At 52.1% G+C, this 70,270-nt stretch overlaps 2 long non-coding RNA genes across 4 annotated transcripts; both read left to right on the forward strand.

The window, feature by feature from the left end:
* The first annotated feature begins 3,036 nt into the window (after positions 1 to 3,036).
* Positions 3,037 to 25,315, forward strand: LOC132655719 (uncharacterized). 3 transcript variants are annotated; one of them, XR_009593503.1, is made up of 5 exons: positions 3,037 to 3,426; positions 5,391 to 6,542; positions 6,803 to 6,928; positions 9,717 to 9,774; positions 23,749 to 25,315. It is a non-coding gene; the product is annotated as an uncharacterized LOC132655719 (long non-coding RNA). The 3 variants fall into 3 exon arrangements; XR_009593505.1 differs by lacking the exon at positions 3,037 to 3,426 and adding an exon at positions 4,192 to 4,850; XR_009593504.1 differs by lacking the exons at positions 3,037 to 3,426; positions 5,391 to 6,542 and having other exon boundaries at positions 6,551 to 6,928.
* Positions 25,316 to 45,993: 20,678 nt separating this feature from the next.
* On the forward strand, positions 45,994 to 51,041 carry LOC132655720 (uncharacterized). The gene is made up of 4 exons (XR_009593506.1): positions 45,994 to 47,016; positions 47,614 to 47,772; positions 49,887 to 49,979; positions 50,740 to 51,041. It is a non-coding gene; the product is annotated as an uncharacterized LOC132655720 (long non-coding RNA).
* The last annotated feature ends 19,229 nt before the right edge of the window (positions 51,042 to 70,270 follow it).

A 70,270-nucleotide genomic window follows, 5' to 3' on the forward strand; every position in this document is an offset into this window, starting at 1 on the left:
TGATCACCTCCCCCTGAGGGGGGGCAGCCTTACCAGGCCACAGAAGAAGACACTGCAGCCAGTCCTGATGAGCCCTGATAGGCTAGGGTCAGATGGAAGGGGAAGAGGACCTCCCCCATCAGTGGACTGGGGGAGAGGCATGGGAGGAGAAGAGGAAGGGAGGGTGGGGTTGGGAGGGGGCTACAACTGCGATACAAAGTGAATAAACTAATTAATAAAAAAATAAATAAAATTTAAAAAACCTGTTCCCATGAGAAGTGAAGTCTGAAATCAAACTGAGGGTTGCACAGATGGCTCTTTGGGTACAGGCATTTGCCGTACAGCCCTGGCAATCTGGGTTAGAGCCCAGAACCTATGTAAAATTGGAAGAAGAGAATCAGCTTCAAAAAGTTGCCTAATCATACACTCATTACTCACACACAATAATAATTTTTTTGAGACAGGTTTCTCTGTGTAGCCTTGGCTGTCCTGGACTCACTCTGTAGACCAGGCTGGCCTTGAACTCAGAGACCCGCCTGCCTCTGCTTCCTTTGTGCTGGGATTAAAGGTGTGTGCCACTGTGCCTGGCCTTAAAATTTTAAAAAGAAATGAACTGGAAGTCTGGATTCACGGCTCAACAGCTAAGAGCATTTGTTCTTGCAGAAGACCTGGGTTCAGTTCCCAGGAAGCCCAGCAACGCCCATAACCACAGATGCAGGGAATTCAAAACCTCTGTGTCTGTGGGCACCAGACATACATGTGGTACACAAACATACAAACACTCAAACACATAAGATACATGAATCTAAAAAGAAAATAAAGGGGCTAGAGAGATGGCTCAGGGGTTAAGAGCATTGGTTGCTCTTCCAGAGGACCCAGGTTCAATTCCCAGCACCCACATGGTGGCTCACAACCATCTATAATAGAATTTGATTCCCTCTTCTGGCGTGCATGAAAACAGAGAACTCTCATATACATTTAATAAACAAATGTGTGTGTGTGTGTGTTTTAAGAAAATAAGGATAGAATTTAGGGATACGTAGGTAATAGAATTTAGGGACAACTAGAATTTTGTGATTCCACACAACAATCACTAGCCATGCACAGCCTGTTTATGGATAAATACATCTCCTGTGGCCCAGGACAGCCTTGAACTCGCTTTGTTGCTGAGGGTCCACTTTCTGAAAGCTGGGGTAGCAAGCATGCACTTCCACACCTGGTTTTAGATCGTGCTGGGAACTGGGTTTCTGTGTGCTAAGCAGGTGAGTTACCAAATGGACTGCAAACCCTGCCCTGCATGTAAACTATTCTAAATTGATAAGAATTAGGTAAAATTTCCTTCTTCAGTTCACTAGCCATATTTCAAGTGCTCACACACACATGGCTGGTGGCGCTGATAGATAAAGAACAGAAAGGACGTCTCTGCTACTGCAGAAGTATGGTCCGCCAGCCTCGAAGCAGGGGTCAGTGGCTGGCCACCCTGCCGTGAATCAGAATTAACTGTGGAGGCTCAGAAAAATTCAGGTCCTTCTGCTTTACTTCAGGAGATTTTGATTTGAGAGGCCCGTGGAGCCTCCTGCTGGGGCTTTCACAGGGTCTGGAGCTCTCAGGTTAATTCTCCAGCTTACTCCTGGGGCCTTGAGGCCAGGAGAAGGGCTCTTCTCCCCTTCTCCCCTACGCCCGGCACTACTACGTAGGTGCTCACATGCTAGTAAGCAGGAATCTGGCGGGGGGGGGGATGTGCCAATTCATGACCACGAGTTCATCTAATGCCATTGCTTTTGCCCTGTGTTTAGGTTCTAATTTAGAGGCCTAGTAGAGGCTTAGAAGGTTTCCCTCTAAGACATTCTCTTTCTCTCCTTCCTCCCTCTCTCTACCCTCTCCATAGAGACCAAAGCTGTATTTGGTTGGTGGCAATGCCCCTGAGATTGAGCTGAGAGTGGGCTGAGGAAGAAAGGACCCTCTTTTCTCTCCTTAGAGGGAGGCTGGGATGAAGCCCAGTGTGTGAGCTGTCACTTTTTCTCGCTTCAGCCGAGGTCCATTATGTGTGCTGTGAGTCATGCTCGGCCCTGCAGGGAGTGACAGAGGGGATGGGATGCTCTCTTATCCCCACAGTGTTCCTTGTCCACTGCTAGAGATGCAAGCACAGACTACACGGGGCAGCTGGGGCTGAAAGCGTGCTGTGAGCAGGTTGTTCTCACAGCACAGGGTCTGGACACCCTGGGATGGAAGGGCGTGTGTCCTGGTGAGACTTGCGAACTTCCCTTCTCCACAGCCAGGTGCTTTCAGGCCCACCTGCCACGGGACGGGAAACAGGGTGAGAGGAGGACTCAGAAGGAATCAGACAGGAGCCAAAAGTTGGGCGTGTCTCCAGGGAAGATGGAAGTAGACCTTGCTCTCTTGTTCTCGAAGCGTCTGGGGCGGAGATCTGCAGGCTCTGCGTGGGGAGTGCTATGGTAGCGGAGCTGGGCTGGCGCAGACTGTACTCACGCCACTCAGCATGCATAACGCTGAGTGCTTTGCTCAACTCCCACCCAACATGTTATATAAAAGCAGGACTGGAAATGCAGCCTGGCCCTAGCCGAGGCCAAGAGCTAGTGGTAGGATAGGTGTGTGTGTGTGTGTGTGTGTGTGTGTGCATGTGTGAGGATTAGAGCTTGTGGCCTATCCCAGACCAACTCCCTACTCTTCTAATATTCCTGCTTTGGCATATTAGTCTTTTCCCCAGTTGACCCAGAGACAACTTCTACTGGAGCATGAGACATTGAAGTTAAACACGGGTAAACTGCCCAGCTTCGGCCTGCAGAAATAAATTGCTCAGCAGGAAGCCGGTCGCTTTCTTTCTCAGAAACCTGTGTCAGCCTGGCCGGGGAGTGTGCTTAGCAGTAAGGGTGAATTATCGCGCCTGTGGGGACACTCTCCTTTTTGGTCGGGCCCTGGAGCTGACATAGAATTTCTCCACACATTTTGCCCAGCTTCTCCTCCCACAGTTCAGATCCTCGGGCTGACGTCAGTCTCTGGGCCCTGCTTGCAGAAGGGGTGGCTGAGAGCCCAGAATGGGCCTTTATGGGGACCTGTGCCAAGCCAGGTTGCCATTTCCATTTTCGTTAATTGAAGTAGTGTGACCCAGATCATCTCAGGCCGGCAGTTTCTTGTTGCCGGTTGGGAGTGTGCGGAGGGCAGGCCTCTGCAGGACATGCCGTCCTTCAGTCTACCTCACTGACGGCTCAGCTAGCTCCCCAGGTCCAGAGAGGAGAGAGACACACCTCACACACACCACCCTCCCCTCCCCCAGGAAGGCCCTCCTGGTGTTCAGCCTCCATCCTGCCTTTTGTAATTTGGACTCAATTTTGTTTCTTTGTTCAGCTTGAAGAACTTCCTTACGGATGCAGGCGCCTTTCGAGGCCTCGGGCGTTGTGGTCTGGGAGGACAGGTGTCACTGAACAGGTACAGCAAATGGCGGTGGCCCAGCTGAGTGTGAACACAGGCGTCCCTCCTTGCCCGGCTTTGGGAGGTCACTGCTGTGGCGCCTCCTGTGTGCTCGGACTTGGCAGTCACTTTGTGAGCGCTATCATCCCGGGAGAGGTCAGGCGATGTCCTGCCTTGCGGGGTTAGCTTCCAGCTGCTCACACACATTTGTGTACTCCGTGGTCCTGGGGACCTTTTGTGTCTGCCTTTCTCAATCTTCCGGATGGACACTCGTGTAAATGACTGTAGCCCATTTTTGCTGTGTCTTTGTGTGTCTGCAGGTCTCGGTGTGTGTGTGTATGTGTGCGCGTAGCCTCTGAGTGTTCAGTCTCCGAAGGCTGGTGTCTTTCCGAGTGTCCTCTGGCCGGCTGCAGGAGGGAGGGAGAGGAGCAGCGGAGGCGGGGGATTGGGCGGGAGGGGGTGCGCGGCAATCTGTGACTCGGAAAACAGACGTGCGGCGCGTGCGGGGCGGAGGGGGGGCGCCCTGGCCCCCAGCTCCTCTGCAATCCAATTAAATAACATTTAAATGCATAACCAGCCCGCGCGCCGATGAGGCTGGAGATTGGAGCGGGCGCGGCGGCGGGCCGCGCGGGCGGCGTTTTGTGGAGCTCAGCGATTCTGGCGGCAATTTCCCCGCGCGGCGCGGCTTTTACGAGCCCGCTCCCGGCGCCCGCCGCTCGGCTGGGCCCGCCGCCTCCGCCCGCGCCGCCCGCGCCGCCCGCGTGTGCTCCCGCTGCCCGGAGCGAGTGCTCCGCCGCCCGCGCCGCCCGCGCCCCCCGCGCCCCCTTCCACGCGTGCTCTGTCCCGGGACGCCCAGCCCGCGGTTCATCGCCTCTGCCTCTGACACGGACCCCTTTGGGCCTGCGCTGTCCAGGCCTCTCTCTGGGTCACCGCTCCGCGCCGCTTGTGCCTCTCTCTGCCTCAGTTTCCCCCTCTCAGGCCTCCTGCGCCTCGGTCCTGAGCCCTTCCCTTTCCTCTTGAAGCTGCCTCCCAGCACCGGAGTAAGAGACCTCAAGGAGAGGCTGGAGGTGGTGGGAAGAGGTGGCGTCTCTGCGTCCTTTAGGCGCAAAAAGGCCTGGCCTGCCGGTTCAGGGCGGTCACAGGACTCCTGTGTGAGGTCCTGAGGGGGCTAGAGAGAGGCAGGCCCACCAGCCCCGCGAGGAGCACGGAAAGGGGCCAAGAGCAGCCCACTCTGAGATCCCTGATCATACCAAGACAGACCCGGGGACACAGAAAGCAAGACAAGCCGTGTCGGGCTCCGTGGGGGACCCGACTCCCCGCTTGCTTCCCTCCCTTGCATGTCTGTGCTCTGGCCCCAACATCTGGAGTCTGGCATTCAGCAGATGTCGCAGGGCCCAGGCAGACACGGGGACAGCACGGGAAGCCTCCCGAGAGCGAGTCTGGTGAGCAGCAGTGAGGACTACTCGGCTGGAGCAGGGAAAGCAGGGAAGGGAGTGAGCAGGGGCTTCTCAGGGGTCGCCCGGTCATGACCATGGGGGGACTAATGAGTCACAGCAAAGTTGCGCTTCCACTCAGCGGACTGGAGCCCCTGGGGAGTCAGGGCCTGAGGGTGACGTGTGGATTCCCTGGAGTACTCGGTGTCGGGAGCGCAGTGGATGCCAAGTGTGCACGGTGGCAGCGGGCAGAGGCGGTGGGGCCTGGCGGAGAGGAGAGCGGGCAGAGGCGGTGGGGCCTGGCGGAGAGGAGAGCGGGCAGAAGCGGTGGGGCCTGGCGGAGAGGAGAGTGGGCAGAGGCGGTGGGGCCTGGCCCTGCATGCGGCGCAGCGTCCGCAGGGCTGAAGCGCTGTCTGGATGAATTGTGCAGTCAGCTGTGCAGTCAGCTGTGTGAGGGGCATTGGGGTGGGCCAGACAGGAGGTGCGAAAGCAGCGCAGTCAGGGATGAACTAAGAGGTTTTGTGTTGTGTTGCTTTGTTTTGCCGTCAGTGACCAGAACACGGACCTCGCCATTACCTGATGTCCTGGATACCAAGGAGCTGGCTTCAAGGGGCATGCTCTGGACACATTAGATGTGAGACGCCCGTTAAACATCCAAGGAGAGGAGGCTCGTGGGTCTCAGTTTCCTGTGAAGACCAGACTGGCATTGTTAGGAGTCCTCAGTGATGTGGGTAGGATCCTTCAGGGGTCCAATGACAAGAGCATAGGCGCTTCAGTATTGCAAGAGTGAAAACAAAATGCTGAGGAGGACTTGGGGAAGAGATGAGGGCCTGGGACTCACCTTCACTATCCTTCCTCCTCAGCAGCCCTTGCTGCCGCTTATCTAGAGGTCCTGTTACTTGCTGTCTGTCTGTCACTTCCTGGAAACCCCACACAACTGCCACACTAGCCACCCAGCACCCCTCATCGTGACCAGGGCCTGCAAGATTTCAGATGCTCCGCATTCTGGCTCAGGAAAAACGGTGGAGATCAACAGGGCCTGAAATCCTGCCTCATCTTTACTGCTTTGTCAATGGGGAAACTGAGGCCTTGAGAAACAGCTTGCCCCGCCAGCTAGTGACAGGGCTCCTGGGGCAGAACTGAGAGTTCTTCATGTACCTGCACTGCCACAGGCAGCAGAGGGCTGAGCACTTTGTCCACGCACAAGAGGGAGGCTTGAAGGGGACAGTGGAGGCAGAAGAAATTCTCCCTCTTCAGAAACTTTCACAAAGATGTCACCGGCTCCCCCTCTCCACTTCTTTGCTTTCATTCTTGGTGACTTCCTAATATGGACTATCCCCTCCACTCTAGGTAGTTTCTGTCCTCGAAACCTTTCTCTGACCTGGTAAACCAGCCCCTAGATGCTCTTGGATTGCTGAGCCTGTCAGGTGGCTCAGACCCTGAGCCAACACTCAGCCATCTTCTTCCAGTTTCCAAGTTCTTCAGCCCTGTTGTCAAAATGTCACTAAGCGAGCTGAGTGCGCCAGCATCTTCTCTTGAAGAATTCCAGTCATCTGTATTGTTGGCTGCTGCAGACCCCTAACTGATCACCCTCGCTGGTTCTATTCCCCACTGGTCCCTGTCCTGTGCTCACCCTGCTGGCTGGCCTGTCTTCAGTGCCTCAGCTTCTGGAAGAAACTGATGCGACTTTATCTACAGGAGGTATCTGTCAGCACCGCCCCCCCCCACGCTGTGGGAGGCCAGCGTGGCATCCTGGAGGGGGTTGGGTAGCTCAGTGATGATTACTTGTCTAGCAGGCCTAAGTTCCCGGCTTGTATCTTAGCACTGGGGGAGGGGAGGACAGCTTGAGTATGGCTCTAGAGGGTGGCACACATTCAGGAGTTTCCTTCTCCATTTCCTTGTGTTCAGTGCACGCCTCCCCCATGTCACTGCTCCTATCCTGTCTGCTTTTTGATCCAAAGGATGGATCTCCTCCGCCTCAGGGTTGAGTCTTCAGTTACACAAGCCCCCATGCTGTGGAGCCAGGAGCTGGGACAACTAGTGAGAACAGACCTGTTCTCCCAGCCGGCCACCCGGACCTCCCACAGGTATCTGTGTTTACTTAATGTGTATGTCTGGTCCCATGCAGGCTGGAAGAAGAAAGTAGGCTCCTCAGACGAAGTGACAGATGGTCGTGAGCTACCATGTGGGTACTGAGAGTCAACACAGGTTCTCTGGAAGAGCAGCCAGTTCTCCAGCCCCCAGGTCGTTCCATTTTATCCCCAGTGCCTGCCATTTTCACCCAGCAGGTCCTTATCCCTTATTTATCAAATAGGGACTTTAATGAAGGAGTGGCTTGGGTTGGGCGTTCTGCTGCTGTGAGGCCCCTGGTCTGCCTTTCTGGAAGTGTAGGCCTTCAATTCCAATGTGTTCCAAATCACCATAGGGCTGAATGGGCCAAGAGTTTGCATTTCCAGCATTTTCCTGGACATGCATGTATGGATGCTTCTCAGGTTACGCTTTGAGGAACCATCTCTCAGGTACAAGATGCCCTCGGCCTAAGCATAAGAGATTGAATACTGAGGAGAGAGATGGAGAGAGAAGAGGCAAACAAAGAAGCCCCAAGGCTCCCAAAGCCCCTAGAAGTTCCTAGCTGCACAGTGTCAGGGAGGCTGGAAGAGCTAAAGCACCCACCACATCAAAGTCTCTTTCTCAAAGGTCCCACCATGATGGGACAGGATCTTGGAGTGGCTGCAGCCCCTCAGTCCCGAGGTGTCTCCTTCCTCTGGGGACCCTGAGTCACAAAGAGACTGAGCTGGGACCAGTTTTTATTCCCAGTTCTCAAGCACAGCCCAAACTGCCCCCCAGCACCAGGCACACAGGTGAACTCAGGACAGAGGCCCGTCCAGGGGGAAGGAGAAACAGCGACAAAGTGGGGGCTGCAGACCTAGCTCATTTGTAGAGTGCCTATCTCCCATGCGTGAGGTCTTGGCTTTCGTCCCCAGCGCTGCACACAAGGGCTTGGTGGTACACACCTGTAACCCCAGCAATTGAGAGGTAGAGGCAGGAGGGTCAGAAGTTCAAGGGTATCTTAGCTGCAGAGTGAGTTCTAGGGCACTCTGGGATATGTGAGACACTGCCTTAAAAAAATGTAAGAGAACTGGAGAGGTGGGATTTAAATCTGGCCTCAGAGGAGGATGGAGAGAACCCTGATGAGGGTGTAGGGCCCTGGAGGGTGTGCAGGGACAGTGAGTGGGAGCCAGGCTGCTCAAGGTGCTGTCCTGTGGAAGGCATGGACTATTATTTTCTTTCATTTCTTTTGTTTGCCGCTGATCAGAAGCAGCAGCTATCGAGTTTAGCAGAAGGCAGAGAAGCTGGCTGGCAGGGGCTTTGTGTGCAGGGGCTGGGCAGTGGGAAACCCTCCGAAGGCCTGGCACCTTGCTCCTGGTTTGGCTTCTCTGCTCCGGGAGGGCTTTTCTGATATTGTGGGCACCATGGCCCCTGTCTTTTCTATTTCTCTCAGATCTTGGCTCTTTCAGCCCAGCTGGCTTCCAGTTCCATAACAAATGTTCTCTGCCTCATATCTCAAGAAAAAATCTAGAACTTATATAGTGATCAAAATAGGCTAAATCCTTGCTGTTGGTCTATTTTTTTTCTCTTTCATTTTATTTTTTTTTAATTTTGAGAAAGGTTCTCTCTGTGGAGCCTTGCTGGCTTGGATCTCACAGAAATCCTCCTGCCTCCACTTTTCCAATGCTGGTGTTAAAAGTGTGCAGCACTACATTGAGAATTCTTTAAAATAAAAGATTTTTATTTTGAATTATGTGTATGCATGTGTCTGTAAGGAGGTGTGTGTATGTGAATGAAGGCACCCACAGAGGACAGGAAGCACAGGTGTCTTGAGCTGCCCCTCACACTGGGAACAGAATGCATGTCCTCGGCACGAGCAATGCCATCCATAGCTGATGAGCCGTCTTGCCAGCCCCTCCTTTCATTGTTCTTTACATTTTTAAAATATTTACTTATTCTATTTTATATGTATGAGTTATTTTTCCTGAATGTATGTATGTGCACCACATGTGTGCCTGGTGCCCTTAGAGGCCAGAAGAGGGTGTCAGACACCCGGAAACTGGAGTTACAGAAGGTTGTGAGCCTCCATGTTGACGCTGGGGATTGAGCCCACAGGCTCTTTGAAAAAGCAGTAAGTACTCTAAACCATGGAACAATCTCTCCAGCACAAGAGTGTGCATGAACACACACACACACACACACACACACACGTGTGTGCACACACGTGTTTTCTTTATTTATACATTGGAGAGAGGTGTACATGGTTACAAGCACTTGCTACTCTCATAGAAGACCGATTTTGGTCCCCAGGACTGATAAGATGGTTCATCCCTGTCTGTAATTCCAGTTCTAGGAGATCAGACACCCTCTTAAGACCTTCATAGGTGCCACATATGTACATGGTATACATACGTACATACATACACACATGCATACATACACACATATGTACAATCATACACATGAAAGTAGGTAAAGCTTTAAAAATTATTTATTTATCATTGTATGTGTGTGCACACACATGTATGTGCAAAGAAAGCTCATTTGAAGGTCAGAGGACAACTTTGTGGAGTCCATCGTCTTCTTGCAGCTTTACCTGGGTTCCAGGGGTCTAACCGGGGTCACTAGTACCTTTTCCCACCGAGCCATCCTACTGGCCCTGCCTGATCACACTTTTGATGCAAGGCAAGGAATAGTTGCTGGGAACAGGATTGGTGACGCTTCTGTGTGGGGGACACTTATTTATTATTTGAAACAGTCTCATGTAGCCTAGGCTATCCTGGAACTCATGTATCCCGGGGTGACTTTTAATCCTTGGTCCTCTAGGTTCCGTCTCCGAAATGCTGAGATTGCTGGTGAGCACCACATGTCTGACGACGGAGAGGTGTGAAGCCGCTCTCCGCTCCCTCTGTGTTTATGTTTATGTTTGAGTTCCTCTTCAGTAGCTGCACGTTCTTGGCTTTTCTTCTCACGCTGCTTTATTTGTTCTGGTTCTTTCCTGGGTGGGTCTGTTTTAGATGGTCCTTTGGGGTGGAAACTGGGGAGATGGAGGTTCTGAAGATACAGCATGTCATCTGTCACATTGTGCTGCAGCTGCTGCATAACTTTTTTTTGTGGGGGGTTGTCACCTTCCAGCTTATTCCCAAGTGAAGGGGCTCCAAGTTGTATGCAGCCAGACCAGATTCCATGGGGAGTGCCTGGAAAGCAAACAGAAAGCCAGCTTGAGATTTGTGAGGTGGTGTGATAGGAAGAGACAATAAAGAGGGTTGAAGAAAGAGGAACAGTGGGGAGGGTGGTGCAATCTCGAGCTCATTGCACAGGCCGCGGCCTGCACCTGTGGGAGGGTCTGGTGACAGCGGTTTCAGGAATCAGTCACTACCCAGGATGCTCTGGAATGTGTGGTGGCCATTCCAGCGCAGGCCGTCTGCTTCACAAGAGCTGACGGTGCGAAGCCCTTCTCTTTTCTCAGCTGTTGTAACGGCTGCCTTCCTGGAGGTCAGCATGCTAAGGAAGGGGCTCTGCCAGGAGGACACTGACTGTCTGGGCTCTGCTCTACCTTGGGGCTCTTCTTTCCCTGTCATCTGGTGACCAGAGCCCAGGTACCCCATTCTCCTCCTCCAGCAGGCTCGGCCCATGAAGGTGGGGGTGGTGGGAAAGAGGCTGTGGGAAGCCAGGCTGAAAATGAGAGCTGGGGGAAGGCTGTGGCACCAGCTTGAAATCGTGCTCTGGCAGTAGCCTTGAAGCTCTGCCTTACTGGCTCCCTGCTTTGTCTTCAGCCTCTTCTCCAGTATCTTGCTTCTCTGCTGTCCTGGTTTCCTTTGCTCTCAGTGCACCTACAACCTCCATCTCCTCCCTCTGCCTGATTCCAGCTCCAGGCTCCTCTCCTCTGCTGACTGCCGTTCTCGCTTCCCATCCCATCTGCATTCTCTACCTCGCCATCCATTTCTTTCTCTTTCTTTCTTTCTTTCTTTCTTTCTTTCTTTCTTTCTTTCTTTCTTTCTTTCTTTCTTTCTTTCTTTCTTTCTTTCTTTCTTTCTTTTTTTCTCTCTCTCTCTCTCCCTCCCTCCCTCTCTCTCTTTCTTTCTCTTTCTCTCTCCCCCTACCTCCCCCTCTTCCTTCCTTCCTTCCTTCCTTCCTTTCTTTCTCTCTCTCTTTCTCTTTCTCCCTCTTTCTCTTTCTTTCTTTCTTTCTTTCTTTCTTTCTTTCTTTCTTTCTTTCTTTCTTTCTTTCTTTCTTTGGGACAGGGTTTCTCTGTGTAGCCTTGGCTGTCTTGAACTCACTTTGTAGACCAGGCTGTCCTCGAACTCACAGAGCTCCACCTGCCTCTGCCTCCCTGAGTGCTAGGATCACAGGCATGTGCCACCGTGCACAGTTGCAATCATTTTCTATAAAGGGGATTCCCCTTTATCTCCTCCTGGGCTTCCTGTTCTATACCTCTGGCCCATCCCTTTCTCTCTCTGCTGTAAATTTACCATCTTTTCTATTTCTGTGTACACCTGTTTTCCTGTTATGTTTCTGTCTCCTTATTGCGTCTTCTTTACCTATCCACATAGCCTTCTCCATGCACCCCTCTCTTTCTTTTGCCTTTGGTATTATCACCCCATTACTGGCCACACCGTTGAATTCAGGGAGCTGTTGGCTAGACCCAGGGTCCATGCTTAACCTTCACTTGCTCTGCTGATGAAATAATAGTAACAGCATAATAGTATAGAGCACTCACTATAAACTATGTATCATCTCATGTGATTCTCTCAGTAACTCTGGAAAAGGAATATTATTGTGTACATTTTGTAGATGAGGAGAGCAGGTCTAGAGAAGCTAAAGAGCTTGCTGAAGTCACAGTGGACAGGTAGAGGCAGGCTGTCCCCCTAAAGGACTCTCAGCCACAGTCCTGGGAAAAGTTGGCTTCACTCTCCCAGTGAGACTGAGAATCTCCACCTCAGTCAGTCAGAGTCTGTGTTAGTCTGTCTCCCTGTCTGGGCGTGTGTGCATGCGTGTGTGTGTATGTGTGTGTGTGTGTGCGTGTGCGTGTGTGTGTGTGTGTGTGTGTGTGTGCGCAAAAGTGTGTGTGCATGTGTGTGTGTGTGTGGGCGCGCGCGCGTGTGCGGCGTGTACATGTATACGTGCATAGGCGTGCCTGTGTGGAGGCTAGAGGTTGGCTTCAGGTATCGTCCCACCTTGCTCTTCACCTTAGTGTTTGAGAGTCTTTCACTGAACCCTGAGCTTTTCAGCTAGACTGGTCAGGGACCCGGATCTACCTGTCTCCATCTTCTGGCCATGCCTGCGCTCTATATGCTTCTCATGCTTGCACAATAAGCATTTCACTCCGTGAACTGTCTTCCCAGCCCCCCTCTTTCTGTGAACATCTTCGTGGTACCCCTAGAGTCTTCCAAGAGTCTGATGGTACCCCTCCCTTTGCATGGTCCTAGCTTGGCCCTAAGAGTTTGTCCCACAATGTCTAGGCACTTTCTGCTGTGTCTCTTTTAGTCATAGAAATGCTGAGAGGTGTCTGCTGCTCTCGTCACCTCAGGCGATGAAACAATGACACAGGGAACATGCCTGGGGGGTCACAGATTGAGCATCTGAGCCCCTGTCATTAGAGGCTTCACACAGCCCTCAAAGCAGGGGAGTGGTAACCACCGAGTGCTTGATACTTTCAGCTCTTCTTGTAGTCGACCCAGCCCTTGGCCACAGCCTGCTTCCTCAAGCACTGCCCACTGTACTGTCCTCTGAGCCACAAGCAATGAAGTCTGTTCAGACTGCCAGCCCTAATGGGTGCCTGAGGGGATTTATAGACAGTTGTTCCCGGGGAGCAGGGACAAGTGTTTTCCTCTCTAGCCCACTGTGCAGCCTCCCAGACCAGCATCTCCTCGTTCCAGCCCATCGCAGCAGCTGATTTAACTTGGTGGCTGGGGATTTAGCTGCTGTCCTGGTTCCTACTATAAATCCCTGGGCAAATAACCAAGTTGTGCATCAAAGCTGCCCAGGCGCGAGTGGGAGCAGATGGTCATATGGCCATGCGGCAGGGAGGTGGGGAAGGCTCCAGGCCTCACCATCCATCCCTGGCCACACAACCAGGCCATGCTTGCTCAGGCCCAGCGTCCAGTCAGTCAGTCTTCCCAGCCTTCTGTGTCCATCCCTCAGGGGCAGGCTCTGGCTGATGGCAGAGTCTGCTCTTTACCATCCCATTTGGGGTTTGTTCACCTGATGTCCCCCCCACCCTCATAAAAGGACAAAGCTGACCACGGCCCTAGGGTCTGGTCCTGCTTCTCAGTTGGGCTTTGTGTGGTCTCTCCCTGGCTGACCAACCTAGAATCAGTGGGAAGGGATGGGATGCTTAGAATGTGGGGACCAGGGTTGGGGCTGAGGCGAATCTGCAAACCAGAAGAGGGTGGCAGCATCTTCTAACAGTGAAGAAGAGAGGGATGGGCAGGCATAATTGGGATTCCCAAAGTTGCTGTACTTTTGCCCATACTCAGGAAGGCACTGTGGCCTGTGGGTCTGCATGGGTCTGAGGTGTCCTTGGGCAGGATTGCATTCTGTCATGTCCGCTAGCTTTTCTGAGGCTTCTGATGCCTCTCTTGACTTTCAATGGCCCCTCGTTGTGCCCTCTTCTTTCCCCCTGCTCCTGTGTTTTCTTGTTCTTTGCCACAGCTTTCTCCCTCCATACCTTGAAAGCACCCTTCCCTGGGATGACCAGCTAGTAGTGATAGGGTCATGTTGGAGCCCTGGTTCTGGTTTTGTTCCCTAGAAGCCCCATCATCCAGAGCCTGTCTCTGGTGTCCATGCTATTTTCCTCCTCATCCATCTTCCCTGTCGCCCTTCCTGCCCCCACCACCCGCCTCAGCCTGGGAGATTACAGACACTGAATCAGCAGCCCTCACCACTGTTCTGCTGACAGGGAAGTTTCTGCCTCTGAGGGCTCCTGGGTGGGATCAGCATCCCTCCATGGGCCTGCAGACATGGACTGGGAGGAAAGAAGGAAGAAAAAAAGAAAGGAAGGAAGGAAACAGGTGGCTAAGAGGGAGGGATGAAGAGCAGAAGGGAGAGGGCAGAGGTATTTGTGAAGATAAAAGGAGAATTGCAGATGGGAGAATATGATGTGGGTATGGTGGTGTGGGCCCTAAATCCCAGCAGAGGAGGCTGAGGCAGGAGGAGCTCTGTGAGTTTGAGGCCAGCCTGGTCTACAGAGGGAGTTCCAGAACAGCTAGACCTACTTAATGAGACCTTATCTTGAAATATATATATATATATATATATATTATATACATATATATATATGCAGGGCTGGAGAGATGGCTCAGTAGTTAAGAGCACTGGCTGCTCTTCCATAGTATCAGGTTCAGTTCCCAGCACACATGTAGCAGCTCACACTGTCTGTAACTCCAGTTCCAGGGCTTCTGACACCCTCATAGACATACATGCAGGAAATACATGTACCAATGAACATAAAATAAAAATAAGTTGAAGAAGAAGAAGAAGAAGAAGAAGAAGAAGAAGAAGAAGAAGAAGAAGAAGAAGAAGAACCAGGAACGGTGGTGGCACACACGTTTAATCCCAGCACTTGGGAGTCAGAGGCAGGTAGATCTCTGAGTTTGAGGCCAGCTGGAGTACAAAATGAGTCCAGGACAGCCAGGGCTACACAGAGAAACCCTGTCTCAAAAAACCAAAAACAAAAGAGGGAAAGAAGAGAGAGAGAGAGAGAGAGAGAGAGAGAGAGAGAGAGAGAGAGAGAAAGGAAGAAAGAAAGAAAGAAAGAAGAAGAGGTACCTCAAAGGTGGGAGAATACTGCAGGAGGTAGAAGGCAGAGGGGCAAGAGGAAGGCTGGAGGATGTGGTAAGCTTGTCTCACCACTGTGTGAGCCCCTGTGCTTACCCAACCACCCCTGGGCCCAGCAGGTATCAGGAGGTCCAGGTTCTCAGGGCCTAGGTTGGGGGGTGCAGGCTGGGGCTGATGGCCCTGGGGCGCTCCCTTGTACCTCCCTCTCTCCCTCTCACGTGGTGGTTTGCACTTCATCTTGTTTGCAGGGCGGCCGGGCCTGCTCTCGGGGTTTAATGATCTGTGCCATTATTTATAGCTTTGCGCGCTGAGAAACACACTGAATTTATCGCTTGCTTCTATAAATAACCCTGGCAAACGGGTGCCCAGGGATGAGGGAGGGAGAGGGAGGAAGCAGCAAAGAATGGAGAGGTAGGGGGTAGGGCAGGGGAGGTCTCTGTGGACTCTGTCCCTACGATGGGTGACGTGCACAAGGACAGCAGGAGCTGGAGAGAGCGTGGGTGTGTGTTTAGAACAGGCGAGCAGGGTGGCTTGTGCCTCTGTGAGGGGCATGAGCAGATGGTTGTGTGCTTGTGAGGACGCTCACGGGTTGACTGTTTCTGGTTGTGTTTGTTTCTGGTGCCATGTTGGTGACAGGGAGATTGAAACAACACAAGCCCCAAGAAATGGCTCATTTACACGGCTGCGTGCAAGAGCAGGGTAGGGAACGGGAGTCTGACTCCTTTCTTTACTTCAGACTGTGCAACTACTTTTTTCTTCTTCTGGATGTTCAGGACAGTAGGTGGGAGGAAATGAGGCCTGAGGATGCAGGTTAAGCCAGTAAGAGGGAGAGGGCTCCCAGAGTCCTGTGGGGCAGGAGCCAGGGTCATCCTTCAAGGAGCCAGGGGTCCACAGCTTTTGGGCTTGGGGGATGGAGAGGTGGGCGTGGGGCAAGGAGGACAGTTCTGGCAGGAGCAGTGCAGTGCTCTGTCCACTCTGCACAGCACAGCCACATGCCCTGTGCAGACTTCCCCTGGCAGAAGCCTTCTGGTTGCCTGCCACAGCTGCCCTTTGTCCCTGCCATAGGCTCCTCCCCACTCCCCCGCTCCCCTCTGAAGTCTGCCTCAGATCAGACTTGGGGATGGAGAGCCCTGGCACACCTCTTCTGGGAGGCAACACTCACACATCTTCACAGCACTGCAGCCATTAGCTCAGGAAGTGCTCTGCATTGCTAATGAGCACATTTGCATATGCAATGAGGACCCCTCACAGGTGTTGCCCCTCCTCTTCTCTCTTTTTTCTCTCCTGCCAGCTGCTGCTTTGACCTGTGGCTCTGGGGGCTGAGGAGGGTGTTCCCCATCTGGTTTGGAGCTGTGCCAAGGGGTTACAGAGGCAAGACATTAGCAGGGTTCCCTTACTTGGATCAGAGACAGTCAAGGTGAAGTCCACTGTGCTAGTGTGCAGGAGCAGGTCCAGGGACACGTGGCTGTGCACACTCATAGAAATAACATACAAGGTCATCATGTTCAACTCTGCCTTGTGCACTGTGGCACGTTAGGTAGTGTGTCCCATCAGTGCAAATACTCAAAACACACTCTGGGCTGCACCCATGCCATGTGCACAGCCTCCAGCACAGCTTCTCTCTCTCTCTCTCTCTCTCTCTCTCTCTCACACACACACACACACACACACACACACACACAGAGCCTGGCAAGCTTGGCCTGACCTGGCACACACGTGGGATTACATGTGCATTGACATTTCCTCTGGCTAGCTTCTCCCCTTTCCTTTCTCCCTCACAGAGTCATCAGTACCTACTCAGGCCAGAGAGCTGTCTCCATCTCCCTGGGACTAGGCAAGCATGGAAGACACCATTGTCCTTTAGAAAGAGAGCACTTGGACCTGTGTCAGTGATGTGGAAGGGCAGGAGAGAATGCTAGAGCCAGGGCAGAGGGCCTCGGATGAGGAGCCAGAGGCAGACAGAAGGATGCCTCGGGAGCCAGGGCAGAGCCAGGGGCACTAAAGTCCCCGCAAGGTCATTTTCAGGTTAGCTGCCACAACTCCAACTCTCCTGTTTCAGTCCAGCCAATCTCTAGCTCAGAGGCCTCCCTTCGCCCTCCTGTTGGTTCCGCCTTGCCACGTGACCCTTCCCATCTCTGGCAGCTGCTCCTGATGATGGATGCTGCTGCTTAGCTGTACCTGTTGGGGGACAAGGACTGCACAGCTCCTAATTACCTCCTTCTCCAGCGCAGGCTGGGGGCTGGGCTGTGTGAGGCAGCCTGCTCTCTGGGGCCAGGGCTGCTGGAAGCAGGTGTTCCCCCAGTGCCCTGGTGATGAGGTTATGGGGGGGGGGCGTTGGCCAGGGGCGTAAAATGAGGGGAGCTATTCTGGAAGGCTGGTAGAATGAAAGCCTGTGAAGACCACAATGCCTGTGACCTGGTGTACTGGCACAAGACTTAAAATAAATGACCTTTCCCGCATATCCTTCCCACAGAGGGCAAGATCAAGGACAAGTATCATAGAGAAATGCCTGGTAGTCAGGGATGAGACACATTTGGACAAAAGGCAGAAGTGAGGGATTAGAAGGATGAGGTGGATCTCCTTGTTTTACCCAGTGGGCTGCCCACAGGCCTCAGCTGTGGAAGTAGTCTGGAGTTAGAGCAGGAGGGCCTGAGGGAAGGCTGGGCTTGCTGCTGGAGGGGAGGGATAGGTGACACTGGCTGTTTGAGAAGGGTGTCTCGCGGTGCAGGAGGCTCTGGCTTGGGGAGGAGGAAAGGCCTCAGGATTGAAAGGATGGCAAAGCTCCTTCGGACTTTTTCCCAGGGGCACCAAGGTCCTAAGAGTCAGAAGCATGCATTCAACAGCTCTCCAAGCCCAGGACTTGAGAATCAAGCAGCTTCTGAGGTCCTCTGAGAGCCCAGGGGAGAGTTCTCCACAGGTGTGAAGAAGAGAGACTGGGGAAGGGTGAGCAGAGAGCTAGTGAGCATCACACACTGTCTTTGTTCTCTGGGATGTGTGTGTGGGGGTCTAGGAGGAGCTAGACATGGTGGTTGCTAGCCACTGTTAATTGATACATCTCAGTGATGACTACCCTGCCCTGATTTATTATTTTATCATTGGGGGTGTTGGGGAAGGAGGAAGGGTAAGGCACGGCCTAAGCACCTTGGCACCCAGGGTCCCAAAAAAGGACGAACAAAAACAGCTGTCTGGCCTGTGATATGATGGTGTTCTTGTGACCACAGTACCTGACAATCAGCTGGAAGAAAGTTATTTCGCCTCCCAGTTCTAATCCGTCAAGATGAGGAAAACATGGAGAATCTGTTGTAGCAGTTCTGGCAGATGCCATTCACATCACAGCAGAGAAGGAAGCAAAGAGGAACCAGTAGCTGGGTATAAACATCAAAGAGCCTCCCACTGTGACCTTCTTCAGCCAGCTAGGTCCACTTGCTGCGTGTATTTGCATTCATGCATGTGCATACCTGTTTGTGCATGTGCACAGGAGTGTACATGGAGGTGAGAGGTCAGTCCCAGCCATTACTCTCAGGATCTCTCCACCTTGTCTTCTGAGATAGGATCTCATTGGTCAGAGCTCCCCAGGTAGCCTCCGGTGGCTGTCCTAGCTACAGCACCCTCCTCTCTCCATGTCCCCGTCGCTGAAATGGCAAGTGTGCACCATCACACCTGGCTTTTTACTTAGCTTCTGTGTTGGTGTAAATAATTAATGTTAGAAGTGTTGGGTTATAAAATGTTTATTATCAGCGCTAAGATTATCATGGCAGCATTATTTAAGCCGCTTTCACAAATAAGAAGACACAGACACCTGTTAGATTGATAATTGCCTTATTTACCTTGGCTAGACAGATAGTTCACTTACGCCGGTTCAATAAACTCACCATCCATATCCCAGCCCCATCCAGTGCCATCTGCCTTAACCCTCCTCATCTGGTCCACCTTCCAAACATGGCACTTGCTTGTGTTCTTCATCTGGACTTTTTACACTGTTACTGGAATCCTTCCTCCAGGCCCATGTGATTTCTTCTTCAGGCTAATCCATCCTGGCATGCTCCTTCTTTCTCTACTCCTGTCCATCTCTTTTCCATGATCCTCTCTGTCCTCCTAAACCCAAGAACCTTAGCCATGCCTACCCCATTCTGCCCTGCCCAGGTATTGACTGTTTAATCAACTGATCAGATATATCTTAGGCAGTTTACAAAACAAAGATAGGTGTAACCCGATCTTGAGGGCCAGTAGCAGCATCAGACCAACCTCCCACACTTCTGGGGATTGGTTGTAAGTCCTTGCACATGTGTGGTGAGCACTTCACCAACCAGCATCGTGGCATCCCTGGCTAGGCTCACTTTGTTTTCCAAGACAGGTCTCTCTGCATAGCCTCAGCTGTCCTGGAACTCACTCTGTAAACCAGGCTGGCCTTGAACTCACAGAGATCTGGCTGCCTCTGCCTCCGAGTGCTGGGATTAGGGCCATGCACCACCTCCACCTGGCTGGACTCACCTTCTAAAGCCTCCCAAGAGAACACCACTACCTGAGCGACAAGCCTCTGAAATGGGCCCGCGAGGGCCTTTTCAGATTTAAACAATGCAGGTGGGTCTCCCTGACCCTGAGGAGTTGTAGAGAGCAGGAGGAAATGGCCAGTGTCCCTAGTGCCACCCACTGACTCCTTTCTGGGAAGTTCCCCAACTCTACTTACATCTTTCCAAGGGCTTGTTTTTCAGTTGTGTCTCCACCTCGGAGTTCACACGGGTCCCTCAGTTGGCTTGCTTCCCAGCACCTTCCTCCTCACTACCCTTTGGAGCCCTCATCAGGCTGCAGAACGGTCAGTGCCCATCCCATGCCATGGGGTCAGCCACGACTGGCACTAGACTTGGGGGCGTTGCCAGGTGGGGGAGATGCTCACCCTGTTCCTGGCTGTGTGCACGTCTGCAGGGCAACTGCAGTCAGACTGGAGTTAGAGCAGGAGGTTGATGGAGAGCCCCGGGACACAGGGTGCCTGGGACACAGGGTGCCTGGGGGAGGTGGCTGCATTCTCATCCAGCCAGGTGGTTGGGAAGGAGGCAAAAAGCGGAGGGAGGGAACGGCCCATCATCGCCCCACTGCAGCGGGCTGGGGCAGTTTGGTGAAAGCAGGCTCTCCCAGACAGCACCAGGCTTGTGTATGCATGTGTCTCTGTGTGTGAGCACACACTCAGCTCCAGAGACAGTGTCACACCAACATTCTTGTTGCTTCAAGATTTCTTACTGATTTGCGAGCTGCTTCCGGGCACATTCTGTAAGCCTGTTGTATGAGACCCCCTCACTGGAGATAGGAGCCTCCTGTAACTCCTCAGTGCTGCGGAGGAAGAGTTAGGACTTCTAGCAGGGACTCCCAGCTTTCTCTGATGCAGACCCAACTTGCCTCTGGCCTTATCTCATAAGCCTCACACGAAGACTCATTTACGTTTGCATTGCCGCTCCCTGAGTGACCAAGCTGCTGGAGCCCCACAGTGCCTCTCAAGAGCAGCTGCATTGTGCCTGGCTCCTCCAGGAGGCCAGGGGCCAGGGCAGAGGCCAACCTTTGCTGTCATTTCTCAGGCCACCCCCACTTAAAAATATTTCTTTTTATTTTATGTGGTTTTTTGGGGAGAGGGGGGCTTTCTGTGTACCATGTAGTACCTACAGAGGCCAGAAGAGGGCGAAAGATCCTTTGAAACTGGAATTACAAATAGATGTGAGCTGCTATGAGGTTCTGGGAATGGAACGTGGGTCCTCTGGAAGAACAGCAGGTGCTCTTAACTGCTGAGCCATCTCTCTGGCCCCTCTCGAACTTGGTTTTTGTTTGTTTAATTTTAATGTAGTTATTTGAGGCAGAGTCTCACTGGGGCTCTGGCTGTCCTGGAACTCACGTAGAGATCATGCTGACTTCAAGTGCACAGAGATACACTCGCCTCCCAAGGGCTGGGGTTAAAGACATGCTGTACCAGGCCTAGCTCTCCTCAGTTCTGTTTTTGAGGCAGGGTCTAACTGTGTAACCCAGACTGGCTGTGAACCCCACTTCCCTCCCTGTTGAGAGCTGGGATTATAGAGGCACGTGGCTTCTCAAATCAGCAGATTATTTTCAATATACTTCCAATGTAGTTGGCTCAGGAGGTATGTTTGTTTGTTTGAGAGGCTGGCCTTGAACTTAATCTGTGACTTTGGATGACCTTAAACTCCTGTTCTGCTTTTATCTTCCAAGTGTGAGGGTTACCAGGTTCATGAGTGCTGGGCTTCATGCGTGCTAGGCAAAAACTTTACTGAGTTACACCTTCAGCCTGAAGGGGGTCTTTTGGCTGTTCTTGCTTCTAGTAACTTCTTCCTTAGAGCTGGTGCCTTGTATTTGTTAAGTCTTTCTGCAAGTTGGTGTGGAAGGTCCCCTGTCCTTGCTGAGCCTCAAAGGCAGGCTCCTGTTACTTTTCATTCCCGTGGCCAACCATGGTACCTGGCATTCGTGTGTGTGATGGCTGAGATCTTGGCTCCAGAGGAAACTGCCCTGATAAGCTTGCTCTTCCTAGCTGTGTGGACAGCAGCAGCCAGTTTCTTCTCTCAGTTTTATATTGTACTCTGAGGTGCCTGGGCCTCCCTACTCTGAGACTTCGTGTGTCTAAGGTGGTAAGACTGCAGACAGGCCCAGCTGCAGACTGACACACAGACAGCCGCTTCCTAGAGCTACATGGTAAATCTATGGGCTGCACTGAAGTTGAACTGGGAGAGATCTGGATCCAGAGAAAGCAGCTGAGTGTGAAATCTAGGCAAACCCACACGATAGTAGGTCTCTTTCCTACTGATTATACGTTCAGTTTATTCATATTAAAAATGAGATTAGTGTTGCAGGCTGCTTTTGGAGTGTGGAGAAGGTTAAGAGCTAAACCAGGCTTGGTGGTGCACACCTTTAATCCCAGCACTTGGGAAGCAGGGGCAGGTGGATTTCTTTGAGCTTGGGGTCAGCCTGATCTACATAGTGAGTTCTAGGACAGCTAGACCTATGTAGAGGAACCCTGTCTCAACAAACACACATACAGACAGACAGACAGTTTAACTCCTGCACACACAGTACTACAAGGACTCCAGTATTTAAGAAGTTTTATCTAGTCCTTCCCTCTCGTTCCTCTCTTGTGGGCTCCACTGTTTTTCTTCCCCTTGACAACTGCTGGGGAGAACCCACTCTTACCTCCCCTAGAACCAGCCCTGTGGCTTGGCATCAGGCCTTCTCAGGGTCCCCACTAGGATTCCTGGGCTGCAGAAGCTCTGCAAGTTTCCGGTGGGCGCCCCTTGTGAGGTCTCCTCCGCTACTGCTGCTGCTTCAGGGACCAGAGTTTCCCACCACCCTGGGCTCCCATATTCCTGCCTCCAGGCCCACAGCCAAGAGATCCTGCCTTCCATTGCTGACCCTGACCCCTGGGACTCTTCCTAGCCTGAGAACGGTCCCCCTTGCTTTATCACCCTTCCCTGAGAACATGGGCTGGAATTCTAAGAGGCCAGGAAAATTCTTGCAAAGTGTGCAGAAGGGGGCAGGCTCCTGAGTGAACAAGATCCCTGTCCTTCATTTCCGCTTCTGGCCAGCCCTCTTTTTCCCACATCACCCCTGGGAGAGGAGTTGGTGGAAGCCCCAGCGAGTACCCCTAAATGTAGGAGCTTGTTACAGGTGGGAGATGTTTCTTGCAGGGAGCCAAAGGGGAGTTGGTACATGTTCAAGGCACCCCACATCTCCCAGTCTCCGGTGCTCCCTGAGGATCTTGAGTTTGTCCAGAGACCCAGGAGCAGCTATCCCTTACCAGTGCTCTAGCGAGAAGAGGGCAAAGGCCATGGGAAAGTCCATGAAAAAAAGTTGAGGGGCGGTGACTTCCTTCTCAGAGCAGCCTAATAAAATCCACCTTTGAAGACTGAGAGCAGATGAGGGGGGGTCTGTTGTTGCAGAGGGCTGAAATTGCTCTTAGTGAGACCTGGAAAGATCCCAAAGAAGAAAATGTCAGGATTCTGAGTGACTTGGCTGTCAATGTGAACACCAGAGTAGCTCATCTTGAGTAGGTGTGAGGTCCAGAGGCTGGAGCTTTATTTTATGAGGTCTTTGCTTACAGGTGACCCAGAGATGGGAAAGATCCAGGCAAAGTCACACAGTATTTGTTGCTCCTCATGGTTGGCAGGGCCTGGCTTTACCCTGCTCTCATTCTCCCAGCCACTCTTCACATAATTTTAAAAGAATACATGTATTCTCCACTCTCAGCAAATCCCATGCTTATTCTGAACCCTCCTCCTCCTAAACAGTTACCTGTGAACTTTGACCCCAGGAATCCATTTTGAGGAGAGTACTTGAGAAAAAGAAGATAGAGCCCTTAACTCCTAAGAGCTTGCAGACAGTCTGCTAAATTGCCCCTTCAAAGGACAACTAAAGCAATGTGTGTTTCACGCCCTGTTTTCTTGGGTGTAGGGAGAAGTGCAGGCTCAGGACTGAGATTCGTGTCAGGGTCCTGGGCCAGCAGACCTGACAGCTGCTCCAAACCCTGGTACTCCACTGCCTGTCAGAATGTACAAGCCCGAAAACCTCCTTCTCACAGCCTTTCTTCCCTCCCACGGAGGCCCTGTGGAAGACTGTCCTTCCCGGGACTCTGCCTCTGGGAGCAACCGCAGTGGGACTGCTGAGAGCACATGGCCAAGGTCTGTGACCCCGAGGGCTTTTCTGCGGGGCTGCTTAGGTACAGGGACAAGGACCCTCAGCTTAGGCTCCAGGCAGTCTTGCTCTTGGCCCTACACTCTCTTCTTCAGACAGTCAACCCATTTTTGTTGTTGTTTTGTTTGTGTGTGTGTGACAGGGTTTCACATGGCCCAGGCTGGCTTGTAATTTGATATGTAGTCAAGGATGTCCTGGAATTTCTGATTCTCCTACTTCTACTTCCTGAGTGCTGGGAATACAGGCGTGTGCCACTGCACCCAGCTTGTAGTGGTGGCGGGGACTGAACCGTGCATTTTAGGCAAGCACTTTACCCATTGGGCTGTGCTCTCCAGCTCTGTGGTCCACCTTTGCTGTGGGATTCAGTGAGTCATTTTGTTTTTCTTGTCTTTATTTCCAGGGAGGTCTGTTTGAAAGGAGGATCTAAAGCAATCATCCTAATGGAATGGTCACGACGGAGGAAGCCACGGTCTGCTTGTTATGGTTTGAATACGAAGGAGGCCCCACAGGCCTGCATATGGAACAAATTGGTCCCCAGCCGGGGGTGCTGTTTTAGGAGGGGGGGACATTGAGAGGTGGGCTTAGACGGAGGAGGGTGGCTGGCGCATGCCTCTGAAGGGTAGCCCGTTCCTGGCTGCTGTAGGTGGACAGCTCTGCCCTCGACACCACTATGGTGCTGAGCTTTGTTGGGCACAGCGTTGCCTCAGCCATAGCTGAGACTGTGAGCTGGGACATGGCCTTTCAGCTGCTCCTCAGACTTCGTCGTAGTGACAGGAAACCCAACTCCACCCCAAATAAATTCTTCATTGTCCAACTAAGGGCAGGGGCATGTCTTGGAAAAGGTAACTGGCCAAAAGGAAATCTGGGTTCTGATTCTGACCTGAGTCTCTTCCTTCTGGGGCCATAGTTTCCTCATGTATAAGACACAGAGCTGGATTCCGTGAACCTCCAAGGCCATTTAGAGGTGGGTGGAGGCTGAGGTAAACAAACACAGGACAATGACAATAGCCATGTATTTGACCATTAGGATGTGCTGCGCGTTTTCCATAGGTCGTTCTACTTCACATTCAACCACATGATGATAGAACATTATTCCTATGAGGAAACTAAGGCACAGAGAGCATAAGTGACTTCGGCCTGTAGGTAGCAAAGGCAGAGTCAGGACCTAGGCGACCATCTCCAGGGCTTGGACCTCAGTCACCGTCATGTGAGGTCTGGCTCCAGGTCTCGTAACCAGGGTCAGGGCGCTGGCCCTGCTGCCTGCAGCCCAGAGTTTCTTCCACTTGGTTCAGCGACCTGTTCAGCCAGGACAGTGGCGCCTCGAGCTTAGGGAGCTAGAGCTAAGCTCTACTCCACCTCATACACTTTGAAAAAAGGCCTTAGGACAGCGTGAGGATTCCTTTTGTTTTGTTGTGTATTTGAGGGAGGGCCTTACTGTGTGGTCCAGCCTGTCTTGAACTGGAGATCCTCCTGCTTCGGTCTCCTGAGTGCTGGGCTTACACATACATGCTGCCATACCCAGCTCTAGAACCTGGCTTCTTGGAAGAGGCCTTGGCAGGCTTTAGCTTTGCAGAGAGGGACTCCAGGAAGCACTGCGTGTTCCTGGCACGAGCATCACGTATGCAATCCTATGTAACATTTCTTCCCTGGGCTTCTGCAAGCTGAGGATGTGGCTCAGTAATAGAACTGCCCTCGCATCAATGAGGCCTTAGGTCCAACTCCAAGAACCAAAAGAAAGAAAGCTTGCTCTTTAGCCAGATGTGGTGGACACATCTCTAGTTTCAGTCCAAAGCCCTTCTCTGCCTCTCATTTGCCCCAGGGGACCCGGAGCCAGGAGCTGAAGAGCCCACCGAGTTCCGATTCCACTCGGTACTTCAGCCTCCTGCAAGGCTGTGCTGCTTGAACTCTGGGTTGGATTTGGCTTCTTCCTCAGAAGACAATTTATGGCGACATGTCGGAGACTCTGTTTTAATGAAGTTGCAAAAGTAGGTTAATGGGCTGTGGGTGTTTTTCATCCCCTCCCCCTACCCCATCTCCACCCCTGGGCAGATGAGTGATGCATCTACCAGTGAGAGGCAAAGTCGGCTAAGGCTCCAGCCTGGACACATAAGCTCACACATCTGTCTTTGGCCTCCCCTTGGGCTCCTCAGCCTCAGTCGGCATTACCACTAAGTAGGTGCTCTGAACGTCTAGCCCTAGTTGCTCTGGCTATAGACAGGGCACAGGAGAGCTGGGGTGACTCTTCCTCTCCTGTCTCGAGGGAGGGGCAGGTCATAAGTTGAGTGGAAAGGTCTATGGTGAGGAGTGGATTCTGGAAAGACAGAGCTAGAATGAGGGAAGGGCCTGAGTTTCTGGAGCCCTTCCACGTGCTATCCCTGCCTCTCAGCTTCATCTCTGGGCCTGCTTTAAAGCTGCTCTTAGAAGAGGCTCTTTTTCTCTATCCCAAGTCTCCAGGGTGTCCTTGCTCAACTCTGAATGTCCTGCAGCCTACTGCTCATAGACCTGCCCTGCCCATATGCCCAACTTGGGAAGTTTGATGGGATTAAGCTGTGGGAAACTTTCCTGTTTGCTTGCTTGGATACACAGTGAAGATCTGTTATCTCTGAAAGTCTGGGGTCTCCTGCAAGAAGGCTCCGATTTACCCATGGACTCTCCCTGTCTCAGCAATACTCAAAGCAAAACTCTCAGCAAGAGTGGGATGTCAGAGCTTGCTTGGGAACAGACCCAGGAGGACTTTGCTGGGAACCATGCCCCGATGCCTGGTCCTCCAACCCGGAAGGAAGTCTGCTCTGCAGTCACCCAGGGCAGCACGATCTCCAGTCTGTGATCTTCACTGCCGACAAGTGAGGCTGTGGGAGACCGAGGCAGGGTAGAACGTGGCCTCGCTGCCTGGCTGTCTGGCAGCTTCATTCCCCGCTCCCTCCCTTGGACACTTCTGTCCTCCTCTCCAAGCCTCCCCCTGCCCCCAGCTCTCTCCTACCATTACAAACCTCTCTAGGAGGAGATATTAAATACTGCCTGGGGCTCGGTACAGGCTGCTTTGGACGGGCTTTCCATGTTCTCATATCCATCCTAGGCTCCCTCTCCAACCCAGACATGACTTCACAGCTTGTCCTGGTCCTTGCTCCTGCTGAGTGTTGCTGAGGTGAGACAGCGTGTGCATGGGGTGCCCCTGGGCTACTGCAGGGCTTCGGGTGTGACTGCAGGACCCAGTCAGCACCACTTTGTCAAAGGGTCCAAGCAGCTCAGCAGGAATCAGCTGGGTCTGCTTGTGTCTGGGGATTGAGACAGCATGGCGTCTCTTTCCCTGGTCCCAGCTGAGGGACTCCCTCACTTGAGATGCTAGACAGGACTCAAGAGCGAGGCAAACCAGGTGTCTCCTGGATATAGACAGGAGCCCAGGACCATGTGTTCCCCGGAGCTTCTGCGGAAATTTCACTGATAAGAAGGGCTATGACTTCCACAGCCACACGTGCACACGTGTGTGGAGCTATTGGGGTGTGGGTTTGTAGGGAAGGGGATGAGGACATAGGTCATGGGGAGCAGGACAGAGGAGCAGACGTGGGCCGACATCCCATGTCTGGTGAGAGAAAGGACACTCACACCCAGGACCTGACTTAGGAATAGCTCACAGGCACACAGGGAGAGAAAGAAAGGAGAAACAGGGTTTTAATTAGAAGAGTTGCATGAAAGAGGAGAGCTGGCCTTGAGCAGAGAAGGGAAGACATCAGCAAAGGGGATTTTTGAGGCAGGGGCACAAGAGGCTGAATCAGGAGACTTTGGGACCCCAGCTGACTATTGCCTGGAGGGTTCTTTTTCCTCATTTGTAAATAGGGCACAAGTGCATGGAGGATTCTTGATTTTATTCAAAAAGCTCTCTCAGTGTGTGTGTGTGTGTGTGTGTGTGTGTGTGTGAATATGAGAGTGTGTGAGATGTGTGTGTGTGTGAGAAAGAGAGAGAATATGAGTGTGTGTAAGTGTGTATGTGTGTAAATGTGAGTGTATTGTGAGTGTGTATGAATGTCTATGAGACCTATTCTACAGGGAGCTACTCCCTGTAGCTCCCTGTGGGATTTAATATATACAAGTACTGTCAGCCCGTCCCTTCCTGTGAAAGAGAGTACCAGCGTAGCCAGGATGGCAGTCTGGTGCTAGGCCTGCCACCACCTGGTCCATTCAATAGGCCTCAGTTTCCTCTACAGCAGCCTCATATGATAATTTATAAAATTCAAAGTCCTTATGAGTGTGGGGAAGACTGTGAGTCACAGGAGTCCCTGTGGGCTGTAGGGAAGGCTAAGGGCTCCTTGGTGGGAGAGCCAGCGGCTCATGACTGTGAGCCTCAGTCTTTCTAGGCTGGGGCCCCGGGGAAAGTGGGTATGCAGTCCACCCCTCACAGCCTGTGCACAGGCTACATTCCCTTCCCCCTTCCCAACCCATTCAGGATGGAGGGGGCCGGAGGGGTGGGAGCCCCCTCCCCAGTGGCTTGGAGCTGGAGCTCAGCAATTACGCAGGAGGATTTATGTCCCTCTGCCTTTAATCGGAAACTCCGTGTCAAGAAGAAAAATCTGCACTGTCCTCTGGCCCAGCTTCCTGCTTTATCATTATTATTGCAGGAAGGTTGATTTGGAAACTTAAAGAAAAGTGGGGTTGGGGGTGGGAGCCACCCAAGAAGGGGAGGGGCACAATGATGGCATTCTTACTGTTGCCCCGGCTCGCCTGTCTCTATTTCCAGACCCTCATTGCCAACAGACGTGCCAACAGCACGGTCGACACTCTAGTATCAAGGCAGACTGGAGCAGGGCCTGGGTTTCTGCAGCCTCCTTGTTCCTTCCTGTGGACACCTCTCTCCTCACTCTAAGCCTCCTAGCCACCTCTTCCTTGCTATAGACCTGTCTTCTGGGAGATCTCAACCTTTCAGAGATAACAGACCTTCATCATGGACCCGAGCAAACAGGGAACTCTTCCGCAGACATTTCTTTTGTGCCAGGTGGTGGGTTGGGCTGTGGCCTTTTGAAGTAAAAACCCAGAACATGACAAAGGACAAAGGGTAAGGTGGTAGCTGGGAGTTCTGGGAGGGGCATGCTAGAAACTAGAGGACCTTAGGAAGGGCCAGTGTTCCAGGAGGCAGGGCATTGGGAGCTGGGGCACTGAGAAGGAGCAGCGGGGTGGACAGTCACGGGAGACAGCTAGGATAGGAGGGACTTACATAAAGAAACAGGGGCAGGAGAAGCCAGGAGCTGCAGGGACTCTAGGTGGGAGGGAGAAGGTAGATTGAGCAGAGGGGACAGAGGCTCTCACAGGCATGGGCATGCTCTGAGACTGTATTAGGGGGCGTGGCTGGAGTCTGCCAGGGAAGGGTCCTTCAGGGAATGTGGAGGGGGGGCAGGGATCAGAGGGGCAGCTGGTGGCTGACTTGTGGGGACCAGGGGTGCTGGAGCCAATTGTTGGGGTCTGTATTCCTCCCATGAAGAGCTCCCCGGCTGGTCCACCTAGCACTCATGGCTCTGATGAGGGGCTCTGCTTCCCTCGAGGCACCTTCCACTTGAAAGCTGTTATCTCCGAGACTGGAGGAGTGAGCCCAGGAAAGACGGTCCCTCTCAGCCCCCTCTGCCCACCATGATTACAGCCTGACAGGTGGGAAGGGCAGGGAACCTTCTTCGGAGTCAGTTCTCCTACCCTGCTTCCCCGTGCACCTTTTCAGGGCCTCGGGAATAGTCACTCATCAGTGTGTAACAGGGTGCGCATGAGCACGTGTGCCTTCCAAACAGAGGGCAACCAGCTTCAGACAGTGCCGGTGCTCTCCTAAATTTAACAACGTGTGTGAATTCATCCTCCTGTGGTCCTCACAACTTCCTGAGGGGCCTGGGCAGCTGTCACCTCATGATAGAAAGCACGGCACAGAGGAGCCAGTGACTTACCCGAGCTGCACAGCACAGCCCAGGGGCACCAGACGAAGGCCTGAGGGGCTTCCGGGTCTTTCTTTGGGTCACTTTCCTCCCTGGGACGCAGGGTTAAGTTTGGGGTGAGGGAAGATCGGAAGCCAAGCCTCCTGCGATCTTCCTCAGCCTGGGCTTTGTGCCTCCTCCCCAGCTCGGAGAGGTTTTATAGCTGTTTATGAGCAATTTCTGCCCGTATATCACTGGAGATATATGGCCAGGCAAATATTAGGGACTAGAGTGGAGGTTTTAAGAGGCACATTTTATTGCTGCTGAAAGTAGGCATGATAGACAGCCCGTGGAGACCCACCTTCTCTCCTGCCTGGCAGTGGCCGGGTGGTGGCAGCATGGACTGGGTTCAGCTGAGAACCATCTGCCAGAATCAAGTGTTTGCTGGCAGTCAGCAGTGCCCTATTAAAGGCCGACACTCAGAGGATTGGCTGCTCTCAGGGAGCAATGAAAGCAAGTGTGTTTGTGGCGGCAGTGCGGGGGTGTGACACGACATGAGGTCAGAGGGCACAGCCCGGCTTGGCCAGTATGCTCTCCTCAAACCCAAGGGGAAGACAGTGAGCTCTGGAGGATTCAGTTCACAGAAATGCGGACTGATCAAGACAAGCTTGCTGGAGGTGGTGGCACACCTTTAATCCTAGCACCCAAGAGGTAGAGACGGGCAGATCTCTGAGTTCAAGGCCAATGTGGCCTACAGAGCAGGGCAGCACAGGGAAACCCAGGCTTGAAAAAAGTTAAAACAAACAGACAGACAAAAAGCAAGCTCAAAGGAGCGCTCCTGACAAGGTGTCTGGGGAAAGGCTGCACCTTTATCCCCGTTGTCTTCACTGAGAGTCTTTAAGACTGTTATCTCATGAAAGAGACCCCCGCCAGAGGTGGCTGGGCGCTCATCTGCCCAGGCTCCTGTTGGGAACGTGCCCTCACATGAACCTGCGCTGTGTGGGCATGCTGGGGAGCCGCAGAGGGGCAAAGAGGCGTCTTGGTTTGCAGCATCTGGAAGGAAGATGTCTGGGGGAATCCCGTTCCTGATTTAAGCGACTCCGACAGCTTTATGGTGCCTCCTCGAGTGAGCCCCCAACGTTGGCCGTTTAACTTTTTAGCGTCGTTTAACGCTTAGGCTCCAGCGGACAGGCAGGCCTCTCGGCCCCAGAGGCAGATGCACTAAATCAGGACACTCTGAGGCCTCGATAAATAATTTTTACAGGGCACACAGCCCGTAGATCACCATGGGGGAGGGGGAGGCTGGGATATTTCAACCAATCGTCATCTGTGACTACCCGTGCTCTGACTCCAGACTGTCCACACAGCAGCTTCATAAGCAGAGGGTGCCTGGAAGGGCCTTGCACAGCCCATCACCCCTGTAGCCTGGGAGTAAGGTGTGCAATTCAACTTGAGGTCAGCTGGAGAGCGCCGGTACCCTTCCGAGCCTCAGCCACGGTGGGATGGGGAGTTTGCAGCAAAGTGCAAGAGAGGAGGAGAGTAAACATCCTGCAGCCAGAGTGTCACTTTTCAGGCCGTATGTCCTGGTCCTCTATTGCCTTGGAGCCCAAGGGCTCACAAGAGACCAGCACAGTGCATGGGGCTGGCCTGGCATGGGGGAGGGTGGCACTGAGAGCAGGGTGAATGGTCCAGGCGGGCCCCTCAGGCTATGCTCTAGGGAAAGATGCAATGGCAGATACCCTGCTGGGAGTATGAAAGAAGAGGACCAGGTAAATAGAGGGAGAGCGAAACGGACATAGGAAGACCCATGAAGACTAGGGGAGAAAGGACAGGGAGACCCGCAGGAGGAGCTTTCCTCTAAAACCTGGTGCTGCGTCTGCACCCACCAAGGCACCCTTGTACACTCCCAGCTCAGGCTCCCTGTTCCAGATGCAGGGCGCCCCCTCCCCCGCTCCGGTGCCCTGGCCCTGTCCCCTCATCTGTAAGACCCTGGGATTGGCTGGGACACTTAATCCATGTGGAGCTGATTCATGCCCATCTAAATCATCTCCGTGAGCTGCTCTAAGAGCCCGCTGATGTGCCAGCCACCACTGCTCTCCCCGGGGAGCAGCGGGCTGGGGGCTGCCAGTAAACAGACCTCCGCAGCCATCCTCCCAGCCCTGGCCATCAGTCCTGCCAAGTCGATTCACCTCTCCAGCTTTGCTCCCCCTCCTTCAACCCTCCATCTCCAGGCAGTCCCTCTCTGGGTCCCATCTTGCCTAGACTACCGCCTCTCCTCCTTGTCCCAGGAGCTGTTGAGGGGGTCTTCTCAGCTGTCCTCCTTCCTGCAACAGAGCCCATACATTACTTCTGGTCCAGCAAGGTGAGAAGAGGTTTGTTCCAGTCTGACTTACTGTTCAGCACTGATGTTCTAGGGAAGTTCTTCCTTCTGTCTACCCTGCAGGCTTGAGATTCACACGTGATCACATGTCTGGATGGGTGTGAGGTGTGACAGGGTTCTACTAAAGCCTGGAAGCCTCTGAGATTTGTAGTGTTGTCCTCTACGAGTTAATGTGGTATTTGGGTTACAAGCCTAGTGACATAGAAGGCTGTCTCCCTCTTTCTCTGAGCAAAGTCCCACCCATGGCCAGAGGCACACAGTGGGTGTTTAGCATCTATCATCTTACCTGTGCCCATGAGACCACACTTAAGGTGACAGTGCTCAGGAGGTTGTTATCGGAATGAGTGACACGGTAGGCCCAGCCTGGATCCCAGGAAGGCCAGATCACAGCACTTCTGCTCATTAAGTCTTGTAGTAAATGCATAAGAAAGTCTTTCATTCCTGCCCTCCCTTTCAACCTTCCGTTTTACTTACTTTCTCTTTTCTGTTTCTTTTCTTCTTTTGAGACAGGGTCTCGTTGTCCTGGCAAACTCACGGTGATGGATCCTCCTGTCTCGGCCATCCCAACTGCTGGATTGCAAGTGTGCACCTTACAAACTGTGTGGTCAGCTTGTTTCTACCCTTCTCTGTTTCCTTTACTTCGTCTCTGTAGCCTCAAATATGCTAAGAAAGGCCTCTACCAATGAGCTCCGCAGCCCCAAGTAGCCAGGCTGCAGATGATATAGCTTGTCCAAAGTACCTTGAATCTTGGTGACAGTGGGGTGGACGAGGAAGAGCTCAGTGCATGGGGCCTATGCTGCCTGGGAAGCAGAATGATTCCATTTGAGGGGTCTCTTTATCTACTGGCACTGATGCACATACATTGGCATTGCCGGGGGGCTGGAGGGAGCATGGAAGGCACCATGTTCCTGTCTGGGTCTCCTCCTCTCCCCCATCCAGGGTCTGGCAGCTCTGGCAGCCCTGCAGGAAAGGAGATGAAGAGGGCTTTGTAGCCTCATGGAATAAGTGCTAGGACCTGGAATGTGGGAGCTAGCCTGGGCAGTGAAGGAATCCCAGAGGCATAACGTCTTCATTCGAGTCCCTCGGCAATCGTAAATGGGAGAGGCCACGGAGAGTGAGGGACACAGAGCCTCCAGATGCCCGATGCCCATTCACAGAGACACCAGGGGACAATGTTTTCCTTTGTAGCCCAAGCTGCCTAGAATTCATCATGTAGCCTGGGTTGGCCTTGAACTCAAGGGCACATCTACTTGAGTTTCCTGAGTACTAGGATTATAGGCATGAGCCACCGACTTAGCTGGTATCTCTGGCTGGGCATTTGCCATACCCTAGACCTGAGCAGGTCAAGTGGGGCACCCACTGCTAGAATTGTCCCCTCCTTGAGCTGTGGGTCCCCTGTAGGAGTCATTTTGAGGGCACAGAATAGGTGGGGCTCCAGCTGCTGTCCAGCTGTGAGAGTCCCTTACAGGACCCTGTGCAGAAGGAGGTGAAGTATGGAAAGAGTGGGGGTGGGTGAGGTGTGGCTTAAGAATGATGGGGTGTTTCTCAGCTCTCTGAGCTCAAGACATATGGGGTATATAAGACAAGGAGAAGTGAGAATTATTGCTTACTGAAAAGGACGTGGGGGACTATGAAAACACTCAGGCAGGGGACCCCGTTCTTTCCAGCCATCTGTATCACCCAATCCATCTGTACCGGGCTAGATAAGAGGGTGGCGAGGGGCCACCTGAGAGCTGTCCTTCAGGACCTGTGAGATTCTAAAATGTGCCTTGCTCTGATGCACAGAGCAGGATCTGCGGATGTAACAGCAGTTCTCCTGTGGGACAAGGGCACAGCTGTTCCCAGCTCCGTGTTCAGCCCAGCCCCCACTTTCTTTCAACATTTGTCATACCTGGTCTAGCACTTTACCCTCGCACTGGCCTGCTGCTCAGGGCTCCCCAGGGCCCTTACTTCTGGGTGGCTCTGTGCAGTGTCCCCTCTGAACTCCTCTTCTTGTATCATACCCAGGCAGCTTTTCTCTCCTCCCAGGTTCTCCCTTGAAAAAGTCTACTTACCAAAGCTCACACTGATGAAGGGCCATCAGGGTGCACTCATGGGCCAGCGCCTCTGCTCAGCAGTCTCGGGTTTATCATCTGTCTGAGCTCATCATCCACACGTCCAGTTTAGGCTGTTTCACCCACAGTGTGAGTCGTTCTTCTCGAGCTTGCCAGTCAGCCTGACATCCCCCAGGAGGCCAGAGGCTTTTTGGACCTGAGCAGGATGCACCACCTTCCCCAGAAGCCACATCGGGGGGGTGGGGGAAATAAGCTCCTTTCCAACTCTGAGGTAGCAGAAAAGGCTGACAGGCCTGGAAATGTTCACTTCTATCTCTGCAGAACTGACCCCAACGAGGGACAAACACTTCTTGTTCAAGGGCCCCGATTCATCCACTCTCAGTCCACTTCTGTACAGATTCTTACGCAATTATACATGTTTTGGCCAGAAATCTGGCTCCTTGCCTTCCTCCCCTAGACCCCTGATCTAGGAACCATTTTTGGGAAACACCTCCAGCTCCATCGTACGGTGCCAGGAGAACAGAGGTGCAGAAGGATTTCTGGACAGCCACGCAGCAAACTGTTAGGGGACTAGGCGTGAGGAGCAAGCCAAGTGGAGGGGGTCAGAAATGCAGCTCCCCCTTCAGCACGCTCCAAATGTGCACATGATGGAAATGCCTTCACAGCCAACATCCCTCCCTTCAGGAAGAAAATCCCACAACTGGGGAACATCTGGATCAAACCACTGCCATGAAAGCACAACATCAAAGGTGCTTCCTAGCGACCTTGCCCACAGGCCCCTGTCCAAGAAAAATCGCAGATCTTCCTGCTTGAAGTTTTTAAGTGTCACAGAACCCCTCAAGTTTGGGATCTGACCTGATTCACAGGAGACAGATGTCCCCCAGTGAGCCTGCTTGGGTTTGATCACCCCCAGGGGGAAAGGGTGTATGTGTGTGACCCAATCCTGGCCGTGATGGGCTCAGGAAGCCTGGGATTTAAAGCTGTGTGGTGAGGGGCTCCAGCAGTTGAGGCGTGGGACTGGGAGGCACAGGACAGGTGGGCCTTTTGAAAACGTGCCTACATCAAAGGTTTGCAGAGGCTCCCTTCCCTGCTCTGGCGCCTCTGGGGTGGGGTGGGGGGAGGAACTTGGTGAGTTCATCACATAGCTGCACATAGCTGCACGTAGGGAGGCTGTGTGTCTGAGAACTTGTGGGGAATGTGCAGAGGGGGAGGGCGGCCTCCCCCCAGAGGGGAGGGAGGGCAAGGGGGTTTCTCATTTCCCAAACAGCCTCCCTGGGCCAAGGAAAATGGGGCCATATGCTGCCTCCTCCCTGTCTGCGCCTGGAGGAGCGCAGAAGGGGAGGGTCACATTCTTCCAGTGGATGGAGCAGCTGCTGCAGAGTGGGGGGGAGGGGAGGGGATTCCCACTTAAGTGGGAGCCAGGGAAGTGTGCACCTTCCACAAAGGCCGAAACTAAGAGGGTTGTAGAGCAGAGAGATCCTGGGAGTTAGTCAGCCCTTTGAGGTGCTCCCCGCATCCATCCTACAGTCTTGCAGGCTTGCACTGTGGGGCTTGGTTGGGTCCCCAGGCCTGGCTGAAATCAGATGAAGTCATTTGTGTGAACTGGTCTGACTTGGGATTATGACCCTGGTTTGAGCCGCCAGGGATTAGTCTTGGCTTGGAAGGTAACCTTCAGTTGGGCAGAGCATGGGGTGCTGTGGACATACCACCTTCAGGAAGCCTGCTGCTTCCTCCCAGAGGTGCAGGTATGTGGGCACATTCCCAACACACACCGTGTCTCCTCACATTGACAGCATTGGTGGTTTCTCTTGCCAAATAGGCAGTCAGTGCCAAAGTCATGTCCCCCTTTTGTTGCTAGCATTGGGCAACGCTGCCCTGCAGTGCTGGGCCGGAATCCCTTACTATATGAGACAGGAAAAGCTAAGCAATGTCTCCTTAGCAGCCCAAGGCCTCGGAGAGCTTCTGCCTTCCAGGGTCCCAAGCAGTGTCCAGCTCTCTCCTTCTTGGGGTCTTCAGGGAGTAGACATCTCTTTAGCCTCTTTAGACGCGTTTCCTAAGACTAACCTTTACCATCAGGCTTATTACTGAGACTTTAAAATCTCTTTCTCTCCTTCCTCTCCCCCTCCCCTTCTCTCTCTCAGTCACGGGGCCAAAAGCTTGTGGGTTCACACTGGCCCCTGCTCGAGGGCTGCACTGACAGGTGGGCACTGTCAGGTTGCACTTTCCTGCGGGCACGGATGCAGGTGTCAGGCTGGTGGGCTGGTGTCGGGGTGCCCTTGGGCAACTGTGTGCATTCATCCTGAACTCACCTCTCCATCACCCATGTCTGCTCTGTCACTGTCCATCTCCTCCATCGCCCATTCCCAGCACCCTCTAATTCCAGGCCCAGCCTGACTGGTGCTGACATGCATCCTGAAGGGCTCCTCTGGGGGCGTCCACGGCCTTTGAAGTGGATGGACTGAAGACGGGTGGGCTGCGTGCTGAGCGCAGATCTCTCTGCTGTCTCTGTGGTGAGAAGGATCTTCATGTCGAGCCCCTTCCTGGGGGCTGAGGTGTTGACACCTCAGTTATCAAGACTTGGGTTTTTATCCCCGGACGTGAGGCTGACAGGTTTGCCAAGTATCCCTGGGTTGCTCAGCTCCAGAGACACCAATGCCTGCACTTCCAGAGCACAACTCTAGGTGGCACCATTCACATAGAAGTCCATGTGTGGATCCCCCCCAAGCCCTACTACCAAGGAAATGTGGGTGGTGGGCCACCTTGATGCCCCTTTGAAAACCAGCAATATTCAAACGAGACAGAAATGGACAGAATGAAGTTCAGTCCTCATGAGAAGCAAGCACCAGAAAATGGAGCTGTACCCTGAAGCAGTGTACAGTCTGAGATTAGCAGGGAACAGACATGACAAAGCACATCCATTAGGAAAGAAAAGTGGTTAAAATCCCCAGCTGGAAAGTTGGCAGTGGTCGTACATGGAACCTGCTGTTATCTCAGCACCTGGGAGGCAAGAGTGGTAGGTCACGAGTTCAAGGTCATCCTGGGCTACAAAGAAGCCCTGTCTTAGAGAAATGAAGTGACAAACAACAGTCAGCTAGGTGCAGGAAGGTAACGCACAGGGAGGCACCCACTGGGGTCTGGTATTTGGCCGGACACATCTAACCTGAGGTGGAGAGTAACCAGATTCCCAGGTTTCCGTCCTTGCGAGCGGAGTGGCTCCGCCACAGAGGGTACACTTGTGCTTGTGAATGGGAAATTGCTGAAATCAGAAATGGAATCAGCCCAGATGGGGGTCAGGAATTTGTTTCCTTCCTCTTTCTCCCTCTTAGGAAAGCTTAGTCCATTGTTTAAGATGAAAAATAACAACCAGATGAATGAAGGAAGGATCGTTGGGAATGATAAGTAACGCCCTCCAGATGTGGCCACTGAGCTGGGCAGGATTGGTTGCCTAGAGCAGTCCCATTACAGCCCACAGCCTTTCCAGCTCCTCTTTCGGAATGTCTTTGGGATCTGTGGCCCAGTTTTTGGATTGCTATTTGTGTTCTTTGCTTTTTATCAAATCAGTGAAATTTATAGTTTATGCCGATTGATTCAAATATTTTATAAACTGGCTCTAAAATCAATTTAAAATATATGCATACTCTGTGTGTGTGTGTGTGTGTGTGTGTGTGTGTGTGTGTGTGTGCATGAACACTCTCACTCACTTGAATGCATGTATATATACCACATGTGTGCAGGGGCCCAGTGGAGGCTGGGAGAGGGTGCTGGATACCATGGGCCTGGAGTTATGGATGGCTATGAGTGGCCATGTGTGTGCTGGGAACTGAACCCAGATTCTCTGCAAGAGCAGCCAGTGTTTAACCAACCACTGAGCCATGTCTCAGCTCCTAATACCATTTGGTTTTGCTGTGTCTCTCTGTAGCCCTGGCTGTTCTGGAGCGCACTCTGTAGATCAGGCTAGCTTTGAATTGGAGATCTGCCTTTGTCTCCCAAGCGCTGGGACTAAAGGTGTGAGCTACCACGCCTGGCCTCCTGAAGCCAGTTTTTGAAGATGGTATTGCAGAAATGTTTTTCCCATCCAGAAATGCTTGCATTCCCCACAGAGGTGCATGCGTGCTCTCCCACCAGCGTCGGGTTGAAGGCCAGTCCTCGGCTGCCTCACAGCAGAGCTTACAGATGCCGATAATGGACAAATAGCCTGTGCTCTGCCCCAGGACAATGTATCTGCCAGCTCTCTTCCCCTACAATAAGGGCAGGGATGAGGCCACCACTCACGTCTGCTTTTGACAAAAAAAAAAAAAAAAAAAAAAAAAAAAAAAAAAAAAAAAGGGAACAGAGTCCCATTGCCATGCCCACAGGGCAGAGCCAAGGGAAGAGATGTCAGTATCTAGTGAGGAGGCGAGGTCTTCACTCAACTGCACTGGCTCGGTGTTCAGGGCTTGCTCAGCTGGGAAAGGTGTTGCACAGTCCTGTTTCAGGATCCAGATTCGTCTTCTGAGATTTACTTACTTTATATGCATATGTGTGCGTGCGCTATGTGTATGCCTGGTGCCCAAGGAGGTCAAGAGAATGTCGGATTGTGGGTGGCCTGGAGTTATGAATGACTATGAGGGGGTGGGTGCTGGGAACTGAACTGGAGTCTTCAGAAAGAGCAGAGTGCTTTTAACTATTGAGCCATCTCTCCAGACCAAAGATTCTTTTCCCTAAATTTGCCTAGGCTCACACCTTTAATCTCAGCACTCTGAAGGCAGAGGCAGGCTGATCTCTGAGTTCTTGGCCATCCTGATTTATAAGCAAGTTCCAGGCTAGCCAGGGATACAAGGATCCTGTCTCAAAAAACCACCACCCCAACAAAATTTTTTACAGTGCTGGCGCTCAAACTGAGAACTTTGTACCCTAGAGTTACATTAGCCCCAGTTTAGCCTCTTATTTGTCTACAATTCACATGCAAAAATCAGACCTAAGGTTTAAAACAGAAAATCTGTCAATTAATAAATTATGTAAAAATGCACTTTTTGCAAAAGTGGACAGAAGCTAGCCATAGTGGTGATGGTAATCTCTGCTTTCAAGAGGGTGCCCCAGAAGGATGAGCACCAGCTTGAGGCCAGCCTGAGCACTGCCAAACAACAGAACAAAAGAGAGGCTGTGGGACTCATAACAAACCTGAATGAAGAACTGGAGGTGTGGGGAGTTCTAGAGCTCCCTCGACTCAAAGAAAGCACCGGAAGAACAGTCAGGGAGACTGAGGCAAGCAGGAACACTTGCCTGCTGTGGCCTGCTTTGACAAAAGCCTGTCTAGGGCTTGAACCTCAAATGGGTAAGGGGGGGATGAATGGGTTGAGACTGGAAGAGGCTGACCTCTGGGAGGCCCACCAGGCAGAAAGCTCAGTGAGGCTTTGCCTGCAGCCTAAGCCGAAATCTGGGAATTCACTGCGTGGACCTGTTTCCCAAGCCTTTACCTCCCTGACAATTCATGAAACTCTGGTGAGGGGCTTCCTCTTGGATTTTAATTAAACGGCTAATTTTTTAAATTGGGTCCTTCAATTTTTTCGTTGCCCACCTGCCTCCCTCTGAGGAGCAGAGGGGAGAAGTGTCCCACCCTGCCCTCATTCAGGAAGCAGAGAGCTGGGAGGTGGGAATCCGTCTGCCGCCTCCATGACTCTGGCACCAGAGAAGCTGTGCACAAAGGAGGCCTCAGCCTCGGCTCCCAGCTTCCCCGGGCTAATGAGTAATGAGGGGCGGGGGCCGTGCCTCCAGACCCCTCCGTGGCCTCTCTAAGGTAAATCCTGGCTGAGCTCGAAGCTATCCACCCTCCACCCAGGGATTAGGAAACTGTTTGAGTCCGAAGGGCAGAGAGAGGCAGGGTTTGGCTTTGTCTTGCAGGAGGTTTCAGGAGCTAAGGCCCCAGTGCTGAACCAGCAGGAAAAAGAAAAAAAAAGGGAGAGAAACCTGTCTCCAATCTGTCTCTCCTATTGATCTCCTGCCTTACAGCCGCTTGGCTGGCTTTTGAATCTTGATCCTCTCCACCCTGCTTCACCTCTCGCCCCAGCCCTTGTCAGATATCAACACGGCTTAGAAAAGTGGGAAGGAGGAAGAGAGAGGGGTGCTGTGTTGTCATGATGGTGATGGGGTCCTGTGTGTTGGATGTGTTCTTCCAACGTCCCCTCCCAAGACCCCTAACCAACCCCTGACTTCATCTGGAAAGGAAGACTCTAGGAAGGACTTACTTTAGCAGCAGAAGCAGCTCTTTTAGAGTTTTATGGAAATTCAAGTCCAGTATTTTATTTGAGAGCAATGTGGTCTTTAAATGGCTGGGAGTGAAGACTGTTCCCTTGGGTGTCCTGTTGGTGGGGACATTGTCACTTGTTCTTGAAGCACAGAGCTCTTTTCTGGCAGTGTGTGCCCGCACGTGTGCAAGCATGCACATGTCTGCAGGTATGTTCACCACCAGGCGGGACCTGGCAGCGTGCCCACAAAGGTATGTGTCACTGACACAAACATACAATCTGGCAGAGTCATAATCCAATTGGGCTGGACCAACAAGTTCCTGCAGACAGAGAGGGTAAAGCCCCTGTCCCTCAGTGATCCAGGGTCCATTCAAAGAGAGGGCTTGGGAGCAAAGGTTTCTTTGGGGAGCAGGACTAGAAGAATTAGCATATTTTCCTACCAGAGCCCCCAGAAGCACAGCAGGCCAACCTTTCGGTCCGGAAAAGCTCAGCAAGCAGTTCCTCTGCCGGGATTTGGGGTGCTTTGGTGCTTTGGTAAAGGGATGGCCTTCTTGGGATACAGTCCTGCTCTAATGGAGAGAGGGGCACACCCCCACCCCTGCCCAAGATAGGAAGGCTATTTTGTAGCCCTGAACTGAAGAAGAGCAGATTTGGGGGAAGCACAGACTAACACTAACGCGGTGCAGGACCCCAGGATGCCATGGAGAGGGAACAAAGGGCAAGGAGAGTCGGGGGCTGTGAGTGGATATGGGGTGTCTGTGTCCATCTGGAAGGGGAGGGAAGAGGAAGGGCATAGTGAAAAGAAGAATTTGAAATGAAGGCCTGAGCCTGGGACAGACCGCCAGATTCACACAAAGAGAGGGAGGTGTTTTGGGGGCTGAGGAGGGCTGGCTGGCAGCAGAGGCCCAAGGGAGACACGCATGTCTTCAGGAAAGGTGGGAAGGGAGACAGGGAGGACAGGAGCTGCAAAGGAAGGTCCTGCCTACTGGGCAGCACAGAGTGTGATGGCTGGACCCACCCCTCTCTCTCCTAGTTCCAGCCTTCCTGAGCCCAAGGCTAAGACTGACAGGCCTGCAGCTTCTCTGGGTCCTGGGTGGATTTGAATAATTAAGTCATCTGGATTCTTATGATTTACCATTTTCAATGATAAATAGACAGCGCCCAAGCCAGCCAGTTGGCAAAACTCTGGCTGCTAGTTATAATTTGTCAAGCTGCCAGCAGATTCATGTTTTATGTTAATGGAGAAAGACTCATTGAGTAGGGGCGGCTGCGACCCGGGTCAGCTCTTTCCTCAGGCACACCAGAGGTCGAGAGGTCGGGGAAGAAGGGCTGAGGCTGATATGGATTTTCTGTAAGGGTCAGTGTAATTCTGCAATAATTCAGCGGTGCACACACACTGGCACAGAGGGTCACGTGTGCAGAGATACGGGCAGCCCCCATGTACCCACATCACTCTTCACACACTGGCAGCTGTGCCTGTGCAGGCCTCCGGGCTTGGGGCACCTAAGACTGGACTAGGTACACTTGTCCACCCCTGCAAACCACCGGCACATGCACATCCCTGCTGTCACCGTCAGGGTGCGGTTACACCTAGATACACTTACAGACGTGTTCAGCAGCCTGGAACAGAGGACATCAGCTGCACACCCACGCACCCACACTGTTACAGAACATGCACTCCGCAGCCGGGAGGTATCCAGGGCCCCTCTCGCTTGCACCGTACACCCTTTGTTTTGGGACTGGAAAGTGCCAAGTCCAGTGCAGAGCATCCCCCAGCTGACGGAGAAGACAGGGCCCCTGAGCCCAACACGCAAGGCTGCAATGAAAATCAGCTGAGCCGACGCCAAGTCTTCTTTTCCATCTGTTTATTCGTATATCTATCTGCAATACACCGAGGTCTCAGGGTAGCAAGAATCTTCCCATCCTTGTGCATTCTGAGGTAGGGGCAATGCTTTGCCCATAATGAGTACTAAGGAAAATATTAACAGAATGAACAGCTGCAGCTACAGGCTGAAAAAACGGGTCAAACTTGTTTTCCCTCCTAGTTTTCCCTCTCAACAAATGTGGACACCATTGCTGGCTTAAGGGGCCTGAGAACAGGTCCTGGTTTGGGTAAAGGCCTCTTCTTTCTGGGTGTGGAAATCCTGGCCTTTGGTGTGATAGGAAATGCTAATTGTAGACCAAATAAAATAGCCTGTCACTCTTCTGACCCCTGGGTGCCCTCACAACAGATCAGTGTGTGCAGGGAGGATGAGGAGGAGGCGGCAACTGCCATTCTGCTCAGAAGAGCATTTGGATTCTCTTTAATTGCAGGCAGGGCTGGAGCTGCAGGCCCTTCCTCCCAGCAAGGGATGATAGCAGGGAACACAGGGAAAGGTGAGCAGCATGTGGGGCTAAACATTCAATATCCTGTCTCAAAATCTGGGGAGGGACAAGGACAAGTCATACAAAACTGACAAAGGCAAGGAGCTCAAAGGAGGAACTAACTGATGTTTGCCTCCCCAGCCATGCTGCCCAGGCCTGTTCAGCCCCTTGAGATCCTGCTTCCTTCGTACTGCAGGGCCATAGGAAAATAAGCTTTTCTTTTTAGAGAGTTTGAGGTTCTAATCTGTAGCACTGGCCTTCACCCACAAAAAGCAGTAGCCTTGGAGAAGCCAGCACCTCTGTTCCAGAAGTGGGGGTTGAGTGGAAATGGAAATAAAGAATTGTCTACAGTGAGTCAAGGGGATTTGAAGGTCAAAGCTGAAACTGATACAGAAAGCAAACTGGTACCCTGGCCCTGGTTAGCAAAACGAGGCTTCTGTTTAGGGCCTCTTCGTTGAATCCTTTTATTTGCATCCTCATTATGAACTCCAGAGGCAGAGTGTGTGGCAGCCAGCCTCAGGGTCTCAGAGCAGAGCCTGCTGGGATACAAAGAGCAAGAGTCCTGGCTTGGCCTAAACAAAAGAGAAAAGAGCACCAGGAAGAAACCAGAGGGGGAGAGGGAGAAAGAGGGGAGGGGAAGGAAGGGGAAGATGAGAGGCAAGAAGAGGGGAACCAGAGTAGGAGGTGCCGGACAGAGACCTCCTTGAAGAAGGTACCCCAAGACATCATTGAAGAGTGCCTAGCATGCCACTAGCTGTTGGGTTTACACTGCTCTCAGAAGACCTGACCCAGTGGCATCCTATGCCAGTTTGGGAAAACAAAGGACAAGTGCTTTTATTTACTTTTGTAGTGCTGAGGGTTGAACCCAGGACACCCCAAATTCTAGGTAAGTGTTCTACTCTCTCTCACACACAAACATACAAATGCACCTGAATCACATATTATGGACACACAAAGAAACAATGTCATGGCATGGAGAAGGGTGTAGCTCAATGAGACAGCACTTGCCTAGAATGCATGAGGTACTGGGTTTGATTCTCAGCACCAAAACAAGACGAAAACGTGAATGTGCCGGGGCAGTTTCCACCCGAGCAGCATGGACACGGCATAGGAGATGTGGTACAGGCCCAGCAGGCAGCACACACTCAAATATACCAGGCCGATCCCTCTTCAGGGGAAGTCTAAAGTCCCCTGACAACTGTCTCTTGTCTGAGTTCTGTAAATTACCCTATGCACCAAGGCTTGCCTGGCCCAGAGACTCTCCCTACTCTCTTTCTCACAGAAGTCCTATAGTTCTTGCAGAGTTTACAGTCCACATACCAAACTCTTCTCAAATGAATCTCACCCATCCAAGCATGGGGAGAACCCCTAACCTTGTAGTGTTTTGGGGTAACTTATGGAAAGGAAGGTAGCAAAGATTTTCTAAAAGAAGTTTTTCGTTGTTTTTAAGCAGTGAGTGGTGGCTTATGCTTGTAAATCTCAGCACACAAAAGGCTGAGGCAGGAGGACTGCTTTAAGTTCAAGGATGTCCTGAGCTACATGGAAAGTTCCAGGGCAGCCTAGCTTTAGAGTGAGACCTTGTCTCAAAAACAACAACAAAATCAAGGTTTTGGGTTTTTTTTTGTTTGTTTGTTTTTCTTACCAAGAAAGAAAACAAAGAGCCTTCTACCTGGTGGAACTCGCCTTACACATCTTCAGGAAGCTACAGCTTCTGAGCAGTCCTGCAGTGCAAGGGGCCCATTGGACAGATGATCAAACCAAGGAGCAGGGTCACAGAGGTGAGGGGAGCATTGTGGTCCAGTCTCCTGCCAGTCTCCCCTGCCAGTCTCCCCGTAGGCAGCACTGAGTGCCAGGGGTTCTCAGGCGGGCGTTAGCCTACACTTCACTTGTGCAGCAATGTAACTGGGCTAGGCGTGTATAGGCTGGTGAGCCAGGCCGGGGACAAATTCTTTTCTCTCCTTTCACTCTCTCTTTCTGTTTCACCCCTCATTTTGACACAACACCAAACCAAACCCAAATGAGCCCTATCCTGCCTTTCCATTCTGCCCTCTGTCTGGATGCTTGCTTGCTTCCTGGCCTTTCCTGTTCTCCGGCTGGGCAGTTGGGCTTTCGCAGGCACGCACATCTTTTCTGCTCCCCCACTCCACCCCAGTCTCCTCTCTTTGTTCTTCTTCATTTTGCTGGCACTTCTTGCTCTCTTCCTTTGTTTCTAAGTCTTCTCTCTACAGTGTGCAGATGGCATAAACGGGCCGCTCCCCAGAGGAAGGCCTGGCCGGCATCCACCCAGCCATCCCTCACACTGTTCTTTCTCAAGTCCCCTTAGGTTGGGACCTATTGCTGGGTCCCCTTACTTAACATGTCAGGGTGGGTGGGGTCCACTGCAGGCTCAGGAAAGCTGCTGCAAACTGTTGTCACTCCATCAATCCTAAGAAGAAAGATGAGGGGAATGCAAAGGGAAGAGGAGAGACAAGCCCACAGACTGGGGAGGGGGCGTCTGTTGAGGAGGCAGCAGCAGAAAGGAGCAGATTAATTGAAGGGGGAGGGGAAACCTATGACCCGTGCTTCTCCCTGAAAAGCTTTGGTGGGGTTTGTTATTCCCAGAGTCCCAGCGTTGCAGGCTTGAGCCACCGCGCTGCAGCTCTAGTTGAGTGCCATTGCCCTGAGCCTGCGTCTTCAGGGCCCCTCTCAAAGCTCCCTACCGGCACCCCACGGCAAACTTACTCTGGGCAGTGAGACTGCGGCTGTTCTAACCGGTCACCTGGCAGAACCCAGTACCCTGACTCTGGGCAGCGGCTGACGCTTGGCAGAACATTTCTCTGGAGTGTTGGAGACAATGCTACCCCCCCCCAGACCCCCTTATGTTCCAGGCTGAGTGTGCGAGCCAGAGACACCACACTCTCTCCAAGTGGTACCCACCGGCCTTCCCAAAAACCACTGCAAATGCCGATCTTATTTTTTGCATTTGCCTCTGGGTCCCGAAGGAGCCCGACCTGAAAGCCTCAAGGGCAGAGCCTCTCTGTTGGATGCGCACCTGCTGTGGCCGGCCTGGCCTACGCCTCCCTAAACCACCTGTAGTCCTGCTCCGACGTCATTCTCTGGACCAGACACCTGTCCTTAACCCCTTTTGAAAAGCTCCCCATCGCCTCCTCTTGGTCTCTCACTAGGAGAGTCCTCAGAGCAGTGGAAAGGGGAGGGCTCTTTCCTCGACCTCCTTAGGGCACTGGAGGAAGTAGGCAGGTTGTGCAGGGGTGGGGGAAGAGGGGCATACTCCCTTGAGACCTCAGAGCGCTGGGTCTCTCAGTCACACTAGCTTAGACACAATAGTAAAGGTGTGTGTGTGTGGTGGGGGGGCTCTTCTCGCACCTCTCCTGAATAAAAGGCAGCAGAAGACCCGCGAAGGCTGGGCCTTCTCCACACCCCAGCACAGCCGGAAACTCCGCTCCCCTCCTGGAGGGTCCCTAAGCGCCTATTGAGGTGAGCAGGTTTGGGAGCCTGGGTTCCTCCGCTGTACTTAGTTCAGACCCTGGGGAGAAGAAGAGGGGTCCCTCTCACCTCAAACCCAAACTCTGCTTCCTTCCCCAAGTCCTTGGGGGGGGGGACTTTTTCGAAGTTCCTTCCAGTTGAATGTGTTTTCCCAACTCTGGGTCTCTCTGCCCTACTTTCTTTTTTCTTCCCCGATCTCAGGAACACCCCCACTCCTCCCACCCCCTCCAGCTGCCCCTCTAGCGCCCCAACTGAGGAGGGAGAAGATTCCCTAAGCCCAAGGCTGATGTTCCCACCCCCAGCCCAGAACCCTCGGAGGGCCGAAGGTCAGAGTTCACCTGCAAAGAGCGCAGGGTGGAGAGAGCGGAGAGAACCGGAGCCGCAGATTCCGCGGGAAGCTTCGCGCTCCCGGCCAGCTCACCTGCTCCGGACAGGCTCCTCAAGATTTCCGTCCGCTCAAAAGTTTGTCCCCTTCGCAGAGGATTCCAGAGAAGGCGCGCACTGGACCTGGGGGGGGGGGGGGGGGTGAGAAGCCCGGGAGGGCGCGGGCGCCTGAACTAAAGCGCCCGGAGAAGCGGGGCGTGTGAGCGTTCCCCAAGTGCCGGCGAGGCGATCCGCGGGGCGTCCGGGAGTGCCGGGCTGCTAGGCCCGCGGGGTGCTGCCGCAGGGGTGCGACCCCAGGGCAGCTGAAAGAAAGCACAGAGCCCTAGGTGCTGGAACCCCGGCTGGTGTGCCCCCGCCCACAACATTCCCCCGACCCCTTCTGGGGCAGCGCTCAGGATCCCCACTTGTCGGAAAGAGAGGATGAGGGTCCCCTAAGCCCCACCCCGCCCCCGCGTTACTACCGCCATCCCCACCCCGAGCCGAGGGACAGACAAGAATTGCTACTAGAAATTCGATCTATTGGTACAAGGCACCACGTGCTCGTGGGCTGGCCAATGACCAGGCCGCCCGGGATGAGCTAATAATGGAAGCAATTTGTAACTTTCAGTAGCTCTCTAGGCCTAGGTACCGGTGGGAGAGAGGCTGGTGAAGGGGAGACAGCACCCCCAGGTTTTTGGCCCAGCCCATTTGTCTGGGGGCGCTCGGACCCCCTAGCCCTCCTTTTCCGTAGCAAGCAATCCCGGGCAGGGCTCTTCGCCCATCCCTGACCGCCAGCACAGCCAGGTAAGCTGGTCCTGGCTCCTCGACATCCACTTCTTCAGGCACCTGCGGTCCAGCTCCCTCCTTGCTCCATCAGACAACTGCAATCCAATTTTGTTTCTCTCTTAATCGAAGGTAAAGTTATCCTCTTGTTTTCTTTAGCGTAATCCTATTTGCGGGCAGTTGAGGCCTTTGTACTTCCCGTAGGGGCGGAGGACTGGCTAGATCCCCTCCTTCTCTGAGGGGCTCTACTCCGGGACAGTTCACTTCTCCCTGGAATGAACTGTGTGGTTTGCGCGCTAGTTCTTCAGCGACATCAACTTCGCCTCCCTTCTCCACCCCAGTCTTTAGGCATTGTTTACAAACAGTCGCTTGCCATAAATTTATTCGTTAACTAGTTTTTATGCTGGTCAGAATCTCCAGGGATTTTTTTTTTCCCCTCCAGGTGGACTGGGATTTAGTTTTGCGTTGGTCCTTTTTGTTTTGGAAATGACTTTATTGTTTGGGAAACCCTATGGGGTGTGAACTAGCTTCCCGGCTTGCCCCTGTGGGAAGAACAATGTGACCACTGTGATGTAGTTTACACACTTTCTTCACTTTTATTTTTGCCTTGACTCTCATGTACTCACTCCAGTTTGAGAAAACTAACCTTGTGTTTACCCCTTTGTGTGCTAAGCCGTTTGTGTTGTTTCCGAAGCTTTATCATCTTGCACGTTTCTCTCTTTTTCCCAGCTCATCTAGCCTCCTCCATCTCAGAAGCCGTCTCAGCTTTACCTCACCCCTCCCCCAGCCTCAGAGGGGTGCTGAGGAGGAAGAAGCCACTGTCCTGTTCCTCCACTGCCCCCACTGGGGACTGCTCCCTCTGCTCCTGAGGTCTCCTGAGATAGGAAGGTCAGAATGTCCTCCAGCTTGTCATCATTTTAGGCTGAATTTCCTTCCATTTGTTTGTTCTGAGCAGCTCTTTGGTACACAAAGTTGAATTTTTAATTTTTGCCTTTTCCCTTAAGTTTTAGAAAAATGCAAGCAAGTTTCATTTCTGCCTGCTGGGCCTTTTATTTCCTGGGGGAGAATTCCCAGAAGGGAAACATTTATTTTCACTTTACTTTTGGGAAAGCTGGGGTCAGAAGTAGTGGGGTATCCCTTTTGTTCACATGTTTGTGTTTGAGCTAGCATTTAACAATGTATGTGGCCCTGCCTGGTCTGAAGCTCTACTATGTAGACCAGGCTGACCTCCAACTCAAAGAGATCCACCTGCCTTTGCCTCCCAAGTGCTAGGATTAAAGGTTTGCACCATCACTCCTGGCTAATTCTGCCTTTTTAAAAATATCACTAAGAAGGTAAACTACTAGAAAATGTGATCGAGTTCCAATCTATTAAAAATTATTGAATCTACAAAAATAAAATTGCAAGAGTAACTCACACACTCTGGGAGGATGGGCCCTGGGTGACTGTATCTGTGCCTTGTGCCTCTGCTGGGCAGAACAAGAGGAAGCTGCTCTGTCCCAGCCCCGTTGTCACATTGATATTCTGGGCACATGTGGCCCAGCTCCCATCCGCTTCTCCAAGTATGAATCTAAATTACTATTAATAAGGGCCGCTCCTAGCTAATTGGCATTAAAAGAATTCATTTCAATTTGTTAATATTAAATGAACACCCTGCACTTTAGCTCCCTTCCTCTCCCTGGATTCCCAGATGAGTGATGGGAAGCAGGGCGGGGGAGCAGGCAGGATTTTATGTCTGGCTGTCTAGCTTGGCCACTGCTGGGCCTTCCCTGGGGGTGTGAGGCCAGCATGGTGGGGACCTGATGGTCTTATTATTTATCATCCTGTAAAGCAGGAACTGTGGTAGAGGGTGGGTGAATGGGAGTCAAAGGAGAGACACAGAAGGGTTTAAGGGGTAGTGTGGTGGAGAGAGGGGCCTAGGAACATGGGAAGGAAAGGCAGTGGGTGAAGAGAAGTTTGGAAATACAGGGTTGTGGGCAGTGGGTAGGACAGATTCATGAACAGCCCCTGAAGCTGAAAACCCAGTCCCAGGGTTAGGGAGGTAGCTGGGGCCCTGCCGCTGCTAGCATGTGACCTTCAACTTTTCGGTCAGTTCTGTCTCCTGTTCTGTAAAGCAAGGATTATAATGAAGGATCTGTCTTAGGGTTGTCTGGGATTCCGTGAGACACACAGGATGCGTTCTGCATGGTATGAGCACAGAGACGACCCTACTGCATGGCTCACTTTCTGCCCAGTAGTTAAGAGCCCTCGGCCAGCTTCTGGGTGGGACTCTCAGTCTTGCCTTGAATTACTTGTATGTTCTCCAGGCATACAACTAGTTATTAGGCTCTCTGCACTCCTATTTTCTGGTTGGTACTAGAGTTCATGGCTCCTGGGATCAGGTGAGGAAGAAAGAAGGGTATTTCAGTGCAAAGGACCCAGAACAACTCCTCTCATGCTGCAGAAAGTTAGCTGCTACGAACACTGTCACGCTCTGGAAGCACAAGGTGTGGATGAGGAGGTTGAGAAGGCTCCTTCCAGCTGAGCACACTGGGGTTTGCCAGGACTACTCTCCATCCTTAGCACCTGGGGCTGGAGGGTGCAGGGAGACAGCCAGAAACCCTGGAGGCTATGGGGAGTCAGTTCTTTCCTGTCTCTGTTCTAGCTCCTGGGTTGATGGTGCCCTCCCTCCCAGTGCCCCTTCTCTTTTCCTTGGGTGCTATTGATGGAGAATTTGCTTTGACCCCACATTTCCCTACAGTGACAGGGCAGCCTCCAGAGAATGATCTGGAGATGTGGTATGTGGAAGAGTCCAACACTTACTAAACCCTCTGTGTTCTAGACAGGAGGCAAAACAAGATCCAAGGAGAGAAGGACCTGGCAAAGTCACAGTAATAAAATATCCAGGTTGGAGTCTGAGCTCTGATCTTTATTCTTTATTATAGGAAAAAATATACAAAACCATTATATGCTTAAACTACAGTAGCCATGGAGACTTTTCTTTGGGTTCTGTTCTGAGACAGGGTTCTGTTCTGGCCTGAAACTTGCTTTGAAGCCAAGGATGACCTTGAACTTCTGGTTCTCCTGGCTCTGCCTCCTAAGTATTGGACTTACAGGTAGGAGCACATCTGGTTTGTAGAAACACATCTTAATACCTTCCTGTGCTGTACGCTTCTGAAGGAGGAGGGGGAAGAGGCCATCTGAGGGGAAAGGCAGGGCACAGATAAAGTTAGAGGGCAGCGTGGTGCCAGAGCACCAGAGCAGGTGGAGTGGACGTGTGTACGGGGAGGGGATAATACTCTGATATTCCATGTGAGAAGACTTCCCAGAGGAGGTAACTATAGGTCAGGATTGCAGTGGATGTGAAGGGAATGAGGAGAGAAAACAAAGGGAAGAAGTTAAACACTGGCGAGGAAGAACCACGCCATGGCTGGCTAAGAGTAGAGAGTGGGCACATTTGCCCTGCTGGCACCAAGTAAAAGTAATCACTGCTCACGGGGGGGCATACCGTGTGCGCTCAGTGCTCACAATAATCTCGGCAAGTGGTTTGTAGCGCTTCTGAAAGTCAGCTTTGGGTCACACGGTAGCTGAGTGGTGCTGCCTGCTGAGAAAGTCCCCCATCCATTCCAGATTCAGTCTGTCCAGTGGCCCCGGTGGCAACTGTGGAAAAGGGGTTTGCAGTGGGTGATTCCATGAGAGGGAGTGGTCAGGCAGTGGAGACAGAAACCATCCTCATACCCACATGATGAAGGATGAAGGACAGAGCTTCTCAGTCACTGCCCTGGGAGTGGTTTTGTTTTTGTCCTTTCCCCAGGGATGTCTAGCAGGGATTTGAGTCCAGCTGTCACAGAAGCCCATTCTTTTCTTATATGTCAGCACAGAGCCTTCTATCCCAGCGCCACTTCCCAGCACTCTGGCCAGGTGTGGCCAGTGGAACCAGACCCAGTGAGGAACCCCAGCTGAGGACACAGGAAGTTCTTTGCGTCCCATTTCTCCTGTTCTGGACAGATGCTGAGATGAGGTCTGGCTGAAGAGCAAGTGGTCCCTGGCAGAGAGCAAAGCAACAGTGTTGAGAGACCCAAGTCCCCAGGTGACAGGTGGGAGACGCTGAGCAACTCCCTTCTCCCTTCTGCTGCCATTTCCAAGACAAATAAATGGTTTCCTTTGCTGCTTCTTGAGGCCTTTTTACCTTTCTTGAGCAGCCTTCCTAATCCTCTTTTCTCACAGCACATCTGCTGACTTAATCTCATGTTAAGACTCACACCTACAGTGCGATAAACGATGATGACACTGGCTGAGCCAGAGACTGGGCTGAGCCTGCACGGCCCTGACAGCCCTTAGAAAGAGGCGTGCCGGTGAACATGCTGTGGGTGCCACAGCTGACTTGTACCTTTTATTTTGGTTTTGCTTTGTCTCTGGTGTTTTGAGATAGTCTTCACTCTGTAAGACAGGCTGCATAGCACACGCTGGCCTTTTTATCAGTTCTTCCTGCTTCAGCCCCCGAAGGCTTAAATGAGAGCTGGGAGCCTTCATGCCTGGAATTTGGGTGGATGTTGCCATGCAGTCTAGGCTAACCTTGGATGTGTAATCTCCTGACTCGTAAGTGCTGGCATCACAGATGTGCACCAGCATGTCAGGCTCTGGGATGCTCACTGGACCAAATCCTGTCCTCAGGTCAGAACTGGGGGGAGCCTGGAGAGCAACCCCAACTAGCTTGTCTCCAGTTAACCAGAGGGGCGCAGGAGTTCCTGTGCTTCGCTCAAGCACCACAGGGGAGACTCACTTTACATGTTGGGGTGCTGTGTAAGGCTTTAGTAAAGAAAGGGGCTGGGCATGGTGGCACAGACCCATAATGCAAGCCCTGAGGTGGAGGCGGCTGGATCACTTCAGGACCAATTTCAGCTGTATCTCAAAACAACAGAGGAGCCAGAGAGCAGGTCAAAACTCCCCATAACTACGATTCTCTTATGTCTCTAGACAGCCAGGGTCATCTAGAATGTGGTGGGTGGGTGCGTGCGTGCGTGTGTGTGTGTGTGTGTGTGTGTGTGCGTGTTTCCTTGGCGAGAGCTTGAGATGTCGGGCTGCATCTGGACCCCAGGCATCATCTGCCTGCTCTCTTCCCTGAGGAGGGTGGTATGCACCTTTCCTCCATCCTCCTTGTCGCCAGATGGCCAAATGCTGGGGCCAGAGCCAAAGTCGGCAGTGGGACTCCTCAGCCCTCTCGTCTCTGCACATTTCTACATGGAACCAGGGCCCCTCTTCCCCTAGGCCCCACCTCTTAGCCCACCAGGAAGGAGAAAGGGAAATTCTCATAAATCCCCCTATTTATACAAGAAGACAGTGTGTTTCTTGTGCCAGAAGAAACACAGAGAGGGAGCTGTCAGGGAAGAAGGGACCCAGCCCCAGACCTTGAGAGTCAATTTATCTTCCCCAGTCAGGGCTTGCGGACTACTGCAGCACTGGCTGTGGGAGACGAGGCTGGGAGCTGGGGGCAGCCAGGGTAGTGCTGCCTGGCCTTTGTTTCTGACCTCAGCCTTTCTGCTTCCTCTCAGCGGCCCCTTCCCCTGACATTCTTTTTCAAAACATCTTTCCTGAGGTGTAACTCACGCACAGCACAACCCCACTTGTAATGGACAGTTGATGGCTTCAGTATTTTCACGGATGTGTGTGACTTTCAGCACAATCCGTTTAAGAGCATTCTACCCCCTTCAGAGAGCTGCCTCCTCCTCAGTGGTGTGGCCACTACCTGATCCCCCAGCTCCCTTCCAGCCTGCAGCCAGGGAGCTGTTTCCCACAGTAGTAAGTAGGTGGCCTGTGACTGGCTCCTTTTTCTTGGTCCATTGTGTTGCTGTGTCAAAACGCGTATCCATCCTTTGTTCCTGTTCATGGCTGAGTTGTTTGACAGTGGGAGCACCACATTCTGGGTATGTGCTCATCAGCACCCATTGGGTTGTGCCCATGTCCAGATATTATGATTCTCTCTTATGTCTCTAGATGGTTTGAATAATCTAGAATGAGGTCTGTGGCCAGGGATAGTCTGACTATAGAAGGCAGGACTTTGCCTGGCTCTCTCGCTCCTCCGCTTGTTCAGTTGCTGAGGAGGGCCACTGCCTTCCTCAGCAGCTCTCTCTGAGGCCCTTGCTATTCTTGGAGCCAGAGTGGATAGACAGGGAATACCTCTCCAAGGATGGCCCCATGGAAGCCTCTGTCTCAGGGTGCTGCAGTTAAGGTCTCTGGAGGCTCCCGGGACACGGGAAACTCAAGTTCTTGAAGGCAGAGCTGTTTGAGTCTCCCTGCCCCATGTCCCGTCTCACCTCTTTCAGTCCACTCTCTGCCAGCACCAGACATTGTCCTACCTGCATCAACTTGGCATACCAGTGGGAACATCACGATGTGTACAAGCGGTCCAGACCGTGCCAGGTTGCATTTGCTGAGTGAGGGCTGAGAGAATGTTCCATGCTCTGGGAACAAACTGTGGAGAAAATCAGTTATAAAGTACTTTCTGTTGTCACCCCTTTCCTCGTCTTCACAAAGGTGGGTGTACAGAGCATAAAACGCTACCTGTGTAACAGCTGCTATGTATTGGACCAGCGGCACACCAAAGTAGTTAGTTATCTGATTGCTTTTCATGTATTTTTTAAGGCAGAGTTTCATGTAGTCCAGGCTGTCCTAGAATTTTCACAGTGCAACTGAGAATAACCTTGAACTTTTGATCCTCCTCTCTTTACCTCTCAAGTGCTGGGATTTCAGGTGTGCACAAGATGCTTGATTTATATGGCACTGGGAATGGAATCTAGGGCTTCCTGCGAGCTCTCCTGACCACTGAGCCACAGCACCAACCTGCTTTCACCTCCCGAGAAAGTATAATAAAACCCATTTTGATTTCTCTTTACATTTATTCATTTATTTATTTACTGTGTATGTGCAAACATGCTTACATATCTTGTTCTGAGGACAACTTACAGGAGTAATTTCTCTCCTTCCACTCACTGTGTGGGTTCCGGAGATCAAACTCAGGTCAGACTTGGCAGCAAGTGCCTTTGCCAGCTGAGCCATCCCAACAACCCTAAGCATGCCCATTTTAAAGTAATAACTGGCAGCCCCTGCCTCTCCCTGCCCACCCGGAGCAGGTGGGCCGCACTCCCCTGCCCTGCGCAGTGGCCGCTCCTTCCTCGTGGGAAGGGTGGAAGGACCACTTGTCTTTCCAGGGCTTTGTCCCAGCACTTGCCGAGCTGCCTGTTTTTATGAGCAGGACAGAAAGAGCGCTGGGTTTTATCAGTGGAAGACTCAGTGGACCAGAGGGAAACCGAGGTGGAAACAGAAGGAGGACCTAGCAGGACAGGTAACCCAGGGTCAACAAGGGACCACTCAATCTTTGGCACCTGCTCAATCGGCTTTCTCCCCAATCTGGGTGGCACACAGCAAGCTTGAACATGGTGTTATTTTTGTTTGTATGACTTGATTCCTCACAGAAAATATAAAAGAGAGCCAAGGCTAGCTGATTATACAGAGAAGCTTGTGAGTCTATAGCCTATATACCCTGCTTAATTTTGCACAGTGGCATTTATGTGGGCCTTACTATGGACCGTATGCCCTTTGAACTTTTCCTTTTGAGATGGAGTTTCATATAGCACAGGCTAGCCCCAAGCTCACTGTGTAAGTGAGGCTTGCCTTGAATTCTTACCTTCCTGCCTGCGCCTCCCAAGTGCTGGAATTGCAGGTGTGCCCAGCTTGCCAGATGTTTTGTAACTATTAACTTGTCTCCATTCTATACCCACTTTTAAAATGGGGAAACTGAGGCACAGCTATCCAGTATCTTACCGAAAGTCACAGAGTCAGCATGTGGGCAATTGGTGCCCAGGGCCTGGCCTTGAGTCTATGAGGAAATGCTTCCCCAGTGTTCCTGGCACAGACATAGCATTTGGGAACTGTGGTTTCTCTGGCAGCCCCCCACCCCCCCAGTCTTTATGGCCCATTGGAAAACTCAAGCCGGGCTGTGGCTCCCACGGTGATGATCCTTCAGCTGCCTCCTTGGCACTGTCATCCGCGCCTCGTCTCCTGGCAGCGGCTCCAGCCAGGAGTACCTCAGCTGCTTGTGCAGATCAAGATTTCTCAGGAGAAGGAGCACACGGGGAGCCATGGAGCAGCTTGCTGTCTCCTGGCTGTCAGGAAGAGCGGATGAGTCACGTCTGAGTGCAGACGGCTGCAGTGCGGCCCAGCCCAGTGTGGAGAAGGCTGTCTGTGCAGCTAGCCTCTAAGCCATCTCGGGGGGTATCTGGAGCGGCCATTGCTGCTACTGCAGGTTCTAGAGGGCTTGACCTTGAAGTCCTGGTCTTCCAGCCTTCTGATTCTACATGCTGAAACATGCAGGTGTTGGTATACCCCCCGCCCCTGGCTGACATCTGGGGACTGAGCCCAAGGCTTCGAGCATCCTAGGCAAGCATCTTCCAGCTGGGCCATATCCCCAGCCCATGTCTGCAGTTTAAGAATTCTATCTCCTTCAGTTCTTCAGTGAAGAGCCTAATGTCTTCACTTAATGTTGGAACCCAACAGGCTTGCCTGGGCCCAGATGGGGAGGAGACAGGACAGTTTAGGCTCAGCCCAGTTTTACTTCTCCAAGATCCCTGAGAGAAAGAGCAGGGATTTGAATGAATGAATGTGCCCAACTTTCTCCTAATGGCCTCCATTAAGTAATGAAGAGTCATTGCTGCTAGTTTCCTTAAAAAAAAAAAAAAAAGCAGAAAGAATATGACAGGAAGGCTTGTGGTTAGACCACAGGAGGAACCCAGCACTCAGGCTACTCTGATGAGCATCTAACTGATGTTCCCACCAAATCCCTTATCCTCGTTTTTGTAGAGGGAGGACACTGGAGCACAGGAAGGCCAGCACCTCAGGCACCTGGGTGGACAAACCCACCTGAGGTCGGGACTGGGAAGGAAGAGACCAATCTTGGCTTACATGCCCTCCCTTGGCACAGCCCCAGGGACCTGGAACCTGCCTCCACCTCTGCCCAGCTGCGTGGTCTTGGGTGCATCGTCCACTTCTCTGTACCTGGAGCTTCCACGGGTGATGGCCCTACTCCACAGGCCTCTCGTGTGGGCCTGGCGAGTCTGCAGTGGAGTGCTTGGGAACAAGTGCTGAAAATGCAGCCTTTGGCAGCTGGAGACATGGTTCAGCAGTGAAGAGCCCCTGCTGGCCTCCCAGAGGACTTGGGCTACTGGCATCCACACTCCATGGCTCAGGAAAGCCTGTAAGTCCAACTTCAGGGGTTTGGTACCTTCTTCTCTCCTTTGAGGGCAACAGCGCACATACACACACACACACATACACACACACACACACACACACACACACACACACACACACGAGAGATGGCTCAGCAGTTAGCAGTTTTTTCTCTTGCAGGGGCTGGGCTTCAGTCTTACGTCACCAGTTCACAACCATCCCAGTTCCAGGGCATCTAACACCCTCTTGACACACGCAAGCCCCAGGCATGCCTGTTGTGCACATGTATACAAACATTTATACAGACATACATGTAGGCAAAGCACTCATATGCATAAAGTAAAACAGGTAAATCTAAACAATAATTTAGAAAATATGACCTCAGTTTGTAAAGAAAGAAACTTGCTGCCAAGCCTGAATTCTGTCCTGGGCTAAGGTTCCAAGTTCTGTTCCAGGAACCCACACTGTTGAAGGAGGAAACCAAGTCTGGAATTCATTCTCTCACTACCATACATACTGTGGCACTTGCACACTTACACATAGACACATACAAAATAAGTAAATGTCGACAACAGTAGCTGGATGGTGGTGCACACCATTAATTCTAGCACTTGGGAGGTAGAGGCAGGTGGATCTCTGTGAGTTCGAGGCTATCATGGTCTACAGAGTGAGTTCTAGGACAGCCAGGGCCACACAGAAATACTGTGTCTCAAAACACAAAACAAAAAATAAACAAACAAAAACAAAACACCAAACCCAAACAACAACAAAACAGTATTTTAATTGTAGCCTCAATGTTACTTCTGTTTCCTACCTCCTGGGAGCTATTTCCAGTATTCTGAGATCAGGGAAGTCACCCCAGATTCTGAAAATGGGGGAGCCCCCATGGGTGGGTATGTCTTAGGTGTGCCATTTTAGACAAGGTGGGTACAAAAGGTTCCCACGAGCCCTCAGCTTCTCCAAGTTGCAGACAGGCACACTGGAATAGCCCAGGAAGCCCCTGCCTATGGAAACTTTCATTTAAACACAGATTAGAGCTGGCATATGACTCTGGCAGTCAATTCAGCCATCCCAGGAGAGAGAAGAGTCAGCCAAGAGAACCAACTGAGATAAGGCAGGAGTTCAAACTTCAGGAGATACTCTTCGGAGTAGGCCAAAACAAGATTCCAGAATGAAGAGCCCTAGAAGCCCTCCTGCTCCCTCCCACCTCCTCTGTGCTCCACGCCAGATGGGCTGGGTTTTCCACTGTTTCCTCCCGTGCACAAGGAAGTGCGTGAGGCTTCGTCTCTGAGACCTATGAGCTCCGAGGTTTCACGGGAGCACTTGAGGACAAGGACATGGGAACTCTCCTGTCCTTTGGCTTGGACTCTTCTCATTGCTCCCGAAGCATGTGGCTGCTTGGCTGGCTTTTGGGAGCAGGTGCAAAGGTACCCAGCTGCTGGCTTCTTTGCGGGTGTCCGCCATGCCATGCCTAGGTGGGCCTAGAGCAAGGCTGCCTTTCTGGTTCTCATAAGCCACTCTGAGCTGGGGTGCTGAGATTACCACTCCCCCCTGGGTTAAGGTGGCATATGTTCCCTCTGTCACAGCACTGTGAGGGAGGCTGAGGATGACAATCCTCCCAGTTGTGCCCTGCTGAGTGTGGACTTGGAGAGCGTGTGTCGCCACAACCTTAAGAATCCCCAAATGGGAGCTGCAGTATTTCAGAGCGAGAACACGCTTTAGCTACAGCAAGAGAGAAGAGAGTTGAAACACTGGCAGAATGTCTAGGTTTGGTACAAACAGTTGGACCCCAGGTACCCTTTTCTGACCTTTGGACCAGGGATATCTGTGAGGCCGAGGTGGCTGGCAGGAGCAAGGGCAGAGGCGATGACCTCAAAAGGCCATGCTGGCCTTGGTCCCTATAACTGGGGGAAAGGACCTTAGCATATTGCCTGCCCCAAGACTCATAGACAGAGGTGTGCATCTGTGACTGGAGACACAAGGGCCAGCTGTGTTTCCTTCTTGCTTTCCTCCCTTTTTCTTCTGAGTGCCTGGTTGCCCACCATCTGGGCAGCTCAGAGAACAGCCCCCTGCCAAAGGCATGACAGCACTGATTTATAGACACACACACATACACACACACACACCTTGGCAAGCTCGGGCTGTGTGCCCAGAATCTCCTCTGCTCTGAGAATTGGTACTCCTCTTAAAGGGCTAGAGGAGAGGAGTGCAGGAATGTCCAGAAGGCAGGTTGGGCATTCTGAGGGCTGTAGAGAAAGGACTCTGCCCACAGGACTATGGGTGCTTATCATTCCCTGGGAAGCTTCACCACCCATTACAGCCCTCACCAAGTTAAATTCACATCATGTCTCTGAAAGCTCCTTTAGGCCAGGGCTAAACATCACTGTGTTCCTGACTATGAACTTGGTGTCCAGCACAATGCCAAGGTCTAACAGAGGCTCAAGGGGAGCCTGCTAAGCAGAGGGTAGAATAACCCCCAGAAACTCCTTCTGGGGGTCAGGGGTGAGGCTGCGCTTGCATGCCAGGGTTGGCAGGCCCTGACTGCACTGCTGCTACTCCCAGGGCCTCAGAATCTTTCCTCCATGCCTTCACATGATGGGGCCAACTGGCGACCCAGACCCAAGAGCTTTCCCATCTCTCAAAAGGAATGAGCACAGGAAGCAAGGCAGAGGCAGCTGTGGCCCCGCTAGTGAGAGGGCAAAGCAATTCCAGAGTGGAGGGTGAGGAATGGTTAAGCTGGGTGCCAAAGAAACCTCCTCAGAGTGAGTGTTGTTTTGAGAGAGATGGGCTCTCACGATCCCGCTTCAGCAGCTGGAGTGAGGGAATTGCAGATGGGCATCAGACTTTCCGAGTGTGGAGGAAACACAGGAAGGCTGGAGCACAGTATTCCTGAAATAGCCCAGCCACCTGCTGTGCACTCAGGTTCCTTGGCTGGCAGAGTGGGGGTGCTGCTTTCCCAAACCTCACACTACCTCTCTTCCAAGTTCTGAAAATCCATACCCTGCAATGCTGAGATCATTGGCTACAATCCCAGCAGCTCTGGTCTTTCCTGGAAGCTGGTTTAAGACAACAGTAAATCCCACCCTAGAGCTACTGAGTGAGCCTATCTCTAAAACAGACCTCAGGTGGCTGTCTGCGAACTCAAGGTAACGAGCATTGACCTAGATCACACACCTTAAGAGAGGGACAGACACATTAAATCCTTGGGATGGCCAGGGATGAAACTTCAGCTTTAAATCAAAGATGGGGTCTAAGGGGTACACATGCCTTCATACGTGTCTATGTGTCATGTGTGGATACACGTATTAGATACATTTCTCTTTACTGTAACAGAATACCTGACAAAAGCGACTTAAGGAAGAAAATGTTTATTTTGGCTCACAGTTTAAAGGTACAGTCCATCATGGCAGGGAGGCCATGGTCACGGCAGTGGGTCACATCCCATCTGTAGCCAGGAAGCAGAGAGTGATGAATGTGGGCACTCAGCTGGGCTTCTCCTTTTTATTTTCCTCTGGCTATGGGGTGGTGCCCATGCTTAGGACGGGTCTTCCCATGTCAACTATCTAATCTGGAAAACCTGTTACAGACATGCTCATGAGCTGTTTTTTTTTTTTTTTAATGTATATTTATTTAATTAACCTAGAACACAATGCTGGGCAATAGTTACTCCATCCTAAACCTCCAAGCCTGCATAGTTTCCTCCCATTTATATTTCCCACATTATACTTGCTTTTAGTCATATCTTAGGTCCAGTTCATCTCTCCTTGTGGCTATAAGTCCTCTCCTGCCAAATCTCTCATGAGCTGGTTTTAATGGTGTTCTCAAGCCCGTCAAGTTGGCAACCCCACAGCGTGTGTGGGCACGTATGCCTCTGTGACCAGGAGTAAGTGAGTGTGCATGTGTGCACGTGGGTGTGTCTCCGCCCCCAGGCCTGCGGGCTGTCTGAGCCTGTTCATGTCCACAGTCCTTTTCTTCCGTGGCCGTGGGTTCTTGCTGCCCTTCTTTTCCCCACCTCTGCCTGCAGCTGTAAGTGAAGAGGGTCCAGTACCCTCGGGTGCTAGGGACACCTCTGCAGCAGGCCAGGCAGGAGAGCCCTTGCTCCTGACCTCAGGCAATCCATTTATCTGACCCAAGTCTCATAAAGGCTTCCTGATGAGCCCAATCGCTTGTTAATGGTTATGAGCTGAGACTTGGGATTTATGGCTGAGGTTCAGTGGCCACGAATAGGCACAAGCTATCTGCGAGGCCAGGCTGTGTGTGACTTCCTTTCATGGAGGCCCAGGATAGCAGGACAAGCTCTACCCTGAACTTGGGGCAAAGAGCACCATCACTCCGGGTGGGAAAAGGAACCTGTGGAAGAGATTTCTAAGAGCAAATGCACAGGCCTGAGTGCCAGGGAAGCAGACCTCGTTCTGTGTATTTGGCCAGAGGAAAGGGGTATTGTGACAGTGGAACAATGTGCAAAGGTTGGGAGCCAGACTAGCTTGGGAGCCTCATTTTCCTGACCTGTTGATGGGCCCTGTGACACCATCTCAGGCTCCTGCATTAGGTGAGGGACACCCGGAGTGCCACTGTGCAGTTTGAGCCAGTAAGGGTTGAGACTTTAACTCCAGAACTTCCACAAACCTGCCAGGGTTCCAACACTGCTTTCTCACTGACTCTGTGGCCCAGAGCCTTTCTAGACCCCAGCTACTCCACAGTCACTAAGAGAAACTGAATGCAAAGTCCTTTCATCTTCTCGATGCTCTGAATTTCATAGTCCTAGCTGGAGCCCGTGGGTGAGGTGGGCATGCTCGCTGCCACTGCGCCTCGAAGCTCAGCTAGACATTCTTGCCCTCCTGGTGTCGTCTCTGAGAGCCGCCTCTGGCTAGGTGTTAGGCCCTGTTAGGCGTCCAGGAGAACAAAGGGAATTAGGAAAGACTCTGGAGCAGCTGGGCACTCACAGGAAGAGGACACACTCGTGTGTTCTGCAGGGCCATGCCTCAAAAATAAATAAATAAACAAGCACACCTCTCTCTCCCTTTTCACACAATAATACACACATGGCACACATGTTTATATATGCATGTACACACACAGAGCACCAGGTGGGGGAGGGAGAGGGAGAGCAGCAAATCCATAGTATATGACCAACTGAAAGGCAAGCCAAACACAGCAGAGAAGTGCCCACAGAGGGCCCGGATGGAGGAGACGATTGGTAAACTCCAGTGTTGATCAGGATCTTCAGGCCTCTCCACAGAACAGCCTGGAGTCAGTCGGCTAGGCTGGCCCAGTGCGCATCCTCCTGCTCTCCATCCTCCACCCTCCCCCAGGCACCGCGGCCTAGTGTTGAAACCCTGGACGTCTCTGGGGACGTGGACAGCAGCCAACTCAGTGACGTTTCCTGAGCACATGTTCTGTGCCTGGCGGTGGGCCAGGAGCGGGGGTGAAGGAGGGAAATTAGACTTGATCCCTGTTCCCAGGATGCCACGGCCGCGTAGAGGGGCCGTCTCTATAAACAATGGCAAGGCCGCGTGCTCAGGGACAGCATTGCACAGCCCACAGGTGGCCTGCGCTGTTGGAAAGGGGGGCTAGAGGGAGACACGCACGGCCGCTTTCTACAAACCTGTTGTGAAAGGTTAAAAATGTACAAAAGCACACAAGAGGAACAACATCATAATCTCGGGGCAGCTCCGCAGCGATTCAGAGCTGAGGGCCACTGTAGCCGAGAGAGGACTCGGGCTGGAGCTTCAGGCAAGGCTGAGGCAGGTGCAAACGCCGCCTGCGCCTTGGCTCTCCTGGTGGGGGGAAGTCTCCAGGCGACTTCCACGGAGAGCTGCTGGGAGCAAGAATCCGAGGCCTGGCGAGGGCGAGGGCGGGCCCTGCAGGGCACTGAGGGCGCAGGGGGGCCCTCCGCTCCGCCGGGCGCGCGGCCTTAAATATTACCCCGGAGTTTTCAATTATCTCTTCTTAATGGATTTGCAGGGGCTCTTTTATCAAGCGCGGGGTGGCTGGGTGTGGGGGTGCGGGGAGCGCGCGGCGAGGGCTGGAGCTGGGAAAATGGCCCATATTTCAATATTAAAGCCCTTTACGATCGTCAGCAGCATGAAAGATGCTGCAAATAAAGCGGAGCCGCCCGCGCCAGCCTCTCCATCTCGCAGGTTTTAATTAACGCTGAGGGGGAGGCAGCTGCTGGGCGGGGTCTGAGCCGGGCCAGGGACGGTTCGCGCACCGAGCTCGCTCAGGTGCCAGGGTCCCGAGGCCGCGGACGACCGCGCACTGAGCGCAAGAGGTGCGAAGGCTGGGCGGCTGGGGCTACTGCGAGGGCCTGCTCCTCTTCCAGCCCCCCACCTTCTGCCGCCTGCTCCAGCCAGCGGCCCCCAGCCGTCCCGAGCAGGAACTCCGTGTGACCCGTCCCCCATGCCCCCCCCCCCCCAGCGGCAGTTCCAGGACGTCTGCTCTCCCCATCACCCTCTTCCCCGCCCGCCCCGCTCTCCGCCGTGCAGCGCACACAGAAGCGCCTCTGTTTGGCCTTGGCAGCGGCCTGGCCCAACAGCTTGCTCCTGAGCGGCAGACTCATCCGTCAGGCGGGACGGATGGAGCGACGGCAGGCTGCCCGCTCCGAGGATTCCCTGGGGAGCCACCTCTGGCCTGGGCCCAGACTCCTTTCTTTCCCTCTCTCCGCCTCGCCAACTTTGCCCCCAATCGCCTGCTCAGCACAGTTCTGTGTCCAGGCTCTTTGGGCTCCCAACACTCCTAGCCTGGGTCCTAGGGTCCGAAGGACCCACTGGACTCAAGGGCCACACTGAGCTGTTCTCTCCTCACCTATGTGCTCATGGCAGGCTCTAACTCTGGCTTGAAAAAGTCATCGGTCTCAGCGGACCACGATTCTAAACTAAACCCGCAAATCGACACTCACGGTTTACAACAAGCAAACTTTACACAGTAGAGAGACTGGAAAAATGATACAAATAAAGGACACGGTCTTTATTCCGGAGAATCTCCAAGTGCTTAATCACTACTGAAATGTTTGGGGAAGCTAAATTCTCTTATTGTGTTGCAGAGCTGGCAATTACCTACTTGACAAATTCAGTTCGGTTGTGTATGTTTTCTGAGACAGAAGCTCACTTAGCCCAGGTTGGCCTCAGGTTCACTCAGCTGAAGGTGACCTTAAACTTCTCATCTTCCTGCCTCCGCCTCCTAGATTCTGGGATTACAGGGGCTGCACCCCGGTTTGTGCAGTGCTGGGTGTGAATTCCACGCTTTCTGCTTGCTAGACAAGCACCCTACCAACTCCCAGGACAGTGAAGTCTACGTCAGATCAAAAGAGAGGAGGAAACTTTTTAACGTGCGGTTTTCTTGGTGTCAACTTGGTGTCGAGCAACGGAACAGAGAACAAAGATGGGCTGTTAAGTGCTACAGGGATGTGAGCAATGGGGGAGGACTGAGCATTGAAGCAGCTTGAGCTTATTGTAGGAGGTCCTGCAGAAGAAGCTGGGTTCGGAGAAACGTGGTTTCTAAGGTAGGAGAGAGTGTATATTTTGCTTCAGTTGAGAAACAATGTATTTTTGAATACAACCTATTTCTCTTGCAATAGACAGGATGCGAGTGGCAATGGAGCCCTCAGGTGAGACAGCGGGAACTTCCATGAGGCTGGAGACCAAGCTGAGTGGGCAGGGAGCTTGAGGCACCCTCCTGTGCTTGGCAGTGGGCTACAGAAAGGACCCAGCACTGTGGGACTAGGTTCCCTCCTCTTGTACCATTAGAAGCTTTGAGAACATGGTCACTGAAGGCTGATTCCCCATACTCCTGATATCACTGGGGGAGAGAGAAGCAAAGACACTCCCCTCTCCCCTGAACTGTGAGGAGAGAGACCTGGTGCCCAGAACACCACTGTGAGCACAAAGAACCAGCTGATCAAATCATAGGGACATAAATGAGGAGCTCATGGTCCATGAGAAAACAACCCACTCCTTTGTTCTGTCATCTCTTTGAAAGCAAGGCTACAGGGTCCCTGCCTTGATTCAGTGACTGGTCACAACTATGACCAAGAAGACAGGACTTCTGCCTTGTCCCTATGAGCATCATAGAAGACACAAATAGGTGGCTGGAATCTAAGGTTTTATGTCTATGAAGGGAAAGGGATGCTTGCCATGGCCGGGCATGAAGGGCACCTAGTCTCGTGACACAGGGGAGGCACTTCTCAGTCTCCCCCAAGGATATGAACTCTACCCTGTGGCAGGGAGACAGCTGCTCTGGCCTAGAGTTTGAGTGCCTGTTCAGTGTCTAGCCAGTCTGTGGCCAACCAGGCCAAGACAGACTTCTTGCTTCTAGGGTGTCCAAGACTGCACTAATGCTCCCCTTCCCACTCCAACAGGGAAGCTCCACCAGGCCCAGCCAACCAGGGAGGAGCTTATCAGTTGTTTTCTCACACCCCGCCTCAGGGCCCAGCTATCTGAGAAGGCTAATGAAGGGAAGGCTCTGTGGAGGGCCTCATTCTTTCCTCCTTCTCTCTGCTGATAACAACTTTGAGACAAACCAGACCGAAGGGAAAAATAGCACCCACCACCACCAAAGAGAACCCCCCAGATGATCTGTCTATCTAGCTGATGCTGGAAGAAGGGAAGAGAACCATGTCATTGCTCCAATGAACTCGGAGCCCATGTCAGTGATCCTGCCTCTACTGGTCCTGTGTCTGGCCTGGGAAGGAATGGTGGGGGAGGCAGCCAGGCAGGGCAGGACAACAGGAACCACTGTAGCACAGGCAAAGCCGGGGCTGCAGCACCTGAGCACTGAGGTCTCTGCAGCAGGGCTCATCACATGATGCCAGAGGTGAGTGCAAGCTCTTAACAAGTCAAACAGGCTAAAGCAGAAAGTGATGGCCTCCACAGGGCCTGCCTGTGGGTTGAAATTTGACTTTTCCCTACAATACAGAAAACAGACCAATTTAGTATTCTTTTATTTGTTATCCAGTCTTCATGTTTTGACAAGATGCTGATAATGTTTCATCAGCTCTTCTGTTACATTTTCAAAACAAAATGAATCATTTCAGATAAATGCCCTTTAGTCCCCCTTCCAGTATACATGCCTCCTGCCCATGGGTATCGCCAACATCAACTTGGGCTGGTTCTCCCAGCCATGCTTCCATATTTATAACACATAAGCATTTCCAAAAATAACAGACTGCTTCAGAGCATTCTAAAAGCTGTCCAACTGCTACAACTCATAGAAATATTTTTTCTGCACTTAAAAAAGGTCTTTATTTGACATTTGTAGCAGAATGTGGGCAAGAATAAAACTAGGCTATGGTTTCTGAGCAGGGCAGGGTGATGTTGGCAGGGGTGGGGCAGAGCAGTTGGCACTCAAGAGAGCCGGCACCTACAGAAGCTGTGGGGGTGGGATTGTGGTGCGCATGGCTGCTTTTCAGCACCACGAACAGGGCTGTGACCTTGGGGAAGACGCCCTGTATTTGTTGACAGGGAGGCGTGTCCAACCGAGAGACCCAGGATGAACCCCAGGTTTGTCCAGTGTGACTCACTGAGTGACAGCCCCAGTGCCCAGGAGGAGAGAGCCCTGGCAGAGAAACTGGGTTGCTCAGAAGATGACCCCACAACTGATGAGGCTGATGGCAGTTGGCATCCCGGGCTCCTGGTGCCAGGACCCAGAGATGGTATGAAGGGAACGCTTAGTCTTGCTGGGGGCAAAACTGACAGTTGATCTGCAAGCCAGACCCCAGCTCACCTTTCCCAGGAGGGCAACTGTGGGGCCCAGCCTTTGTGCCCACACAGAAGACCTGCTGCCCTTTGTGCTGCAGGTCCCTGCAGCCCATTAGCCAGGGCAGACCAGAGGGGGAGGAGAGGGGGAATAAGTGATTCTAGAAACATAAAAACCTTGACAGACTCCCACACTTGCAATTTGGCTCCCATTCTATATTCATCAAGAAGACAAACAGACAGTGATCACAATTGCTTCCTGGAGACTTCTTCCTGACCACTCTAGTCTCTCATTCAGGGAAGACAGTGAAATACAGCTGCTTTGCTTCTGCTGAGACTCCATGCACTGACCCTAGCTCGGAAGTCTGCCTTCTGCAAAATGGAGTAAACCCTCCAGGCTGCTCCAATCTCTGCCTGCTCTGTCCACGCCTGGCCACTCCCCTCCCTCTGCTGCTAGTGCACCTGCCAACAGTCTCTTGCTTGGGACCCTAAACTTCTCATTCCTGCCCACTGCCCACTGCACTGGTTTTCTGAGCCCCAGAATTCTCTGCTTTTGACTTTCTTCTTAGCTTCTCCCTTGAGCATCCCATAGCATAGATCTATAATTCTTTGGGTTCTGGCTATGGCTCGGCACCCTGTTCTTGCTTCTTCCCTGGGATCTTCTGAGGATAATTCTGAACTCTGTTTCTCTTGCCTTCAAAACCTGAAAGGTATCTTCTTCTCTGGGTGCAATCCCTACAGCCACCAAAAGACTCACCAGAGCAGGTTGTAACCAGCTCTCCCCTGCTGACTTTTGCAGGCTTCTAATTTTAATGCAGCACTATTGCCTACAAAATATCACTTCCTAGGACCCCTGCACCCCTTCGTAGAGTTCAGAACATCAAGCTGGGTGAGACGCCTGTTGAGTCAGGTAAAAGACCCCGGGTAGGTATGTCCTGCAATCCTTCTTCCAGGTCCGGGGCTGCTATGGGGACAATGAAAAGCATGGAAGCTTCAAGCTTTGGGCAGCTCAAAGGCAGAAACCACAGAGGCCCCTTAGGTGAAGGGCCACTGGGAAAGAAGGGCGGATCTTGAAATCCACTTCACCCTCTCCAACCATAAAACTTAAAAGCATCCAAGTTGCAGACAGCTTTGGGGATTTTCCTGAAGAATCCCGACTTCTTTGTGAAGTGACTACTCCGTTAGCTGGTGACTTGGATTCAGCTGCCAATTATTAGATGGGAATTAGCACAGAGTCTGAAGTTAAAACTGCACATGTGCATGGCATATTGGCACACACCTTTAATTCCAGCACGCAGGAGGCAGAGGCAGGCAGATCTCTGAGTATGAGATCAGCCTGGTCTACAGAGTGAGTTCTAGAATTACACAGAGAAATCCTGTCTGAAAAAGACCCCCAAATATTTAAAAGTAAAATAATAAGAAATCACACACCTCGTGGTCTTAATGTCAAGCTTGAAGGAGAGTGATACAGGAGGTGAGACAGTGTTTGTTGAATACCACTGTTTTGAAGAGAAAAGGGTTAAGTGCTTGCCTCCCGACCCTGAAGATGCACGTGGTGGGGGGAAAGAACTGACTCTGGCATGCTGCCCTCCGACCCCCACATTAGTGTGGTGAGGTGCACAAGCAACTTGCCTCCACAAAATAAGCAAATGTAACATTTTAAAAGGGGAAAAGGCAGCGCCTGGGTCTCGCGCTGTGCTGCTCTGGCTCTTGCTATGTGCTAAATAAATTCCTGTCACAAGGTCAAAAAGAACTTATGGGGGAAGAAATCAGAAACCCTGGCTCTTGTCCAAGATCCATCCACCCACGATGGGGGGGGAATCCTTTTAATGTTAGAGAAGGGAAGTAAACTTGGACCCAGGACTCTGTCATCAAGGACCTAACTGTCTTCTCTCCCTTTCCTTTCTCACTTTCTCTGTTCCTTCCTTCCTTTAACAGGCTTAGTTAAAGAAAATAGGATGACACATCGTTTATCTGTTTTACATGTGATTTGGATTTTTCCATTAATAAGAAAATAAGACAAGACTGATCTTCTCTTGAGATACAGTCTCACCGGGTAGGTCCTGGCTTAGCCCAGGATGATCTCAGACTTGCTGCTCCTTTTCTGCCTCCCCAGCACTAGGATTACTGGTGTGCACTGCTGTACCTGGTGGACCAAAATGTCTTTTGTCTTAAAATCATTCAAATTTTTCATATTATTACATAATATGTTTTATGCTTTTTTCTCTTCCTTCCTTCCTTCCTTCCTTCCTTCCTTCCTTCCTTCCTTCCTTCCTTTCTTTCTTTCTTTCTTTCTTTCTTTCTCTCTTTCTTTCTTAGACTAGTTTCACTGTGTAACACTGGCTGACTTGGAATTCCTGATTGGCCTACGAACTTACAGAGATGCACCTGCCTCTGCCTGGCTCAGTTGATGAGGTACTCTTAGCACAAATGTGAGAATCTGTGCTCAGCTCATCACAGAATGCGTGGTAGCATTCTAGGGAGGAGGAAAAGGCGGTTATTGATGGAGGAATGACACTCGATGGCTGGCCTCCACACCCAAGCAGGCAGAAGTGGAAACCCCCCTGTGAACATATGCAAATCACTGCTGTGGGGTGCTGGGGTCTTGATTAGGTAAGACATGCTACAGTGCAGCCTCAACAACTCTCTTTTGTATGATTTTTGTTGTTTTGCATTTAAACTTAAAACCTTTTTATTTTGTGTGTCTGAGCTTTTGCCTGAAAGTGTGTATCACATGTATCCAACCCCCTGGAACTGGAGTTATAGAGCCGCCATCTGGTGCTGGGACCCAAACATGTGTCCTCCGTGACTTAATTGCTTTTCTATTGCTGTGCTGAAACACCATGATTAAGGAAGTTTATAAAAGAAAGTGTTTAATTAGGGACCAGTGGTTTCAGAGGGTTAGAGTCCATGATAGTGGGGCAAAGACATGGTGGCAGGAAGAGCTGAGAGCCTGCATCTCAGAGAAGTCATGCAAGTCTTTATAAACCTTAATCATGCAAGTCTTTCTTTATAAACCTTAATCATGCAAGTCTCTATAAACTTTAAAACTCCAGTGACACATCTCAACAAGGCTACAACCCACCCTTCCCAAACAGTTCCACCAACTGAGGACCAAATATTCACATATATGACCCTATAGGGGCCATTTTTCTTTAAACCACCACGCTCTGCAAGAGCAACGAGAGCTCTTAACCTCCGGGCCATCTCTCTACTCTGCTATGTTTTGTTTTGTTTTGTTTGAGACAGGGTCTTTTTTTTTTTTTCTTTCTTTCCCAAGACAGGGTTTCTCTGTGTAGCCCTGGCTGTCCTGGAACTCACTATATAGACCATGCTGTTCTTGAACTCAGAGAGTTGCCTGCCTCCTGAGTGCTGGGATTAAAGGTGAGTACTACAGGGTCTTGTTCTGTAGCCCATGCTGACCTTGAACTCCTGATTTTCTTGCTTAAACCTCCCAAATTTGGGGGTTCTCATCTATTTTATTTTATTCTTAAACTTTGCTACCACTGTGGCAGGCTATACTTCTAATGACCACCATTTAGTGAGGTTCCAGGATGTGTCAGGCCCCATCCCAGATACTTTTCTTTGCGTCCTGTTGTTTCAGTTCTCACAGCCACCTGAAACACATACAGGCCCATAGCTAGCCTGAGGCCAGTCAGCTGTCAGCAGGCTCCTTTCTTCCCTGAGGCTCCAAAGCAGACAGGGCCCCCTGCTGCCTCTTGGAGGCCAGAGCTGCCCCCTATAGAATGGGGTGAAATAACAGCTGAAAAGAGGACTGGGGCTGGAGAGGCGGCGGCCCCATCAGTTAAGAGCCCTGGCCGCGCTTCCGAGAACTCAGGCTCGATCTCCAGCACCACATGGTGGCCCACAGCGCCTCACTCCAGTCCCAGGGATCTTCTGGCCTCCCTGGGTACCAGACATGCATGCAGTAGACAGGCATACATCAAGCAAACAATTCCTATACAGAAAATAAAAATAAATTTTAAAAGAAAAGGGTTGAGTCAGCATCCTAGGTTCTCTCTTGCTCTGATGCTGTCTCTTATGCAAGTTATTGTACCTATACCTCTGTCCTCCCCTCCAAAATTTGAAAAAGAATCCCCACTTCACAGGGCACTGTAGGAACTAAAATTAATACCCGTGAGACACCTGGAACAGATTTTGGAGTGTAGCAGTTACACAAGAACTGCTTGCCAGTGGTGATCTTTGTGACACTACTATGAGCAACAGGGCCCATGGCAGAAAGTAGTGGTTATTAAAATGAGAGAAGCAAGCCAGCGAGGTACACCAGCCAACCTGAGTTCCGTTCCAGGGCCACACGGTGGAAGGAGAGAACCGCAGGTCGCCCTCCAACTCTGCAGACGTTCAGTACCATTCACAAGACGATAAGACAAACAGCTATCAAAGTGCTAATAAATAAATAAAAAGACATGTGATAAGAGCAGTGCTATCAAGAAAAGAAATGCCTTAAAAATAAGGAGGTCCACCTTGAG

This window comes from Meriones unguiculatus, chromosome 8 (genome assembly GCF_030254825.1).
Source record: "Meriones unguiculatus strain TT.TT164.6M chromosome 8, Bangor_MerUng_6.1, whole genome shotgun sequence".
Classification (NCBI taxonomy): domain Eukaryota; kingdom Metazoa; phylum Chordata; class Mammalia; order Rodentia; family Muridae; genus Meriones; species Meriones unguiculatus.